Source organism: Ursus arctos, unplaced genomic scaffold (assembly GCF_023065955.2).
Source record: "Ursus arctos isolate Adak ecotype North America unplaced genomic scaffold, UrsArc2.0 scaffold_60, whole genome shotgun sequence".
Taxonomy (NCBI): domain Eukaryota; kingdom Metazoa; phylum Chordata; class Mammalia; order Carnivora; family Ursidae; genus Ursus; species Ursus arctos.
Window position 1 is genome coordinate 56,431 of NW_026623079.1, and position 70,918 is coordinate 127,348.

Sequence of the window (70,918 nt, forward strand, 5' to 3'; positions counted from 1 at the left end):
AGAATAGCAGCCTTCCAAACCAGATGGAACGGCCCTCCTTACACCATTCAGTTGTTTACTGGTCTGTACAGACCTGATTGTAGACGCCTCCCCACTGATCATAAGATCCTCAAGTGGTCCCAAAGGTGGCCTGAGGGAGAAAGAGGTCATCCACTCTTGAAAGTAGTGAATGTCTTCTTACATTCTCCTTAGCAGGTTCTTTACAGCGTTTCCATTTTCCCGCAGAACACCTGCTCAGTGCCTCCCCCTTAGAGTATTTCTCAGGCATCATCAGAGACTGTGGGTATGACAAGTTTCAAGACCGTATCGTAGTCGTCACTCACACAGACAGTCCTCCTTAACGCTCATAGCAAATTAATGAAGTCTCAAGTGGAAATTTTCTCCAACAATATCTTAGCAAAATTGCTATTCGTCATTCCTGTGTCTTTCTACATGACACTTTGTGCTGTATTTTAGGCAGAGTGGTGAACGTGTCTAGCATGGGGAGTCTGAGAGAACTGAAAAACTGCAGCCCAGAACTACAGCAGAAGTTTAGAAGCAAGACCATCACCGAGGAGGAGCTGGTGGGGCTCATGAACAAGTTCGTGGAAGACACAAAGAAAGGCGTGCACAGGAAAGAGGGCTGGCCTGACACCGCCTATGGAGTGACAAAAATCGGTGTCACCGTCCTGTCCAGAATCCACGCCAGGAACCTAGTGAGCAGAGGAGAGGGGACAAGATCCTTCTGAACGCCTGCTGCCCCGGGTGGGTGAGAACAGACATGGCAGGACCTAGAGCCACTAAAAGCCCAGAGGAAGGAGCAGAGACCCCTGTCTACTTGGCCCTTTTGCCCTCAGATGCTGAGGAGCCTCATGGGGAGTTTGTTATGGAGAAGAAAGTGGAAAAATGGTGAGCTTCATTCACGGATCCGTCCATGGATCCCTTATGATAGTCCCCTCCTTTGACCAAAAGGACTCTTCTACTGTCAATAATTTCCCTATCCTCAGAAAAAATACATATATAAAATATCCCTGCTGAGTATTCAATGTGAGGAGCCTACTAACTCAGGGAAGATTTTTTTTTTAATTTCTTCTGTGATACAGGGACAGAATAAATGAAATCAGTGAAATAATGAACCCCGGGGATGAATAAATGTTCTCTATCCATGCCTATTTGTGCAGACTCTTTCTATGCTGAGCCAGCTGAGAAGTGCACTACACCTAATAAGACCAGGAGCAGTCGGAGTTTCACTCAAGGGTAAGCACACGTTACACAAGAGGCAGAGAGTAATATGTTTGGCTTCTCAGGCCACACGCTCCTGTCGATCTCCCCAGGTCTGCTGTTGTAGCACGAAAGTAACCACAGACAGTATACAAACCAAGAGCAAGGTTGGACGTGGCATGCAGCCCATTGTACAGGCCTCGAGTAGAGCATGGACGACACCATGAAGGGAAGACACCCCTGTGGTCTCTGATTATCAAACGCACTGGGAAAAAAAACAATTACCAAGTGTGAAATGGCAGAGGGAACATAGACACATCCACAGGGCCCTCTGAGACAACGGAGAAAACTGAGGATGGATTGTGTGTGGTGATGAGTGCCCGGGAGTGAGGCCCAAGACCCCAGTGTGACGAGAAGATTCTTACCGCCCCATCCATGCCAGGCTCCCGGTGGGCCTGACTGAACGTCCACCGCATGCCTCCCTTCACAGGAATATGCATGTTGGAAAGGTGCCTCTTCTATACTGATTATTTTTCACTCTACGCCAGGGGTTTTCAGCTTCACCCAAATGAAAGGTGAGAGACCCTGGAAGCAAGGGTAGGGTCCTTATTTTTCAAGTTTTTCATGTCAAAAAAGGCTGAAAACTTCCTCCCTGTATTTTGCATTTAATTTTATTCTTTTTTTTTTTTCTTACTTGTATTTCTAAACTGACAAATGAGGACTATCGATGTCAACAAGAACACAAAGGATCTCCACTGCAAATTTGCAATAATACTCTGAGGTCACATAGGTCTTTTTGCCTTATTTTAAAACAACACCTCATTATATAAAATACTTCTGAACTGTGACCTTCAACTAACCCATAAAGTAGGCACTTTAGGCCAATGGGATTATGTAATCATTAAATCCAACAATCCAATCAATACCTTGGCCCCCAGCGGCTTCATAAACATCCCCTCCCACCTGGAGATCCTCAGAATCACACAGAGCGAGAGCCCTGCCCACAGCCAAGTCTCAGCACAGGACTGATTCTCTGTTTCTCCTTGTTGAGTTTCTCCTACGAAAGGAAGGGGACCTGTATCCTCAGAAGCACTTTTCCCACGCCAGAAATTTCACTGCACCTCGGAAGAACCCAATTCCCAGTCTGCACAGAAAGGACACATTCCCGAGACAATGTCTCCACTCCTTTTTCCCTTTTGTGGTTTTCCCAAAATTATTTTAGGTCAACTACCGTCAATCCCTAGCCCCCTTATCCCATCACCAACCACCTATCATTTCGCGAGCATTTCAGTCCAACCTGAACCATTGTTTGCCTCAAAAGAGGGACCTTAAGAGGGTAGAATCTCGGCCGGGTTCAAGGTGCAGCTGATGGAGGGACACAACTGGAACATTTGGCCCCTCCTACAATGGAGGGACTGAGGCGGGGCCTTGGGCACTGGGAGCCACAGTGCTGGATCCTAGAGCACAGGTGCACTGGCATCTCTGTCCTTGTCAGCCTCTGCACCGCCAGCCCTCCGTGGGGCCCACAGCACCATCTGCTCAGCACACAGGGCAGTGCTTGCGCTGCACACCGCCATGGCGTCAGCCTCCCGAGTGGCGCTGGTGACCGGGGCCAACAAGGGCATCGGCTTCGCCATCGTGCAGCAGCTGTGCCGGCAGTTCCCGGGGGACGTGGTGCTCACGGCGCGGGACGAGGCGCGGGGCCGGGCAGCTGTGCAGCAGCTCCAGGCCGAGGGCCTGAGTCCCCGCTTCCACCAGCTGGACATCGACGACCTGCAGAGCATCCGGGTCCTGCGCGACTTCCTGCGCAAGGAGTACGGGGGCCTGGACGTGCTGGTCAACAACGCGGGCATCGTATTCAAGCGTAAGGACCCGGGAAGACTTAGGGCTGGAGACCTCTCTCAGGGCACTTCCCGTGGGGGTTGGGCGTGGTCCCTGAATGCTGCTGGAGGGTCAGAGCTCCTATGGGGTCGAGAAGGGCCTCCCTAGGGACAGATGCTAGACTGCAGGCACAGGGAGAGAAGAAGCCTCTGGCGGTAGCAACCCTTTAAGCCCAGAGCTCCGTGGCATTGCCGTGGATTAATCTCAGGGACCTGACGGAGATTTTTGCAAGATTAATTTGATTTGGATCAGAGCATTTCAGTGAATGTTTAACTTATTTTGTGATAAACGCAAACTGCAAACAGAGAGACACAGAAATCCCAACAGCACTTTCCGCTTAACTTCCTGGAATGATGCCAACTTGCCAAGCTACACGGCATTAAACCACACACGTCACACTGGGAAATTACAGGTCACTAGCCCAGAGATTAATGACAATGCACCAGGTTGCACGTCCAAGAACATGTAACTGTCACTCCTGGAATCCTCTCCCATGGCTACTATTCATTAATCTATTCTCCCCTCACCTAACAGCTGCTGATCCCACACCCCTTCATATTCAAGCAGAAGTGACCATGAAAACAAACTTCTTTGGTACCCGAGCTGTGTGCACAGAACTGCTGCCTCTAATGAAAGCCCAAGGTGAGCCTCATCAGGGGCTCAAGCTGTGGTGTTTCTGGTATGATCTGCCCCTGCCTCTCTGTCCCATCTACAGACTCAGGCCCCTCTCCCTGCTCAGCCTCACCAGCCTGACTGCTGTGTCTCCTCCTGGACAGGTGCCCCTCTGCCTCAGGACTCTTACACACTGGTCCTGCAGTCGGCAGTGTCCTCTGACCCGCTGGTCCTTCACAACTGCCTCTGTGTTTCCTTCAAGTCTTCATTCATATCTCTCCTCAGAGAGGCCTTTACTGACTCCATGCCACTCACAGGGGAAATTCCCTGAGGATTCCTTCCTGGACCCTTTCTTCTCCCTCTGCCTGTCTCCCAGGGATTTTATTCAGACTAGTGGACTCCTCCCTCTCCAAACTTCTCAGGTCTCCTAACGCCAGTCACCTGCTTAGAACTTTCCCAGAGCTCTAAATACAAATGTTTTTTTCCTGCCTCTCCTCTTCCTCATGACCTCCCATGTCTCCCCAAATATCACCCCTTCAGATTCCCAACCTCATCCCCATCTAAACATCTAAAACATTTCCAGCTGACTCTTGTACTTTACCAAAATCATCGTGACCACAGACCCCACCATCCACTGACCATGAATAATGAGTTCACCATTCTCAGCTCTCCTCAGAGAGGCCGTTTACTGACTCCATGCCTCTCACAAGGGAAGTTCCCTGAGGATTCTTTTTGGAGTCTTTCTCTTCCCTCTGCCTGTCTCCCAGAGATTTTATTCATACTGGTGGACTCCTCCCACTCCAAACCTCTCAGGCCCCCCTAACATTGGTCACCTGCCTAGAACATTCCCAGAAGTTCAGACACACATCGTTCTCTTCCTGCTTCTACTTCTCCTCAGGATGCCCTCTACGCCCTCCCCAAATCCCACCCCTTCAGCCCCCAACCTACACCCCCATCTAAACATCTGCACTACCTAGTGACAGTCACCATCACCCAAAATCACCCTCATCACAGACCCCACCATCCCACTCACCATGAATAATGAGGTCACCATGCCCAGCGCCTGATTAGGGACCAGGTCCTACGAGTTGTCCTATGGGCTTTGTCCCCACGCTTCTCCTCCATCCCAGCTCTACAACACACACTCGCCTGTCATTTCTGGATCATTGCAACCTTCCTAAGACACGCGGCTTCTTCAGTCTCTTCCTCTCGGGGCATTCTCTGTGTTCTCCGAGGGCTTGCTTACTCCCAAAAGTACTTCAGGAGCAAAGACCAATCCCTGGGCATCACCTGTAGGCATCTCTGTCATCAGACCTGCCAAACTCCAGGCCCATCCACTCCCCTTCCCCTTGTTCAATGCTCTGCACAAAACAACTCCCAGGATTCCTTGCTTGTCAACTACTGTAATACTTCCCCCACGAGAACGTGATGCGGGGAACCACCACCCTTTTACTACACACATTAAGACAAGCAGATGCTTTTAGAAAGATTAAGATGTCAGGCTTGAACCAAGGACATGCAAGTACACTTGACTCTCTGTACTGCCCCCGATTCCTCTTCTGTCCTGGAAAGTTCTACGACTTCTTCGAACACTGGCTTCACTGGCATCCAAAGACATCTCTCAGATGTCACTGACTCCTTTGTGCACCACAACACTTGAGTGGGATGGAGTTCCTTGTGCCACCACCACACATCCTACAGGTATTCCCTTAGGAGGCAAAAATGACTTCTGGCCGAGAAATTTTTCTCACAGACTGAACAGTGTTGGTACTCGTTGTGTGTTGGCCTTGGACCAGAAAGACGAGTGAGTGCTCCCCTGCATTTGCTAAGGCAGGTTCTCATCAAACCATCTCACCCATGCGAAACTAGACTTCCTGGACATGGAAATGCAAGCTGTCTTTTCAGTGGGAAAGCAGAGTTTTCTTGCCTTTTGACATAGGAGAGTTCTTCCATTACTTGAGGGGATGGCAGCCACTGCGGCCATGTTACCAGGAGTTTTCCTCTTTGGGGAGACTATCTGGGAGAAATCCGAGCTAGGATAATCAAAAGCTAATACTGTCACTCCTCTCCCATACTTCACAACCTAAGACACAAAAAACAATCCTGAATGACTTCACCAGTTCTCTGTAGGTGCAGAACACATTCCAGAGGCCCGAGTTTGCTCTATTTTTTGGCATGGAAGGACAAAACAAGACAACTGGAGCCTAAGGACAATGAGGGATACCAGATGTTGATTCTTCTTCTTTTTAAATCCTTTCTTCAAGAAAGAGTTTAATTAAATAATTAAGCCACACGCACACACACAAAAGAAAAGTATCTACAAGCACAAGGTGCCCACCGCCTTCTTTTTTTTTAATTTGTTATTATGTTATGTTAGTCACCATACAGTACATCCTTAGTTTTTGATGTAGTGTTCCATGATTCATTGTTTGCGTGTAACACCCAGTGCTCCATGCAATACGTGCCCTCCTTAATACCCATCACCGGCCTATCCCAGTCCCCCACCCCCGCCCCTCTGAAGCCCTCCGTTTGTTTCCCAGAGTCCATAGTCTCTCATGGTTCATTCCGCCTTCTGTTTACCCCCCTTTCATTCTTCCCTTCCTTCTCCTACCGATCTCCCTGCTATTTCTTATGTTCTATAAATGAGTGAAACCATATGATAATTGTTTTTCTCTGCTTGACTTATTTCACTTAGCATTATCTCCTCCAATCCCGTCCATGTGGCTGCAAATGTTGGATAATCGTACTTTCTGATGGCTGAGTAATATTCCATTGTATATATGAAGCACAGCTTCTGTATCCATTCATCTGTTGAAGGGCATCTCGGCTCCTTCCACAATTTAGCTATTGTGGACAATGCCGCTGTGAACATTTACTGACCACCTTCTTAACCAGGCAGTCAGTATCTCAGGTACACTCTCTAAAGTGATAAAGACACATCCTTCTATTTCTCTTTAACTTACACTATGCATTTCTTTTGAAAAAGATATTAAGAAAATAGATACTCATTTCAATATAAAAACTGTAAACAATTACTCATACATGTCAATATAAGTTCATTGTTATAAATACTAAATATACTTTAAAAAACGAGTTAGTGAGAACTCTGTAATGTTTACACTGTTAACAGCTTTATTGAGATACAGTTCACATATCGGACGCTTCCCCCATCAGGTATCCAACTCCGCGGAGTTTAGTAATGGACAGAGTTATGCAACCACCACTGCTTCAAGATTAGCACACTGTCCAGAGCCCAGGGAGATCCGGTGCCCTTAGCTACCAGCCCTCTGTTCCCCCATCCCCCCTGCCCCAAGCAACCACCAATCTACACTCTCTCCCTCCATTTCCTTTTCCGGACATCCCATGTATGGAGCATCACACCATGAGCGGTCTTTTGTGACTGGCTTTTTAATTTTGAATAACGCTCTTAGGGGTCATCCACGTTGTAGCACCAACATCATTTCTCTTAAAAGCATCCATTTAACAGATTCGTTTTCCAAAGCTCCTTTCCATGACCATACTGCCAGGACATTAGTCACTCCTTCTGAGCCAATAACAAACCCAAAACGAGAAAACGCTTGCAGTTCAGCCCACTGAGGTGACTTGTTTTTCCCTACCAAGAGCACGGTGACAGTCTACCAGACCCGATGCAGTCTGCTCACCTTCAAGAGGCCCTCAGTTAAGTGATCAGCTCTTTGTGGTTCCATAGACACCTATTTATACAACACTGCCCGAGTGGCCACAAGATCTCCATGTGGTCCCAAAGGGGGCTTATGAGGAAAAGCGGCTCTCTACTCATGACGTCAGGGAGTGCCTCCTATCACTCTGCTTAGCACGTTCCTGTATAAGGCACGATCTTCTCTTTATTGAACAGCTGGTCACTGCCCAGACCGATTGAGATCATTTGTCTCACATCCTCTGAGACATTATGGGTAAGACAAGGTTCAAGACTGTATCATGTCCATCACTTACAGAGGCAGTCTTCACTAACACTCAGGCAACTGGGAATTTGTCCCAAATGGACAAATACTAGCAGTTTCGGTATTCATCATCCTAGTGCATGCCATGCTACATGACTCTCTCTGTTGTATTTTAGGCAGAGTGGTGAATGTGTCTAGCATAATGAGTTTCGCAGCCCTTAAATCATGCAGCCCAGAACTGCAGCAGAAATTTATGAATGAGACCATCACAGAGGAGGAGCTGGTGGGGCTCATGAACAAGTTTGTGGAAGACACAAAGAAAGGAGTACAGCAGAAGGAGGGATGGCCTGATGTAAACGTACTCCCATATGCAGTGTCCAAGATGGGTGTCACGGTCCTGTCCAGAATCCATGCCAGGAACCTGAGTGAGCAGAGGAGAGGGGACAAGATCCTCCTGAATGCCTGCTGCCCTGGGTGGGTGAGAACAGACATGGGTGGACCAAAAGGCATCAAAAGCCCAGAAGAAGGAGCAGAGACCCCTGTCTACTTGGCTCTTTTGCCCTCGGATGTTGAGAGGCCTCATGGAGACATTCTTATGGAGAAGAAAGTTCGACGATGGGGACCCATCTCTCAGTTACCTTCCTGGGCCCACTCTGATCCCGTCATCATCTGACCAAAACAACTCTTATATTGTCAACAGTATTCATAAGAAAGAAAGAAAGAAAGAAAGAAAGAAAGAAAGAAAGAAAGAAAGAAAGAAAGAAAGAAGGAAGGAAGAAGGAGGGAGGGGAAGGGAGAGGAGGGAGGGAGGGAGGAAAAAGAATAGAAAAAGAATCACTATCCCGAAGGAGTAATGACATTGAATTGACGACAAATTCTTTGAAGTCACTTCAAATTTCTTTTCCAATATAGGAATAGAAAAAGTACAATTGATGACATAATGAATGGAAATGTCTTCCACTGTCAATAATATCCCTATACACAGAAAAAAAGAAAGTGTAAAATATCCCTGCTGAATATTCAATTTGAGGAGCCTACTAACTCAGAGGAGGTTTTTTGATTTCTTCTGTAATAAAGGGACAGAATAAATGAAATCAGAAATAATGAATAAATGTTCTCTATCCATGCCTATTTGTGCAGACTCTTTCTATGCTGAGCCAGCTGAGAAGTGCACTACACCTAATAAGACCAGGAGCAGTCGGAGTTTCACTCAAGGGTAAGCACACGTTACACAAGAGGCAGAAAGTAATATGTTTGGCTTCTCAGGCCACACGCTCCTGTCGATCCTCCCAGGTCTGCTGTTGTAGCACGAAAGTAACCACAGACAGTATACAAACCAAGAGCAAGGTTGGACGTGGCATGCAGCCCATTGTACAGGCCTCGAGTAGAGCATGGACGACACCATGAAGGGAAGACACCCCTGTGGTCTCTGATTATCAAACGCACTGGGAAAAAAAAAATTACCAAGTGTGAAATGGCAGAGAGAACATAGACACATCCACAGGGCCCTCTGAGACAACGGAGAAAACTGAGGATGGTCTGCGTGTGGTGATGAGTGCCCGGGAGTGAGGCCCAAGACCCCAGTGTGACGAGAAGATTCTTACCGCCCCATCGACGCCAGGCTCCCGGTGGGCCTGACTGAACGTCCACCGCATGCCTCCCTTCACAGGAATATGCATGTTGGAAAGGTGCCTCTTCTATACTGATTATTTTTCACTCTACGCCAGGGCTTTTCAGCCTCAGCCAAATGAAAGGTGAGAGACCCTGGAAGCAGGGGTAGGGTCCTTATTTTTCAAGTTTTTCATGTGAAAAAGGCTGAAAATTTCCTCCCTGTTGTTTTGCCCTTAATTTTTTCTCTTTCTTTTTTTGCTTACTTGCATTTCTACACTGACAAATGAGGACTATCGATGTCTACTAGAATACACAGGATCTCCACTGCAAATTTGCAAAAATACTCTGAGGTCACATAGGGCTTTTTGCCTTATTTTAAAACAACATCTCAATATATAAAATACTTCTAAACTGTGACCTTCAACTAACCCATAAAGTAGGCACTTTAGGCCAATGGGATTATGTAATCATGAAATCCAACATTCCAATCAATACCTTGGCCCCCAGCGGCTTCATAAACATCTCCTCCACCTGGAGATCCTCAGAATCACACAGAGCGAGAGCCCTGCCCACAGCCAAGTCTCAGCACAGGACTGATTCTCTGTTTCTCCTTCTTGAGTTTCTCCTACGAAAGGAAGGGGACCTCTATCCTCAGAAGCACTTTCCCCACGCCAGAAATTTCACTGCACCTCGGAAGAACCCAATTCCCATTCTGCACAGAAAGGACCATTCCCGAGACAATGTCTCATTCCTTTTTCCCTTTTGTGGTTTTCCCAAAATTATTTTAGGTCAACTACCGTCAATCCCTAGCCCCCTTATCCCATCACCAACCACCTATCATTTCGCGAGCATTTCAGTCCAACCTGAACCATTGTTTGCCTCAAAAGAGGGACCTTAAGAGGGTAGAGTCTCGGCCGGGTTCAAGGTGCAGCTGCTGGAGGGACAGAACTGGAACATTTGGTCCCTCCTACAATGGAGGGACTGAGGTGGGGCCTTGGGCACTGGGAGCCACAGTGCTGGATCCTAGAGCACAAGTGCACTGGCATCTCTGTCCTTGTCAGCCTCTGCACCGCCAGCCCTCCGTGGGGCCCACAGCACCATCTGCTCAGCACACAGGGCAATGCTTGCTCTGCACGCGGCCATGGCGTCAGCCCCCCGTGTGGCTCTGGTGACCGGGGCCAACAAGGGCATCGGCTTCGCCATCGTGCAGCAGCTGTGCCGGCAGTTCACGGGGGACGTGGTGCTCACGGCGCGGGACGAGGCACGGGACCGGGCGGCCGTACAGCAGCTCAAGGCCGAGGGCCTGAGTCCCCACTTCCACCAGCTGGACATCGACGACCTGCAGAGCATCCGCACCCTGCGTGACTGCCTGCGCAAGGAGTACGGGGCCCTGAACGTGCTGGTCAACAACGCGGCCATCGCATTGAAGCATAAGGACCCGGGAAGACTTAGGGCTGGAGACCTCTCTCAGGGCACTTCCCGTGGGGGTTGGGCGTGGTCCCTGAATGCTGCTGGAGGGTCAGAGCTCCTATGGGGTCGAGAAGGGCCTCCCTAGGGAGAGAGGCTAGACTGCAGGCACAGGGAGAGAAGAAGCCTCTGGCGGTAGCAACCCTTTAAGCCCAGAGCTCCGTGGCATTGCGGTGGATTAATCTCAGGGATCTGACGGAGATTTTTGCAAGTTTAAATCGGTTTGGATCAGAGCATTTCAGTGAATGTTTAACGTATTTTGTAATAAACACAACTACAAACAGAGAGATACAGATCCCAACAGCACAGTCCGGTTAACCTCCTGAAATGATGCCAACATGCCAAGGTACACGGCATTAACAAACCACACACATCACATTGGGAAATTACAGGTCACTAGCCCAGAGATTAATGACAATGCACCAGGTTGCACATCCAAGAACATGTAACTGTCACTCCTGGAATCCTCTCCCATGGCTACTATTCATTAATCTATTCTCCCCTCACCTAACAGCTGCTGATCCCACACCCCTTCATATTCAGGCAGAAGTGACCATGAAAACAAACTTCTTTGGTACCCGAGCTGTGTGCACAGAACTGCTGCCTCTAATGAAAGCCCAAGGTGAGCCTCATCAGGGGCCCAAGCTGTGGTGTTTCTGGTATGTTCTGCCCCTGCCTCTCTGTCCCATCTACAGACTCAGGCCCCTCTCCCTGCTCAGCCTCACCAGCCTGACTGCTGTGTCTCCACCTGGACAGGTGCCTCTCTGCCTCAGGACTCTTACACACTCGTCCTGAAGTCACCATCGCCCTCTGAACCCCTGATCTCACAACTGGCTCTGTCCTTTCCTCAAGTCTTCATTCAAATCTCTCCTCAGAGAGGCCTTTAGTGACTGCATGCCACTCACAGGGGAAATTCCCTGAGGATTCTTTGTCGACCCTTTCTCCTCCCTCTGCCTGTCTCCCAGGAATTTTATTCAGACTAGTGGACTCCTCCCTCTCCAAACTTCTCAGGCCCCCCTAACATCGGTTACCTGCCTAAAACATTCCCAGAGCTCCAGACACACATCGTTCTCTTCCTGCTTCTCCTTCTCCTCAGGGTGCCCTCTACCCCCTCCCCAAATCCCACCCCTTCAGCCCCCAACTTATACCGCCATCTAAACATCTACACTACCTAATGACACTCACCATTACCCAAAATCACCCTCATCACAGACCCCACCATCCCACTAACCATGAATAATGAGGTCACCATGCCCAGCGCCTGATTAGGGACCAGGTCCTACGAGTTGTCCTATGGGCTTTGTCCCCATGCCTCTTCTCCATCCCAGCTCTACAACACACACTCGCCTGTCAATTCTGGATCATTGCACCACTCCTAAGATGCCCTGCTTCTTCAGTCTCTTCCTCTCAGGGCATTCTCTCTGCTCTCTGAGAGGCCACATACTCTCAAAAGTCCTTCAGGGGCAAAGCCCAAGCCCTGGGCATCACCTGTAGGCATCTCTGTCATCAGACCTGCCAAACTCCAGGCCCATCCGCTCCCTTCCCCTTCTATACTCTGCACAAAACAAACTCCCAGAATTCCTTGCTTGTCAACTACTGTAATACTTCCCCACGAGAACGTGATGCGGGGAACCACCACCCTTTTACTACACTCATTAAGACAAGCTGATGATTTTAGAAAGATTAAGATCTCTAGCATGAACCGACGACATGCAGGGACTTGACTCTCTGTCCTGCCCCGGATTCCTCTACTGTCCTTGAAATTTCTATGACTTCTTCGAACACTGGCTTCACTGGCATCCAAAGGACAGCTCTCAGATGTCACCGACTCCTTCACTCACCATAACACTTGAGTGGGATGGATTCCTTGTGCCACCACCACACATCCTACAGGTATTCCCTTAGGAAGCAAAAATGACTTCTGGCCGAGAAATTTTCCTCACTGACTGAACAGTGTTGGTCCATGCTGTGTGTTGGCCTTGGACCAGAAAGAGGAGTGAGTGGTCTCCTGCATTTGCTAAGGCAGGTTCTCATCAAACAATTCATCTTGCCTCAGGGAAACTGGACTTCCTGGACATGGAAATGCAGGTTGTCTTCTCAGTGAGAAAGCAGGGTTTTCTTGCCTTTTGACATAGGAGAGTTTTTCCATTACTTGAGGGGATGGCAGCCTTGCAGCCATGTTACCAGGACTTTCCCTCTTTGGGGAGACTATCTAGGAGAAATCATAACTAGCACAACAAAAACCAATACCGTCCCTCCTCTCCCATACTTCACAACCTGAGACACAAAGACAATCCTGAATGACTTCGCCAGTTCTCTGTGGGGGCAGAACACATTCCAAGGCCCGTGTTTGCTCTGGTTTTTGGCATGGAAGGAGAAAACAAGACAACTGTGAGCCTAAGGACAATGAGGGATAGCAGATGTTGATTCTTCATTTCAAATCGTTTCTTCAAAATAGAGTTTTACTGAATTAATTGAGCCACACGCACACAAAAAAACAAGAATCTACAACCACCAGGTGCCCCCCACCGTCTTCACCAGGCAGTCAGTATCTCGGCCATGTATGTCCTTTCCCACATTCCATGGCATTCCCCCCATCCCCCTAAATTCATATTCTCGAATTAAAGGATACACTCTCTAAAGTGATAAACACTTGTCCTTCTATTTCTCTTTAATTACGCTATGCATTTCTTTTGAAAAAGCTATTAAGAAAATAGATACTCATTTCAATATTAAAACTGTAAACAATTACTCATTTCAATATAAGTACACTGTTATAAATACAAACTATACTGTCAAAAACGAGTTAGTGAGAACTCTGTGAATGTTTACACTTTTAACAGCTTTATTGAGATACAGTTCACATATCGGACGCTTCCCCCATCAGGTATCCAACTCCGCGGAGTTTAGTAATGGACAGAGTTATGCAACCACCACTGCTTCTAGATTAGCACACTGTCCAGAGCCCAGGGAGATCCGGTGCCCTTAGCTACCAGCCCTCTGTTCCCCCATCCCCCCTGCCCCAAGCAACCACCAATCTACACTCTCTCCCTCCATTTCCTTTTCCGGACATCCCATGTATGGAGCATCACACCATGAGCGGTCTTTTGTGACTGGCTTTTTAATTTTGAATAATGCTCTTAGGGGTCATCCATGTTTTAGCACCAACATCATTTCTCTTAATAGCATCCATTTAACAGATTCGTTTTCCAAAGCTCCTTTCCATGACCATACTGCCAGGACATTAGTCACTCCTTCTGAGCCAATAACAACCCCAAAAGGAGAAAACCCTTGCAGTTCAGCCCACTGAGGAGACTTGTTTTTCCTACTGAGAGCACGGTGACAATCTACCAGACCCGATGCAGTCTGCTCACCTTCAAGAGGCCCTCAGTTAAGTGATCAGCTCTTTGTGGTTCCGTAGACACCTATTTATACAACACTGCCCGAGTGGCCACAAGATCTCCATGTGGTCCCAAAGGGGGCTTATGAGGAAAAGCGGCTCTCTACTCATGACGTCAGGGAGTGCCTCCTATCACTCTGCTTAGCACGTTCCTGTATAAGGCACGATCTTCTCTTTATGGAACAGCTGGTCACTGCCCAGACCGATTGAGATCATTTGTCTCACATCCTCTGAGACATTATGGGTAAGACAAGGTTCAAGACTGTATCATGTCCGTCACTTACAGAGGCAGTCTTCACTAACACTCAGCCAACTGGGAATTTGTCCCAAATGGACAAATACTAGCAGTTTCGGTATTCATCCTCCTAGTGCATGCCATGCTACATGACTCTCTCTGTTGCATTTTAGGCAGAGTGGTGAATATGTCTAGCATAATAACCCTCATAGCCCTTAAGAAGTGCAGCCCAGATCTGCAGCAGAAGTTTATAAGCAAGACCATCACAGAGGAGGAGCTGGTGGGGCTCATGAACTAGTTTGTGAAAGACACAAAGAAAGGAGTACAGCAGAAGGAGGGCTGGCCTGATATAAAAGTAGTCCCATATGCAGTGTCTAAGATGGGTGTCACAGTCCTGTCCAGAATCCATGCCAGGAACCTCAGTGAGCAGAGGAGAGGGGACAAGATCCTCCTGAATGCCTGCTGCTCTGGGGTGGGTGAGAACAGACATGGGTGGACCAACAGCCATCAAAAGCCCAGAAGAAGGAGCAGAGACCCCTGTCTACTTGGCTCTTTTGCCCTCGGATGCTGAGAGGCCTCATGGAGACTTTCTTATGGAGAAGAAAGTTGAACAATGGGGACCCCTCTGTCAGTTACCTTCCTGGGCCCATTCTGATCCCATTATCATCTGACCAAAACAACTCATACTGTCAATAATATCCTTACATGAAAGAAGAAAGAAAGAAAGAAAGAAAGAAAGAAAGAAAGAAGAAAGAAAGAGAGAGAGAGAGAGAAAGAAAGAAGAAAGAAAGAGAAGAAAAGAAAGAAGAGAGGGGAGGGGGGAAGAGGGGAGGAAGGAAGGAAGGAAGGAAGGGAGGGAGGGAGGGAGGGAGGGAGGGAGGGAGGGAGGAAGGAAGGAAGGAAGGAAGGAAGGAAGGAAGGAAGGAAGGAAAGAAGGAGAGAAAAGAAAAGAAAAAGAATCACTATCCCTATGGAGTAATCACATTGAATTGCCAACAAATTCTTTGAAGTCACCTCTAATTTCTTCTCTGATATAGAAGAAAACGTACAGTTGAAGACAAAATGAATGGAAATGTCCTCCACTGTCAATAATATCCCTATCCACAGAAAAAAAGAAAGTGTAAAATATCCCTGCTGAATATTCAATTTGAGGAGCCTACTAACTCAGGGGAGGTTTTTTTTATTTCCTCTGTGATACAGGGACAGAATAAATGTAATCAGTGAAATAATGAACCCCGGAGATGAATAAATGTTCTCTATCCATGCCTATTTGTGCAGACTCTTTCTATGCTGAGCCAGCTGAGAAGTGCACTACACCTAATAAGACCAGGAGCAGTCGGAGTTTCACTCAAGGGTAAGCACACGTTACACAAGAGGCAGAGAGTAATATGTTTGGCTTCTCAGGCCACACGCTCCTGTCGATCCTCCCAGGTCTGCTGTTGTAGCACGAAAGTAACCACAGACAGTATACAAACCAAGAGCAAGGTTGGACGTAGCATGCAGCCCATTGTACCAGCCTCGAGTAGAGCATGGATGACACCATGAAGGGAAGACACCCCTGTGGTCTCTGATTATCAAACGCACTGGGAAAAAAAACAATTACCAAGTGTGAAATGGCAGAGAGAACATAGACACATCCACAGGGCCCTCTGAGACAACGGAGAAAACTGAGTATGGATTGCGTATGGTGATGAGTGCCCGGGAGTGAGGCCCAAGACCCCAGTGTGACGAGAAGATTCTTACCGCCCCATCGACGCCAGGCTCCCGATGGGCCTGACTGAACGTCCACCGCATGCCTCCCTTCACAGGAATATGCATGTTGGAAAGGTGCCTCTTCTATACTGATTATTTTTCACTCTACGCCAGGGGTTTTCAGCTTCACCCAAATGAAAGGTGAGAGACCCTGGAAGCAAGGCCGGTGATGGGTAGTAAGGAGGGCACATATTGCATGGTGCACTGGGTGTTATACTTCATTTTAATTCTCTCTAAACACCACTTCATGAGAGTCAGAATGCCATACATTATCTTTTCCATTTAACTTTTCTGGTACTGCCATTCCTTAGTGGGAGGGAGCTTAGAGTTCAGTGACAATGACTCTCTTTCCTGGATATTTACATTAAAAAGGAGAGTTCTCTGATTTTCTTCAATCTCTGTTCATATGATCTCATGACCTTTCTCTATTTTTTTAATTTTATTTATTTATTTGTCAGAGAGAGAGCACAAGCAGCGGGAGCAGCAGGCAGAGGGAGAAGGCTTCCCACTGAGCAAGGAGCCCAACGTGGGGCTTGATCCCAGGACCCTGGGATCATGACCTGAGCTGAAGGCAGACGCTTAACTGACTGAGCAAGCCCGGCGTTCCAACTCATGACCTTTCTATAATGCTAAAAATACTCATTTAAACATAAAAACAGGTATACCTGGGTGGCTCAGTGGGTTAAGCAGCCAACTCTTAGTATCATCAGCTCAGGTCATGATCTCAGGGTTGTGGAATCGAGCCCTGGGTCAGGCTCTGCACTCTGCAGGGACTCTTCTTGGGATTCTCTCTCTCCATCTTCCTCTGCCCTCCCCCCCACCGGCTATGCCAACGCTCTCTCTCACTCACTCTCTCCCTAAAAAAAGAAATAAATCTTTAAATAATTAAAAAAATATAAAAATAGTAGACTATTTACTTATACATGTCAATACAAGTTCATTGTTACAATTACTAATGATATTTTCAAAAAAGACTTAGTGAGTCAAACCAGGGATGTACTGTATGGTGACTAACATAATATAATAAAAAAATGTTATTATAATAAAAAAAATAAACTGCAAATTTCAAATACACTGTAAAATAAATAAATAATAAAAAAAATTTTTAAAAACAAAAAAGACTTAGTGAGAAATGTGTCATTGCTTCATACTTTTAACAGCTTTATTCAAATACAATACACATATTGTACACTTCATCCATCTCAGATATCCAACTCAGTGGATTTTAGTAATGGACGGAGTTGTGGAACCATCACTGCTTCAAGATTAGCACACTGTCATCAGCCCAGGGAGATCCTGTGACCTTAACTACCAGCTCTTTCTTACCCCATTCCCCCTACACCAGGCAACCACCAGTCTACTCTCTCTCCCTACATTTCCTTTTCTGAAATTAGATAGATAGATAGATAGATAGATAGATAGATAGATAGATAGATATACACACACATATACGTATACATGTATGTATATATGTGTCTGTGTATATATATACATATATACACACAGAGAGGATCATATAATGAATTGTCTTTTGTCACTGCCCTCTTTATTTCAGATAATATTATCAAGGTTCATTCATGTTCAGCATGGACTTCATTTCTTTTTATAACATCTCTTTAACACATCACTTTTCCACTGCCCAACACATCACTTTTCCACTGCCCCTTTCCATGACCATATTGCTAGGCATTTTGTCACTGCTCCCGAGATATGTAATTCCAAACCTGGAGAAAAAGTCATGCAACTCAGCCCGCTGAGATGATTTGTTTTTACCTGGCCCCACCAGAGTGACAGCCTCCCTACCCCAATGCAGTCTGATAACGTTCAAATGCATCAATAAACTGATCGGTTGTCTCTTGACTGATAAACACTTGTTAATAATGGACTACACAAGTGACCAAAAATCTCCAGGTGGTCCCAAGGAGGACCTATAAGGAAAAGTGGCTCTCTACTCATGACGTCAGGGAGTGCCTCCTATCACTCTGCTTAGCATGTTCCTGTATAAGGCATGTTCCTTTCTTTATGGAACATCTGGACACTGCCCAGACCCATTAAGATCATCTCTCTGACATCCTCTGAGACATTGTGGATAAGACAAGGTTCAAGATTGTATCATGTCCGTCACTTACAGAGGCAGTCTTCACTAACACTCAGCCAACTGGGAATTTGTCCAAAATGGACAAATAGTAGCAGTTTCAGTATTTATCATCCTCGTGCATGCCATGCTACATGACTCTCTCTGTTGTATTTTAGGCAGAGTGGTGAATGTGTCTAGCATAATGAGCTTCGAAACCCTTAAATCATGCAGCCCAGAACTACAGCAGAAAAAAGGATAAAGAAAGGGGGGGTAATCAGAAGGGGGAATGAAGCATGAGAGACTATGGACTCTGAGAAACAAACTGAGGGCTTCAGAGGGGAGGGGGGTGGGGGAATGGGATAGGCTGGTGATGGGTAGTAAGGACGGCCCGTATTGCATGGTGCACTGAGTGATATACACGACTAATGAATCATCGAAATTTACATCAGAAAAAAAAGAAAGAAAGAAACTCAATTTTAGCATCCACAAATAAATTTTTATTGGAACACACACAAAAAAAAGAAAGAAATTTATGAATGAGACCATCACAGAGGAGGAGCTGGTGGGGTTCATGAACAAGTTTGTGGAAGACACAAAGAAAGGAGTACAGCAGAAGGAGGGCTGGCCTGATATACAACTAGTCCCATATGCAGTGTCCAAGATGGGTGTCACGGTCCTGTCCAGAATCCATGCCAGGAACCTGAGTGAGCAGAGGAGAGGGGAATTAATCCTCCTGAATGCCTGCTGCCCTGGGTGGGTGAGAACAGACATGGGTGGACCAACAGCCATCAAAAGCCCAGAAGGAGGAGCAGAGACCCCTGTCTACTTGGCTCTTTTGCCCTCGGATGCTGAGAGGCCTCATGGAGACTTTCTTATGGAGAAGAATGTTGAACAATGGGGACTCCTCTATCAGTTCCCTTCATGGGTCCCATTCTGATCCCATCATCATCTGACCAAAACAACTCTTACATTGTCAACAATATTCACAACAATAAGGAAGGAAGGAAGGAAGGAAGGAAGGAAGGAAGGAAGGAAGGAAGGAAGGAAGGAAGGAGAAAGAAAGAAAGAAAGAAAGAAAGAAAGAAAGAAAGAAAGAAAGAAAGAAAGAGAAAGAAGAAAAGAAAAAGAATCACTATCCCTATGGAGTAATCACATTGAATTGGTGACAAATTCTTTGAAGTGACTTCTAATTTCAACTCTGATACAGGAGAAGAAAAAGTACAATTGATGACGTAATGAATGGAAATCATAGATGAATAAACAATCTAAGTATGTGTCCATGTGCACAGACGGCTCCATGCCAACCAGCCCAAAACTCTAACAGACCCTACATCATGTCAAGAGAAGGGACAGTTTAAATCAGGACTTGGTAAACACTAGTGAAAGATCCAGAGAGTAAGTATTTTTGCCTTTGCAAGACCAGTGGCCTCTGTTGGACCTACTCAAATCTGCTGTCGTAGCTTGAAAGTCACCACAGGCCATATAGTAACCATGAATGGGGCTGGATTTCACTGGCCAGCATACTCGATCAAGCCTCTACGATGACACGGGCAAGCTCATGAAGGACAGACATCCTCTGTGGTCTCGTTAAATATCAAACTCACTGGGGGAAAAACAACTGCAAGGTGTGAAATGGGAGTGGGCGCTTAAGGTACATCCATAGGACAAGCTGAGACAAGGGGAAAAGTGAATGTGGATGGGTATCAATGGATATGAAAGAATGATTGTCAAATCTCCCCAAGGTGAATGTGTTATTCATGTAGGGATAAAGGGTCACCGGGTTTGTAACATTAACACGGGTCAGCAAAATACCAACAGAAGGGGAACACATAACGATAGTGAAACATTCGTCATTGTTGCGGCTAGTCTGGTGAAGACATGGCTGTCCACAATACTATTCTTTCCACTGTCCTCTTGAAAGCTCTCAACACAAACATCTGGACACTAAAAGGTCCTGGCTCTGCCACCTAACCAGGTGACCTTAAGCAAAATCCTGCATGTTGTTCTTTGTCAGTGTCCTCAGGTGTACAAGGGGGCGTACGTCATAGCACTGCTGTGAAGAGGAAGTGAACTGATACAGGTGGACAGGCTGAAAACAATGGCCAGGCAAAGTGTCCTCCATCATGAGCCCCTGTAGTGGGGCCTGACACATCCATGACCCTGAGCGGAAGTTCCTACTGCCCCACATCCAGCCTGGCTCCCCGTGGGCTCCGTGAATGCCCACCACGTCCCTCCCCTCACAGAAGTATCCATGTGCTACAGACCCGTCTCCTCTCATGATTACTTTTCACTCTTCACCGGGGATTTTCAGGCTAACAGAAATGAAAACCGAAGGCCCATGCAAGCAAGCTTAAGTCTTTTATTTTGAAAGTGAGGTTTCCTTTGGGGCCCCTGGCTGGCTCAAATGGTTTAGCTCGGGACTCTTCATCTCAAGGTTGTAAATTTGAGCGAACCCAAGTTGGGTGCAGAGATTACTTAAACATAAAATCTTTTAAAAAATAAAATAAAATAAAAAATAAGTACCCTGTTTCCTTTAGTTTTCCCTTCAGCAAGGCTATTGATTTCCTTCCTGTTAGCTTGTATTTCTTTTCTTTTTTTTTTATAATAATATTTTTTATTATGTTATTCACCATACAATACTGTATGGTAGCTTCTATTTCTAAACTGACCCATGAGGAAAATCAAAGTCTAGGTCAAGACAATAGAATCTCTACTGCTAGTTTGGAAATGTAACCTGGTATCACAAAGACCTTTTCTCCTCGATACTTTAAAAATAATCCAAACTATCTACACTGCTTATTAAGTGTGAGGTTGGACTACAAGCAGGCATTGTAACAATCATATGCACATGTACCCATGGAATAAAACATTCCAATCACTGGCCTGTCTCACACTAATTTTCAAAAACATCCCCTCGCGCTGGGGCCCCCTGGAATCACACAGAGGAAGGAGCCCTGCCCACAGCCAAGTCTCAGCACAGGACTGATTTCTCCCTCTTGATTTTCCCTTAAGAAAGCAAGGGGATCTGTATCCTGAGAAGCAGTTTCCCTGGACAGACAACTTCATTGTATTTTAGAGGAAAGCAACCATTCCCATTTTGCGGAGGAAGGACACATTCCCAAGACAATTACTCTGCTCTCTTGTTCTCCCTCTGAGGTCTCCCAAAATAGTTCACTTGAATGCTATCAATCTCTAGTGCTCTATTAACCCGTCACCCACCACCTCTGTTCCGGGGAGCACATCAGTACTCCCTGAACCACTGCTTGGCTCAGAGTTGAGATCCTAAGAGGAAGGAGTCCTCATTGGGCTCAGGGTGCAACCCTGGGAGGGGTGGATCTGGTATAGGCTCACTAGGGAACCTTCTGGAACATTTGGTCTCTCCTTTGATGGCGAGACTGAGGAAGGGCCTTGCGCTGAAGGAGGCACAGCACTGGAATCTACAACACACTTCCATTGGTATCTCTGACTGTCTACACCACGAGCCCTCGGTATGGCCTACAACACAATCCACTCACCACACAGGGCCTTGCTTGACCTGCACGCAGCGCTGTCATCAACCGCTCCCCTGCTGCTGGTGACTGGGGCCAACAAGGGCCTCAGCTTCGTGCTCCACCTGTGCCAGCAGTTCTCGGGGGACGTGCTGCTCACGGTGAGGGACGAGGTGCAGGCTGTGTTGCCACTTCCACCTGCTGGACATCAACGCAGAGCAGCTGCGCCATATCCGACTCTCTGAGCAAGGAGTACGGGGGCCTGGACGTGCTGGTCAACAACGCAGGCATCGCCTTCAAGAGCAAGAACATGGGAACACTTAGGGTAGGTCCCCTCCCTTAGGGGACCCACCCAGGGTGGGTTGGGGATGATGCCTGAACCGCTACTGTGGGACCCAAGCTCCTATGGGATCTAGAAGGGCCTTCCTAGGGAAGGAGGTCAGACTGGAGGCACAAGGAGAGCAGAAGCCTCCGGGACTTGCATGCCTTTCCAGCCAGGGCCTCTTGGCATTGCCATGGATCAGATCATCGGGTAACTCACCAGATTTTGCAAGTTTCTCTCTGATTGGATGTGAGCCATTTGGTGAATGTTTAACTTATTTTGTAATAAACAACAAATTACAAACACAGATACCCAGAGATCCCATTGTGCTCCCTTCCCTTGCCCTCTCCCGATGGCGTCAACCAACAAAGCCACGCAGCGGCAATGCACCAGATAGATCACACTGGGACAATACCGTTCACTAACACAGACATTCCCGAGAATTCACCAGATGGTACATGCAAAACTATGTTGTTGTCACGACATGGAATCTTCCCTGATGGATACTGCTTATTAATCTATCCTCCTTCTCAAAATAAAATAAGACGAAATCAGAGAGGGAGAGAAGCCATAAGAGACTCTTAATTATAGATAACAAACTGAGGGTTGCTGGAGAGGAGGTGGGTGGGGGATGGGGTAACTGGGTGAGGGGCATTAAGGAGGGCACGTGATGTGATGACGACTGGGTGTTATATGCGCCTGATGATGAATCACGAACTCCACTTTGAAATTAATAACACACTACACGTAAATTAATTGAGTGTAACTAAAATACAATTTTAAAAAAATCTATTCTCCTCCTCTAACAGCTGCTGATCCCACACCCCTTCACATTCCAGCAGAAGTGACCATGAAAACAAACTTCTTTGGTACCCGAGCTGTGTGCACAGAACTGCTGCCTCTAATGAAAGCCCAAGGTGAGCCTCATCAGGGGCCTAAGCTGTGGTGTTTCTGGCATGAACTGCCCCTGCCTCTCTGGCCTCATCTACAGACCCCTGGCCCCTCTCCCTGCTCAGCCACACCGGCCTGATTGCTGTGTCTCCACCTAGACAGGTGCCCCGCTGCCTCAGGACTCTTACACACTCGTCCTTCAGTCAGCAGCGCCCTTTTTCCCACTGGTCCTTCACTACTGCCTCTGCCTGACCCGTCAAGTCATCATTCAAATCTCTCCTCACAGAGGCCTTTTACTCACTCCATGCTACTCACAGGTGCAGAACCCTGATCATTCCTTCCTGGACCCTTTCTGTTCCCTCACTCTCTCTCCCACGGATTTTACTCACACTAGGTCACCTGCCTAGAACATTCCCAGACCTCCAGACACACATCCTTCTCTTCCTGCCACTCACGCTCCTCAGGATGTCTTCCCAGACCTGTACAGCCTGGGGGAAGACCCTCCTAATGGTCGCCAGGAGGCCTGCACACTCACATGTGGCCAGAGTTGCTGACAGCCACACACCAGTGGTACATTTCCACATGGATGGGGCACCTGTACTGCCCCCCACCCCGGGCTGTAATATTGGATGTCTCTTGTTGCATAACCCCCTGTTCATGCATTATCCTCATTCCTCCTCCTCCCACCTCCCTCTTCCACCTGACATCCCCATTCACCTTTCAAAGGGACATCACGTTCAGCCTCTGAGCTGGTCCTGATTACCTGCAATGATACTAGTCGAAGGAGTGCCTTCCCTCCAGTCCACTCCCATTACTATAGGAAAAGGCTGCATAAATCTAGAATGAGTGGATTCTTTTAACCACAGCTATGTTCACTGTCATCCAGGTTTCCCAGGTGGGGGAAGAGACAATTCGCTCCATTATTCCCTTAGGAATTCCCACATAAAGACTTAAAGCTATAGTTATACAGTTTCTTCTTTCAAAATTATCCCTGCTTCCCATTTCCACAATTGCAGCCCTGGTCCTGGGACCACGGTAAGAGTGGGAAGAAAAGGAAGTTGAGATAATGTAGGGAAGAACTGTAAGGTCAAGTTAGCATCTTCCCCCACACCCTCTCCCCAGAATCCCCAGTGAAGCAGAGGAATCTGTCCAGTGGGATGGTCCCTTGGCACCCACCCCACTCATGCTGAGTGTGAATACGTGCAGTGAATGTGTCTAAGCCCCACGTACCTTTATCTCGTGTTTGAGACAACCGGGGATCCAGAGGCCTGTTCCAGTTCTCTGTGGAAACACTTGTCTGCAGAAGAGAACGTGTTGCTTGGCCTGCAGAAATGTAACACCTTAGTCCAAAATGTTGCAGCATCTTCTGTTCTCATCCCGCTATACTGCTTGAACACTGGCATCTTCTGGGTTTAACCAAAGCTTGGTCCATAATAGTGCCTTGACTCGTCCGGACCCATTTGGAGCCTCTCAAGCTACTACCTTCCACCCAACTTGCCAGCTCTGTGCAGGACCTTCCCCTTGGGCCATCTCTCCCATAACCATCTCCAGGCTTTGTCTCTTTTGCTGAGAAACACAAGAGTCACTAGCATTTTTGCCTCACAGGGTGCACGAGTCCATGTCAACAATTACCCCAGCTCTGCATGCATTGCTCCAGCTCTCCCATTTCCACTCCTCTCACGGACCAGATGGCCACTTCATACAGGCACAACAGGATATCCACTTGCTGATTCCACTCCCATTCCAGTCCTGGGAAGTGTTCTTCTGAGGGGCACTGACATGTCCAGCTTTAACCTGCCCCCTCAATTGCCCCACTGACTTCTATAAGGCCACGCTCCATACAGATGTCTTTCAGTCCCCTGGTTTTCCACTGCCTCTCTCCATGACTGTATTCTCAGGCCATAACACACTCCCAAGTTCATAAAAACCCCATCATAGACTCATCACCATGCAAGTCAGACCAGGCTAATAATCTGTCCTTACCATCCTCAAACACAATAGCAGCCTTCCAAACCAGATGGAACGGCCCTCCTTACACCATTCAGCTCTTTACTGGTCTGTACAGACCTGATTGTAGACGCCTCCCCACTGACCATAAGATCCTCAGGTGGTCCCAAAGGTGGCCTGAGGTAGAAAGAGGTCATCCACTCCTGAAAGCAGTGAATGTCTTCTTACATGCTCCTTAGCAGGTTCTTCACAGCGTTTCCATTTTCCCGCAGAACACCTGCTCAGTGCCTCCCTCTTAGAGTATTTCTCAGGCATCATCAGAGACTTTGTGGGTATGACAAGTTTCAAAACCGTATCGTAGTCGTCACTCACACAGACAGTCCTCGTTAACGCTCATAGCAAATTAATGAAGTCTCAAGTGGAAATTTTCTCCAACAACATCTTAGCAAAATTGCTATTCGTCATTCCTGTGTCTTTCTACATGACACTTTGTGTTGTATTTTAGGCAGAGTGGTGAACGTGTCTAGCATGGTGAGTCTGAGAGCCCTTAAAAACTGCAGCCCAGAACTACAGCAGAAGTTTAGAAGCAAGACCATCACCGAGGAGGAGCTAGTGGGGCTCATGAACAAGTTCGTGGAAGACACAAAGAAAGGCGTGCACAGGAAAGAGGGCTGGCCTGACACCGCCTATGGAGTGACAAAAATCGGTGTCACCGTCCTGTCCAGAATCCACGCCAGGAACCTGAGTGAGCAGAGGAGAGGGGACAAGATCCTACTGAACGCCTGCTGCCCTGGGTGGGTGAGAACAGACATGGCAGGACCTAGAGCCACTAAAAGCCCAGAGGAAGGAGCAGAGACCCCTGTCTACTTGGCCCTTTTGCCCTCAGATGCTGAGGAGCCTCATGGGGAGTTTGTTATGGAGAAGAAAGTGGAAAAATGGTGAGCTTCATTCACGGATCCGTCCATGGATCCCTTATGATAGTCCCCTCCTTTGACCAAAAGGACTCTTCTACTGTCAATAATTTCCCTATCCTCAGAAAAAATACATATATAAAATATCCCTGCTGAGTATTCAATGTGAGGAGCCTACTAACTCAGGGAAGATTTTTTTTTTTAATTTCTTCTGTGATACAGGGACAGAATAAATGAAATCAGTGAAATAATGAACCCCGGGGATGAATAAATGTTCTCTATCCATGCCTATTTGTGCAGACTCTTTCTATGCTGAGCCAGCTGAGAAGTGCACTACACCTAATAAGACCAGGAGCAGTCGGAGTTTCACTCAAGGGTAAGCACACGTTACACAAGAGGCAGAGAGTAATATGTTTGGCTTCTCAGGCCACACGCTCCTGTCGATCTCCCCAGGTCTGCTGTTGTAGCACGAAAGTAACCACAGACAGTATACAAACCAAGAGCAAGGTTGGACATGGCATGCAGCCCATTGTACAGGCCTCGAGTAGAGCATGGACGACACCATGAAGGGAAGACACCCCTGTGGTCTCTGATTATCAAACGCACTGGGAAAAAAAACAATTACCAAGTGTGAAATGGCAGAAGGAACATAGACACATCCACAGGGCCCTCTGAGACAACGGAGAAAACTGAGGATGGTCTGCGTGTGGTGATGAGTGCCCGGGAGTGAGGCCCAAGACCCCAGTGTGACGAGAAGATTCTTACCGCCCCATCCACGCCAGGCTCCCGGTGGGCCTGACTGAACGTCCACTGCATGCCTCCCTTCACAGGAATATGCATGTTGGAAAGGTGCCTCTTCTATACTGATTATTTTTCACTCTATGCCAGGGGTTTTCAGCTTCACCCAAATGAAAGGTGAGAGACCCTGGAAGCAGGGGTAGGGTCCTTATTTTTCAAGTTTTTCATGTGAAAAAGGCTGAAAACTTCCTCCCTGTTGTTTTGCATTTAATTTTTTCTCTTTCTTTTTTTGCTTACTTGCATTTCTACACTGACAAATGAGGACTATCAATGTCAACAAGAACACACAGGATCTCCACTGCAAATTTGCAAAAATACTCTGAGGTCACATAGGTCTTTTTGCCTTATTTTAAAACAACACCTCATTACATAAAATACTTCTGAACTGTGACCTTCAACTAACCCATAAAGTAGGCACTTTAGGCCAATGGGATTATGTAATCATGAAATCCAACATTCCAATCAATACCTTGGACCCCAGCGGCTTCATAAACATCCCCTCCCACCTGGAGATCCTCAGAATCACACAGAGCGAGAGCCCTGCCCACAGCCAAGTCTCAGCACAGGACTGATTCTCTGTTTCTCCTTCTTGAGTTTCTCCTACGAAAGGAAGGGGACCTGTATCCTCAGAGGCACTTTTCCCACGCCAGAAATTTCACTGCACCTCGGAAGAACCCAATTCCCAGTCTGCACAGAAAGGACCATTCCCGAGACAATGTCTCCACTCCTTTTTCCCTTTTGGGGTTTTCCCAAAATTATTTTAGGTCAACTACCATGAATCTCTACCCCCTATAACCCATCACCAACCACCTATCATTTCGCGAGCATTTCAGTCCAACCTGAACCACTGTTTGCCTCAAAAGAGGGACCTTAAGAGGGTAGAGTCTCGGCCGGGTTCAAGGTGCAGCTGATGGAAGGACACAACTGGAACATTTGGCCCCTCCTACAATGGAGGGACTTAGGCGGGGCCTTGGGCACTGGGAGCCACAGTGCTGAATCCAAGAGCACAGGTGCACTGGCATCTCTGTCCTTATCAGCCTCTGCACCGCCAGCCCTCCGTGGGGCCCACAGCACCATCTGCTCAGCACACAGGGCAGTGCTTGCTCTGCACACCGCCATGGCGTCAGCCCCCCAAGTGGCGCTGGTGACCGGGGCCAACAAGGGCATCGGCTTCGCCATCGTGCAGCAGCTGTGCCGGCAGTTCCCAGGGGACGTGGTGCTCACAGCGCGGGACGAGGCGCGGGGCCGGGCAGCTGTGCAGCAGCTCCAGGCCGAGGGCCTGAGTCCCCGCTTCCACCAGCTGGACATCGACGACCTGCAGAGCATCCGGGTCCTGCGCGACTTCCTGCGCAAGGAGTACGGGGGTCTGGACGTGCTGGTCAACAACGCGGCCATCGTATTCAAGCGTAAGGACCCGGGAAGACTTAGGGCTGGAGACCTCTCTCAGGGCACCTTCCCGTGGGGGTTGGGCGTGGTCCCTGAATGCTGCTGGTCAGAGCTCCTAATGGGTCAAGAAGGGCCTCCCTAGGGACAGATGCTAGACTGCAGGCACAGGGAGAGAAGAAGCTCTGGCGGTAGCAACCCTTTAAGCCCAGAGCTCCGTGGCATTGCCGTGGATTAATCTCAGGGACCTGACGGAGATTTTTGCAAGATTAATTTGATTTGGATCAGAGCATTTCAGTGAATGTTTAACCTATTTTGTAATAAACACAACTACAAACAGAGAGATAACAGAAATCCCAACGGCACAGTCCGGTTAACCTCCTGAAATGATGCCAACTTGCCAAGCTACCTGGCATTAACAAACCATACACATCACATTGGGAAATTACAGGTCACTAGCCCAGAGATTAATGACAATGCACCAGGTTGCACATCCAAGAACATGTAACTGTCACTCCTGGAATCCTCTCCCATGGCTACTATTCATTAATCTATTCTCCCCTCACCTAACAGCTGCTGATCCCACACCCCTTCATATTCAAGCAGAAGTGACCATGAAAACAAACTTCTTTGGTACCCGAGCTGTGTGCACAGAACTGCTGCCTCTAATGAAAGCCCAAGGTGAGCCTCATCAGGGGCCCAAGCTGTGGTGTTTCTGGCATGATCTGCCCCTGCCTCTCTGTCCCATCTACAGACTCCGACCCCTCTCCCTGCTCAGCCTCACCAGCCTGACTGCTGTGTCTCCACCTGGACAGGTGCCTCTCAGCCTCAGGACTCTTACACACTCGTCCTGAAGGCACCAGCGCCCTCTGAACCCCTGATATCACAACTGGCTCTGTCCTTTCCTCAAGTCTTCATTCAAATCTCTCCTCAGAGAGGCCTTTACTGACTCAGTGCCACTCACAGGGGAAATTCCCTGAGGATTCTTTGTCGACCCTTTCTCCTCCCTCTGCCTGTCTCCCAGGAATTTTATTCAGACTAGTGGACTCCTCCCTCTCCAAACTTCTCAGGCCCCCTTAATATTGGTTACCTGCCTAAAACATTCCCAGAGTTCCAGACACACAACGTTCTCTTCCTGCTTCTCCTTCTCCTCAGGGTGCCCTCTACCCCCTCCCCAAATTCCACCCCTCCAGCCCCCAACTTACACCGCCATCTAAACATCTACACTACCTAATGACACTCACCATTACCCAAAATCACCCTCATCACAGACCCCACCATCCCACTAACCATGAATAATAAGGTCACCATGCCCAGCACTTGATTAGGGACCAGGTCCTACGAGTTGTCCTATGGGCTTTGTCCCCACGCCTCTCCTCCATCCCAGCTCTACAACACACACTCGCCTTTCATTTCTGTATCCTTGCCACCCTCCTAAGACACGTGGCTTCTTCAGTCTCCTCCGCTCGGGGCATTCTCTCTGCTTTCTGAGAGCTCACTTACTCTCAAAAGTCCTTCAGGGGCAAAGCCCAAGCCCTGGGCATCACCTGTAGGCATCTCTGTCATCAGACCTGCCAAACTCCAGGCCCATCCACTCCCTTCCCCTTCTATGCTCTGCACAAAACAAACTCCCAGAATTCCTTGCTTGTCAACTACTGTAATACTTCCCCACGAGAACGTGATGCGGGGAATCACCACCCTTTTACTATACTCATTAAGACAAGCTGATGATTTTAGAAAGATTAAGATCTCTAGCATGAACCGACGACATGCAGGGACTTGACTCTCTGTTCTGCCCCGGATTCCTCTACTGTCCTCAAAATTTCTATGACTTCTTCGAACACTGGCTTCACTGGTATCCAAAAGGACAGCTCTCAGATGTCACCGACTCCTTCACTCACCACAACACTTGAGTGGGATGGAGTTCCTTGTGCCACCACCACACATCCTACAGGTATTCCCTTAGGAGGCAAAAATGACTTCTGGCCAAGAAATTTTCCTCACTGACTGAACAGTGTTGGTCCATGCTGTGTGTTGGCCTTGGACCAGAAAGAGGAGTGAGTGCTCCCCTGAATTTGCTAAGGCAGGTTCTCATCAAACAATTCATCTTGCCTCAGGGAAACTAGACTTCCTGGACATGGAAATGCAGGCTATCTTCTCAGTGGGAAAGCAGGGTTTTCTTGCCTTTTGACATAGGAGAGTTCTTCCATTACTTGAGGGGATGGCACCTTGCGGCCATGTTACCAGGACTTTCCCTCTTTGGGGAGACTATCTGGGAGAAATCATAACTAGCACAACAAAAACCAATACCGTCCCTCCTCTACTATACTTCACAACCTAAGACACAAAGACAGTCCTGAATGACTTCGCCAGTTCTCTGTGGGGGCAGAACACATTCTAAGGCCAGTGTTTGCTCTGGTTTTTGGCATGGAAGGAGAAAACAAGACAACTGTGAGCCTAAGGACAATGAGGGATAGCAGATGTTGATTCTTCATTAAATCGTTTCTTCAAAATAGAGTTTTACTGAATTAATTGAGCCACACACACACAAAAAAAAGGCAAGAATCTACAACCACCAGGTGCCCCCACCGTCTTCACCAGGCAGTCAGTATCTCGGCCATGTATGTCCTTTCCCACATTCCATGGCATTCCCCCCATCCCCCTAAATTCATATTCTCGAATTAAAGGATACACTCTCTAAAGTGATAAACACTTGTCCTTCTATTTCTCTTTAAATTAAAGTATGCATTTATTTTGAAAAAGATATTAAGAAAATAGATACTCATTTCAATATAAAAACTGTAAACAATTACTCATTTCAATATAAGTACATTGTTATACATACGAACTATACTTTCAAAAAAGACTTAGCGAGAACTCTGTCAATGTTTACAGTTTTAACAGCTTTATTGAGATACAGTTCACATATTGGAAGCTTCCCCCATCAGGTATCCAACTCCACGGAGTTTAGTAATGGACAGAGTTATGCAACCACCACTGCTTCTAGATTAGCACACTGTCCAGAGCCCAGGGAGATCCGGTGCCCTTAGCTACCAGCCCTCTGTTCCCCCATCCCCCCTGCCCCAAGCAACCACCAATCTACACTCTCTCCCTCCATTTCCTTTTCCGGATATCCCATGTATGGAGCATCACACCATGAGCGGTCTTTTGTGACTGGCTTTTAATTTAGAATAATGCTCTTAGGGGTCATCCATGTTTTAGCACCAACATCATTTCTCTTAATAGCATCCATTTAACAGATTCGTTTTCCAAAGCTCCTTTCCATGACCATACTGCCAGGACATTACTCACTCCTTCTGAGCCAATAACAACCCCAAAAGGAGAAAACCCTTGCAGTTCAGCCCACTGAGGAGACTTGTTTTTCCTACTGAGAGGACGGTGACAATCTACCAGACCCGATGCAGTCTGCTCACCTTCAAGAGGCCCTCAGTTAAGTGATCAGCTCTTTGTGGTTCCGTAGACACCTATTTATACAACACTGCCCGAGTGGCCACAAGATCTCCATGTGGTCCCAAAGGGGGCTTATGAGGAAAAGCGGCTCTCTACTCATGACGTCAGGGAGTGCCTCCTATCACTCTGCTTAGCACGTTCCTGTATAAGGCACGATCTTCTCTTTATGGAACAGCTGGTCACTGCCCAGACCGATTGAGATCATTTGTCTCACATCCTCTGAGACATTATGGGTAAGACAAGGTTCAAGACTGTATCATGTCCGTCACTTACAGAGGCAGTCTTCACTAACATTCAGCCAACTGGGAATTTGTCCCAAATGGACAAATACTAGCAGTTTCGGTATTCATCATCCTAGTGCATGCCATGCTTCATAACTCTCTCTGTTGCATTTTAGGCAGAGTGGTGAATATGTCTAGCATAATAACCCTCATAGCCCTTAAGAAGTGCAGCCCAGACCTGCAGCAGAAGTTTATAAGCAAGACCATCACAGAGGAGGAGCTGGTGGGGCTCATGAACAAGTTTGTGGAAGACACAAAGAAAGGAGTACAGCAGAAGGAGGGCTGGCCTGATATACAACTACTCCCATATGCAGTGTCCAAGATGGGTGTCACGGTCCTGTCCAGAATCCATGCCAGGAACCTGAGTGAGCAGAGGAGAGGGGACAAGATCCTCCTGAATGCCTGTTGCCCTGGGTGGGTGAGAACAGACATTGGTGGACCAAAAGGCATCAAAAGCCCAGAAGAAGGAGCAGAGACCCCTGTCTACTTGGCTCTTTTGCCCTCGGATGCTGAGAGGCCTCATGGAGAATTTCTTATGGAGAAGAAAGTTGAACAATGGGGACCCCTCTGTCAGTTACCTTCATGGGTCCCATTCTGATCCCATCATCATCTGACCAAAACAACTCTTATTGTCAATAATATCCTTACATGAAAGAAAGAAAGAGAGAGAGAGAGAGAGAGAAAGAAAGAAAGAGAAAGAAAGAAAGAAAGAAAGAAAGAAAGAAAGAAAGAAAGAAAGAAAGAGGAAGGAAGGAGGGGAGGGGAGAAGAGGGGAGGACGGAAGGAAGGAAGGAAGGAAGGAAGGAAGGAAGGAAGGAAGGAAGGAAGGAAAGAAGGAGAGAAAAGAAAAGAAAAAGAATCACTATCCCTATGGAGTAATCACATTGAATTGCCAACAAATTCTTTGAAGTCACCTCTAATTTCTTCTCTGATATAGAAGAAAAAGTGCAATTGATGACATAATGAATGGAAATGTCTTCCACTGTCAATAATATCCCTATACACAGAAAAAAAGAAAGTGTAAAATATCCCTGCTGAATATTCAATTTGAGGAGGCTACTAACTCAGGGGAGGTTTTTTTTATTTCCTCTGTGATACAGGGACAGAATAAATGAAATCAGTGAAATAATGAACCCCGGAGATGAATAAATGTTCTCTATCCATGCCTATTTGTGCAGACTCTTTCTATGCTGAGCCAGCTGAGAAGTGCACTACACCTAATAAGACCAGGAGCAGTCGGAGTTTCACTCAAGGGTAAGCACACGTTACACAAGAGGCAGAGAGTAATATGTTTGGCTTCTCAGGCCACACGCTCCTGTCGATCTCCCCAGGTCTGCTGTTGTAGCACGAAAGTAACCACAGACAGTATACAAACCAAGAGCAAGGTTGGACGTGGCATGCAGCCCATTGTACCAGCCTCGAGTAGAGCATGGATGACACCATGAAGGGAAGACACCCCTGTGGTCTCTGACTATCAAACACACTGGGAAGAAAAACAATTACCAAGCGTGAAATGGCAGAGGGAACTGAGACACATCCACAGGGCCCTCTGAGACAACGGAGAAAACTGAGGATGGATTGTGTGTGGTGATGAGTGCCCGGGAGTGAGGCCCAAGACCCCAGTGTGACGAGAAGATTCTTACTGCCCCATCCACGCCAGGCTCCCGGTGGGCCTGACTGAACGTCCACGCATGCCTCCCTTCACAGGAATATGCATGTTGGAAAGGTGCCTCTTCTATATGATTATTTTTCACTCTACGCCAGGGGTTTTCAGCCTCAGCAAAATGAAAGGTGAGAGACCCTGGAAGCAAGGGTAGGGTCCTTATTTTTCAAGTTTTTCATGTGAAAAAGGCTGAAAACTTCCTCCCTGTTGTTTTGCCCTTAATTTTTTCTCTTTCTTTTTTTGCTTACTTGCATTTCTAAACTGACAAATGAGGACTATCGATGTCAACAAGAACACACAGGATCTCCACTGCAAATTTGCAAAAACACTCTGAGGTCACATAGGTCTTTTTGCCTTATTTTAAAACAACATCTCAATATATAAAATACTTCTAAACTGTGACCTTCAACTAACCCATAAAGTAGGCACTTTAGGCCAATGGGATTATGTAATCATTAAATCCAACATTCCAATCAATACCTTGGACCCCAGCGGCTTCATAAACATCCCCTCCACCTGGAGATCCTCAGAATCACACAGAGCGAGAGCCCTGCCCACAGCCAAGTCTCAGCACAGGACTGATTCTCTGTTTCTCCTTCTTGAGTTTCTCCTACGAAAGGAAGGGGACCTCTATCCTCAGAAGCACTTTCCCCATGCCAGAAATTTCACTGCACCTCGGAAGAACCCAATTCCCAGTCTGCATAGAAAGGACCATTCCCGAGACAATGTCTCCACTCCTTTTTCCCTTTTGTGGTTTTCCCAAAATTATTTTAGGTCAACTACCATGAATCTCTACCCCCTATAACCCATCACCAACCACCTATCATTTCGCGATCATTTCAATCCAACCTGAACCATTGTTTGCCTCAAAAGAGGGACCTTAAGAGGGTAGAGTCTCGGCCGGGTTCAAGGTGCAGCTGCTGGAGGGACAGAACTAGAACATTTGGCCCGTCCTACAATGGAGGGACTGAGGCGGGGCCTTGGGCACTGGGAGCCTCACTGCTGAATCCTAGAGCACGGTTGCACTGGCATCTCCGACTGTGGCACAACGCAGCACCACAAAACCATCTCCGTGTGCCCCAAGGCACATTCGCTCACCACACAGGGCAGCGCTTGCTCTCCACACAGCCATGTCATTGTCTCTGCGAGTGTCACTGGTGACAGGGACCAACAAGGGCATCAGCTTCACCAATGAGCATGACCTGTGCCAGCAGTTCTCAGGGGACCTGCTGTTCACGGCACCTGGTGCTCACGGCACGGGACAAGGCGCGGGGCCAGGCGGCCGTGCAGCAGCTCCAGGCTGAGGGACTGAGTCCCCGCTTCCACCTGATGGACACCAGTGACATCCAGAGCATCCAGGTCCTGCGGGACTTCCTGCGCAAGGAGTACGGGGGCCTGGACGTGCTGGTCAACAACGCGGGCATCGCATTCAAGCATAAGGACCCGGGAAGACTTAGGGCAGGAACTTCCCTTATGGGACCACTGAGGATGGGTTGGCACTAGTGCCTCAACCACTACTGTGGGGCCCACAGTTCCAGTAGGATCTAGAAGGCCTCCCTTTGGAAGGAGGTCGGACTGGAGACACAGGTAGAGTGAAAGCCTCTGGGGGGTGCACGAATTTCCAGGGAAAGTACTTTGGCATTGCCATGAATTAATCTCAGGGAACCAACAGAGATGTTTTTATCTTTCATTCAGTTTGGATCAGAGCCATTAAGTTAATGCTTAACCTAAAGGCAATACACAATAAATTGCAAAGAGAGACACACAGAAATCTCATTGTGGACACTTCTCTTAGCCTCCCCTCAATGGTGCCAACTTACAAAGCTACACATCATCGACACACCAGGAAAATCACATTGGGACGATACCGTTCACTAACTCCAACGTTGCTCAGGTTTCAGCAGACTGCAAATGGAAAGAACATGTTATTATCATCCGATGGAATCTTCTACGACGGCTACTATTTATTAATCTATTCTCTTCCTCCTCTAACAGCTGCTGATCCCACACCTCTTCACATTCCAGCAGAAGTGACCATGAAAACAAACTTCTTTGGTACCCGAGCTGTGTGCACAGAACTGCTGCCTCTAATGAAAGCCCAAGGTGAGCCTCATCAGGGGCCCAAGCTGTGGTGTTTCTGGCATGATCTGCCCCTGCCTCTCTGTCCCATCTACAGACTCCGGCCCGTCTCCCTGCTCAGCCTCACCGGCCTGATTGCTGTGTCTCCACCTGGACAGGTGCCTCTCTGCCTCAGGACTCTTACACACTCGTCCTGAAGTCAGCAGCGCCCTCTGACCCGCTGGTCCCTCACAACTGGCTCTGTCCTTTCCTTCAAGTCTTCATTCAAATCTCTCCTCAGAGAGGCCTTTACTGACTGCATGCCACTCACAGGGGAAATTCCCTGAGGATTCCTTCCCGGACCCTTTCTTCTCCTCCTGCCTGTCTCCCAGGGATTTTATTCAGACTAGTGGACTCCTCCCTCTCCAAACTTCTCAGGACCAGCTAACAACTGTAGCCTACCTAAAACATTCCCAAATTCCAGACACACATAGGTCTCTTCCTGTTTCTCCATCTCCTCAGGATGCCCTCCACCCCCTCCCCAAATCCCACCCCTCCAGCCCCCAACCTACACCCCCATCTAAACATCTACATTTCTAAAACAATTATCATTTCCACATGCACCCTGGTCACAGACCCCACCATCCACTCACCATGAATAATGAGGTCACCATGCCAAGAGCCTGATTATAGGGACCAGGTCCTACGAGTTGTCCTATGGGCTTTGTCCCCACGCCTCTCCTCCATCCCAGCTCTACAACACACACACTCGCCTGTCATTTCTGGATCATCGCAACCCTCCTAAGACACGCTGCTTCTTCAGTCTCTTCCTCTCGGGGCATTCTCTCTGCTCTCTGAGGGCTTGCTTATTCCCAAAAGTCCTTCAGGGGCAAAGCCCAAGCCCTGGGCATCACCTGTAGGCATCTCTGTCATCAGACCTGCCAAACTCCAGGCCCATCCACTCCCTTCCGCTTCTATGCTCTGCACAAAACAACTCCCAGAATTCCTTGCTTGCCAACTACTGTAATACTTCCCCACGAGAACGTGATGCGGGGAACCACCACCCTTTTACTACACTCATTAAGACAAGCTGATGATTTTTTTAAAAGATTTTTTATTTATTTCTTTGACAGAGATAGCCAGCGAAAGAGGGAACACAAGCAGGGGGAGAGGGAGAGGAAGAAGCAGGCTCCCAGCAGAGATGCCCGATGTGAGACTCCATCCCCGGAACGCCGGGGTCACGCCCTGAGCCAAAGACAGACGCCTAACGACTGCGCTACCCAGGCGCCCCAAGCTGATGATTTTAGAAAGATTAAGATCTCTGGCTTGAACCAACAACATGCAGGTACACTTGATTCTCTGTTCTGCCCCCTATTCCTCTTCTGTCCTGGAAAGTTCTACAACTTCTTCGAATACTGGCTTCACTGGCATCCAAAGGACAGCTCTCAGATGTCACCGACTCCTTCACTCACCACAACACTTGAGTGGGATGGAGTTCCTTGTGCCACCACCACACATCCTACAGGTATTCCCTTAGGAGGCAAAAATGACTTCTGGCCGAGAAATTTTCCTCACTGACTGAACAGTGTTGGTCCATGCTGTGTGTTGGCCTTGGACCAGAAAGAGGAGTGAGTGGTCTCCTGCATTTGCTAAGGCAGGTTCTCATCAAACAATTCATCTTGCCTCAGGGAAACTAGACTTCCTGAACATGGAAATGCAGGCCATCTTCTCAGTGAGAAAGCAGAGTTTTCTTGCCTTTTGAAATAGGAGAGTTCTTCCATTAGTTGCGGCTCCTTTTGAAATAGGAGTGTTCTTCCATCCATTGCAGCCATGTTACCGGACTTTACCCTATTTGGGGAAACTATCTGGGAGAAATCCTACCTAGGATAATCCAAAGCCAATACTGTCACTCCTCTCCCATACTTCACAACCTAAGACACAAAAAGCAATCTGAATGACTTCACCAGCTCTCTGTGGGTGCAGAACACATTCCAGAGGCCCAAGTTTGCTCTGTTTATTGGCATGGAAGGACAAAACAAAAGACAATTGGAGCCTAAGGACAAGGAGGGATAGCAGATGTTGATTCTTCTACTTTTTAAATCCTTTCTTCAAAAAAGATTTTTTTCTTTTTTTTTTAAAGATTTTATTTATTTATTCGACAGAGATAGAGACAGCCAGCAAGAGAGGGAACACAAGCAGGGGGAGTGGGAGAGGAAGAAGCAGGCTCATAGTGGAAGAGCCTGATGTGGGGCTTGATCCCATAACGCCGGGATCACGCCCTGAGCTGAAGGCAGATGCTTAAGGACTGCACCACCCAGGCGCCCCTCCCTTTTCTCTTTAAATTATACCATGCTCTTATTTGAAAAAGATATTTAGGTATACTCATGTCTAAGGAATCGAGCAAACATTTGAAATCTGAATACTCTTGTTCATCAGATATGAGCTAAAGTACTAGGAGGAAATACAGACTTGTTAAGGCTACACTTACGAAGGAAGCTTAAAGAAAATGTTCTCCATCTTCATTTGAGAAGGTCCTGCTTTGCTACATCCTGTACTCAGAAAAACCACTAGACGGCTTGGATGGGAAAATTACAGTACTAAAGGTATCTCTCTCTCTCTCTCTCTCTCTCTCTCACACACACACACACACACACACTGCCATATTGTGGTTCTAGAAAGGATAGGTGGCTGGACATTTCTAGATGTCATGTGCTAGGCATTTAATATTTTGTCCCCATTCAGAATGTGGAGGAACAATGCATCTCAAGGTTGTCGACTGAGGTCATGTGGCATCCAAATTAATGATTCTTCCCACTACTCAAGATCCTCAAGTATCTTTCACTCGAATGAAATCTTATCCAATCAGGCAAGAGAAACAGAAAATAAAAGGACACAGCTTGACTGGGGCCAATGTCTTCCTCATTGCAGGGTCCTCAGGCACCTCAGGGAAAACCACAAGAAGTACTTTTTAAAACCCTGAAGTGTTTTGTGAAAATCCCTTGTCATCCAGACACTTAACAACTGCTACCCTTGATATTAGAAAAGATGAACCTTCCAGGGAAGGTGATTAATGTTGAATCATCAAAGGTCTTGAGAAGCAGCTGTGGACTTACTGCCTGTGAATGGCCTTGAGAATCAAGTAATGCACTTGAAGTTGTGACCCCTGAGGAGATGATGTCTAAAATATCCAGATCACTGTTGCTGTGCTTTAGAACAGTGAGATTTGGAGACTGAGAGATTTCCTAAAAAATACATCCCTGGCCACATACAAAGTAATGGTCTGGATAAACTGTAAGCCCGACACACACCCCAGCCCCACCAGTGCAAGGGTCCTTTTTAACTTGGGGGATGTGCTTTCCACAGTGACTATGAAAGGGCAACGGTTTTACACCCTACCTCACACACAGTGTCACACACTCAGAGTCACTCACACTCACATACAGTCTCTGTCTCTCTTACACACTCACATGCCCTCACACACCCTTAGCACAAGGTCATCGGGATGGCCCATACGGTTCTTAGCACATAGGTCACATACCTTCCAAGTCAGAGTCTCTGAAATAACCCTTGAACCATGAATACACCTGAGCCAAAATGTCTGGATCAGAGTCTTTGCTATGGAAGCTCCACAAGTTGTTCCTGCTTCCTGCACCTGTGTTTCCTGTCCTGAGCTGTCAGTCCAGAAGGGTCTACAGTCTCACCCAGTTCTAAGAAGGAGCCCCAGGTGGCCACCCTGCCCTCTTGGGGATGTGGTCCCTGGGTGGGACAGGCTTGGGGAAGAAGGACTGGTTGCAGCATCCACATCTAGGAATTCACCTAAAAAAACCCATCAGACTTCCCTCATATACACGGGTCAATACTTTCACAGCTGATTCTAGACTTCCTGAGATAGACAATTCAGAATAGAAAAGAAGTCATCACTTCATTACAAACAGTCTACAGAAAGTTAGTAGACTTTCTCCATCTACTGTCTCCACTACACGTACTTAAGAACATGGTCCCAAGCCCCTGTGAGTAAAGGCAGCTGCCTTTCTGGGATACCAGTGACCCAGTGTGGGTCCCTCTGTCCCATCTTGTTTTACTTCACACACATCTGTGTTTTGTACTTTTGAATCATGAATATGTATTTTTCCTATTGTGAGACAGGCAGACAATATTTTTGAAAAATAAATCTAACTAATGGTAGGTAATATATATTTGAGAAGTACTCACTAAAACACTTTTTAATTTAAATTCAAGTTAGTGAATATATACTGTAGTATTGGTTTGAGGAATAGAATTTAGTGATTCATCACTTACATACAACTTCAGTGCTCATCCCAACAAGTGCCCTCTTTAATGCCCTTCACCCATTTAGTCCATCTTCCGACCCACCTCCCCTCCAGCAACCCTCAGTTCTCTATATTTAAGAATCTCTTATGCTTAGCCTCCCACTCTGTTTTTATCTTATTTTATTTTTCCGTCTCTTCCCCTATGTTCATCTGGGTTTTTTTTTTTTTTCATAAATTCCACATATGAGTGAAATCATATGACACTTGTCTTTCTCTGACTGACTTATTTGGCTTAGCATAATACGCTCTACTTCCATCCATGTTGTTACAGATGGCAAGATTTCATTCTTTCTGATGGCTGAGTAATATTCCATTCTATACATATACCACACCTTCTTTATCCATTCATCAACTGATGGACACTTGGGCTGTTTCCATAATTTGGCTATTGTTGATAGTGCTGCTATAAACATTGGGGTGCGTGTGCCCCTAGGAATCAGCATTTTTGTATCTTTTGGATAAATACCTAGTACTACAATTGCTGAATCATAGGGTAGTTCTTTTTTTAACTTTTTGAGATACCTCCAGACTGTTTTCCAGGGCATCTGCACCAGTTGCATTCCCACCAACAGTGCAAAAGTGTTCTCCACTCTCCCCATCCATGCCAACATTTGTTCTTTCCTCAGTGGATAATTTCAGCCATTCTGACAGGTATGAGGTGGTGTCTCATTGCAGTTTTGAGTTGTATTTCCCTGATGATGAGTAATGTTGAGCATCTTTTTATGTGTGTGTTAACCATCTAGATGTCTGCTTTGGAAAAGCATCTATTCATATCTTCTGCCCATTTCTTATGGGCATATTTATTTTTGGGGTGTTGAGTTTGATAAGTTCTTTATCAATTTTAGATACTAACCCTTTACCAGATATGCCACTTGCAAATATCTTCTCCCATTTCCTTGGTCACCTTTTCATTTTGTTGATTCTTTCCAGCTCTCTGCAGAAACTTTTTGCCTTGATGAGATCCCAATAGTTCATTTGTGCTTTTGCTTCCCTTGCTTTTGGAGATGTGTCTAGTAAGAATTTGCTGCGGCCGAGGTCAGAGAGGTTGCTCCCTGCTTTCTCCTCTAGGGTTTGGATAGTTTCCTGTCTTATGTTTAGGTCCTTCATCCATTTTGAATTTATTTTTGTGTATGGTGTAAGAAAATGTTCCAGTGTCATTCTTCCGCATGTGGCTGTCCAGTTTTCTCAACACCATTTGTTGAAGAGACTCCCTTATTTCCACTGGATATTCTTTCCTGGTTTGTTAAAGATCAGTTGACCATACAGTTGTGAGTCCATTTCTGGGTTCTCTATTCTGTTCCAATGACCTATAAGTCTGGTTTTGTGATGGTACATACTGTTGATGACTACAGCTTTGTAATATAGCTTGAAGTCCAGAATTGTGATGCCTCCCACTTTGCTTTGCTTTTTCAATACTCCTTTGACTATTTGGGGTCTTCTCTGGTTCCACATAAATTTTAGAATGTTTGTTCTAGCCCTCTGAAAAAGCTGATGTTATTTTCATAGCGATTGCATTGAATTTGTAGAGTGCTTGAATAGTACAGACATTTTAACAATCTATGTTATTCCAATCCATGAACATGAAATATTTTTCCTTTTCTTTCTGTCTTCTTCAATCTCATCCATAGGTGTTCCATAGTTTACAGCAGTACTCATTCAAACATTTGAGAAATAGGTTCCATTAACCTCACACTTAACATGTTGTAGATGAAACAAAGGCCTGGAGTAAGGGACCCCTTTCTAAAAGATGTTCATCTTAGAAGACTGTTACGTTAAGACAGTTTCTATACTTCATTTTAATTCTCTCTAAACACCACTTCATGAGAGTCAGAGTGCCATACATTATCTTTTCCATTTAACTTTTCTGGTACTGCCATTCCTTAGTGGGAGGGAGCTTAGAGTTCAGTGACAATGACTCTCTTTCCTGGATATTTACATTAAAAAGGAGAGTTCTCTGATTTTCTTCAATCTCTGTTCATATGATCTCATGACCTTTCTCTATTTTTTTAATTTTATTTATTTATTTGTCAGAGAGAGAGCACAAGCAGCGGGAGCAGCAGGCAGAGGGAGAAGGCTTCCCACTGAGCAAGGAGCCCAACGTGGGGCTTGATCCCAGGACCCTGGGATCATGACCTGAGCTGAAGGCAGACGCTTAACTGACTGAGCAAGCCCGGCGTTCCAACTCATGACCTTTCTATAATGCTAAAAATACTCATTTAAACATAAAAACAGGTATACCTGGGTGGCTCAGTGGGTTAAGCAGCCAACTCTTAGTATCATCAGCTCAGGTCATGATCTCAGGGTTGTGGAATCGAGCCCTGGGTCAGGCTCTGCACTCTGCAGGGACTCTTCTTGGGATTCTCTCTCTCCATCTTCCTCTGCCCCCCCCCCACCGGCTATGCCAACGCTCTCTCTCACTCACTCTCTCCCTAAAAAAAGAAATAAATCTTTAAATAATTAAAAAAATATAAAAATAGTAGACTATTTACTTATACATGTCAATACAAGTTCATTGTTACAATTACTAATGATATTTTCAAAAAAGACTTAGTGAGTCAAACCAGGGATGTACTGTATGGTGACTAACATAATATAATAAAAAAATGTTATTATAATAAAAAAAATAAACTGCAAATTTCAAATACACTGTAAAATAAATAAATAATAAAAAAAATTTTTAAAAACAAAAAAGACTTAGTGAGAAATGTGTCATTGCTTCATACTTTTAACAGCTTTATTCAAATACAATACACATATTGTACACTTCATCCATCTCAGATATCCAACTCAGTGGATTTTAGTAATGGACGGAGTTGTGGAACCATCACTGCTTCAAGATTAGCACACTGTCATCAGCCCAGGGAGATCCTGTGACCTTAACTACCAGCTCTTTCTTACCCCATTCCCCCTACACCAGGCAACCACCAGTCTACTCTCTCTCCCTACATTTCCTTTTCTGAAATTAGATAGATAGATAGATAGATAGATAGATAGATAGATAGATAGATAGATGATATACACACACATATACGTATACATGTATGTATATATGTGTCTGTGTATATATATACATATATACACACAGAGAGGATCATATAATGAATTGTCTTTTGTCACTGCCCTCTTTATTTCAGATAATATTATCAAGGTTCATTCATGTTCAGCATGGACTTCATTTCTTTTTATAACATCTCTTTAAAACATCACTTTTCCACTGCCCCTTTCCGTGACCATATTGCTAGGCATTTTGTCACTGCTCCCGAGATATGTAATTCCAAACCTGGAGAAAAAGTCATGCAACTCAGCCCGCTGAGATGATTTGTTTTTACCTGGCCCCACCAGAGTGACAGCCTCCCTACCCCAATGCAGTCTGATAACGTTCAAATGCATCAATAAACTGATCGGTTGTCTCTTGACTGATAAACACTTGTTAATAATGGACTACACAAGTGACCAAAAATCTCCAGGTGGTCCCAAGGAGGACCTATAAGGAAAAGTGGCTCTCTACTCATGACGTCAGGGAGTGCCTCCTATCACTCTGCTTAGCATGTTCCTGTATAAGGCATGTTCTTTTCTTTATGGAACATCTGGACACTGCCCAGACCCATTAAGATCATCTCTCTGACATCCTCTGAGACATTGTGGATAAGACAAGGTTCAAGATTGTATCATGTCCGTCACTTACAGAGGCAGTCTTCACTAACACTCAGCCAACTGGGAATTTGTCCAAAATGGACAAATAGTAGCAGTTTCAGTATTTATCATCCTCGCGCATGCCATGCTACATGACTCTCTCTGTTGTATTTTAGGCAGAGTGGTGAATGTGTCTAGCATAATGAGCTTCAAAGCCCTTAAATCATGCAGCCCAGAACTGCAGCAGAAAAAAGGATAAAGAAAGGGGGGGTAATCAGAAGGGGGAATGAAGCATGAGAGACTATGGACTCTGAGAAACAAACTGAGGGCTTCAGAGGGGAGGGGGGTGGGGGAATGGGATAGGCTGGTGATGGGTAGTAAGGACAGCACGTATTGCATGGTGCACTGAGTGTTATACACGACTAATGAATCATCGAAATTTACATCAGAAAAAAAAGAAAGAAAGAAACTCAATTTTAGCATCCACAAATAAATTTTTATTGGAACACAAAAAAAAAAAAAGAAAGAAATTTATGAATGAGACCATCACAGAGGAGGAGCTGGTGGGGTTCATGAACAAGTTTGTGGAAGACACAAAGAAAGGAGTACAGCAGAAGGAGGGCTGGCCTGATATACAACTACTCCCATAGGCAGTGTCCAAGATGGGTGTCACGGTCCTGTCCAGAATCCATGCCAGGAACCTGAGTGAGCAGAGGAGAGGGGACAAGATCCTCCTGAATGCCTGCTGCCCTGGGTGGGTGAGAACAGACATGGGTGGACCAACAGCCATCAAAAGCCCAGAAGAAGGAGCAGAGACCCCTGTCTACTTGGCTCTTTTGCCCTCGGATGCTGAGAGGCCTCATGGAGACTTTCTTATGGAGAAGAAAGTTGAACAATGGGGACTCCTCTATCAGTTCCCTTCATGGGTCCCACTCTGATCCCATCATCATCTGACCAAAACAACTCTTACATTGTCAACAATATTCATAACAATAAGGAAGGAAGGAAGGAAGGAAGGAAGGAAGGAAGGAAGGAAGGAAGGAAGGAAGGAAGGAGAAAGAAAGAAAGAAAGAAAGAAAGAAAGAAAGAAAGAAAGAAAGAAAGAAAGAAAGAAAGAAAAAGAAAAAAGAAAAAAAAGAAAAGAAAAAGAATCACTATCCCTATGGAGTAATCACATTGAATTGGTGACAAATTCTTTGAAGTGACTTCTAATTTCAACTCTGATACAGGAGAAGAAAAAGTACAATTGATGACATAATGAATGGAAATCATAGATGAATAAACAATCTAAGTATGTGTCCATGTGCACAGACGGCTCCATGCCAACCAGCCCAAAACTCTAACAGACCCTACATCATGTCAAGAGAAGGGACAGTTTAAATCAGGACTTGGTAAACACTAGTGAAAGATCCAGAGAGTAAGTATTTTTGCCTTTGCAAGACCAGTGGCCTCTGTTGGACCTACTCAAATCTGCTGTCGTAGCTTGAAAGTCACCACAGGCCATATAGTAACCATGAATGGGGCTGGATTTCACTGGCCAGCATACTTGATCAGCCTCTACGATGAACGGGCAAGCTCATGAAGGACAGACATCCTCTGTGGTCTCGTTAAATATCAAACTCACTGGGGGAAAAACAACTGCGAGGTGTGAAATGGGAGTGGGCGCTTAAGGTACATCCATAGGACAAGCTGAGACAAGGGGAAAAGTGAATGTGGATGGGTATCAATGGAAATGAAAGAATGATTGTCAAATCTCCCCAAGGTGAATGTGTTATTCACGTAGGGATAAAGGGTCACCAAGTTGGTGACATTAATGCAGGTCAGCAAAATATCAGCAGAAGGGGAACACATAACAATAGTGAAATATTCGTCATTGTTGCAGCTAGTCTGGTGAATACATGGCTGTCCACAATACTATTCTTTCCACTGTCCTCTTGAAAGCTCTCAACACAAACAGCAGGACACTAAAAGGTCCTGGCTCTGCCACCTAACCGGGTGACCTTAAGCAAAATCCTGCATGTTGCTCTTTGTCAGTGTCCTCAGGTGTACAAGGGGGCGTACGTCATAGCACTGCTGTGAAGAGGAAGTGAACTGATACAGGTGGACAGGCTGAAAACAATGGCTGGGCAAAGTGTCCTCCATCATGAGCCTCTGTAGTGGGGCCTGACACATCCATGACCCTGAGCGGAAGTTCCTACTGCCCCACATCCAGCCTGGCTCCCCGTGGGTTCAGTGAATACCCACCACGTCCCTCCCCTCACAGAAGTATCCATGTGCTACAGACCTGTCTCCTCTCATGATTACTTTTCACTCTTCACCGGGGATTTTCAGGCTAACAGAAAAGAAAACTGAAGGCCCATGCAAGCAAGCTTAAGTCTTTTATTTTGAAAGTGAGGTTTCCTTTGGGGCCCCTGGCTGGCTCAAATGGTTTAGCTCGGCACTCTTCATCTTAAAGTTGTAAGTTTGAGCGAGCACAAGTTGGGTGCAGAGATTACTTAAAAATAAAATCTTTTAAAAAATGAAGAGGATGTGGAGAAAGGGGATCCCTCTTACATTGTTGGTGGGAATGCAAGTTGGTACAGCCACTCTGGAAAACAGTGTGCAGGTCCCTTAAAAAGTTAAAAATTGAGCTACCCTCTGATCCACCAATTGCACTACTGGGTATTTACCCCAAAGATACAGACGTAGTGAAGAGAAGGGCCATATGCACCCCAATGTTCATAGCAGCATTGTCCACAATAGCCAAACTGTGGAAGGAGCTGAGATGCCCTTCAACAGATGACTGGATTAAGAAGATGTGGTCCATATATACAATGGAATATTACTCAGCCATCAAAAAGAATGATTTCTCAACATTTGCTGCAACATGGACAGTAGTGGAGGAGATAATACTAAGCGAAATAAGTCAAGCAGAGAAAGACAATTGTCATATGGTTTCACTCATTTATGCAACATAAGAAGTAGGAAGATCGGTAGGAGAAGAAAGAGAAGAAGAAAGGGGGGTAAACAGAAGGGGGAATGAACCATGAGAGACTATGGACTCTGGGAAACAAACTGAGGGCTTTGGGTGGGGGTGGAATGGGATAGACTGGTGATGGGTATTAAGGAGGGCACGTATTGCATGGTGCACTGGGTGTTATATGCAAGTAATGAATCATGGAACTTTACATCAAAAACTAGGGATGTACTGTGTGGAGACTAACATAATATAATAAAAAATATTATTATTAAAAAATAAATAAATAAATAAATAAAGTCCTTATTTGTGAAGTACTTCAAAAGCAGAAATAGGATGTAAATCTTTTTTGCAAGCTACTGATCATGTTTCTGAGAAGCCCCATTGCTTAATATGTTAACCCCCTATTTTACCAAAGAAGAAAAAAATAAAAGCAAAGCAGAGTGGTATGATTTAGGGATGTTATCGCTTACAAACTACATTTCCCAGAGAACTGTGGTCCAATTCTTATCTTCTTCCAGTACAGCTCTTATTACACGTGGAAGTATGACATTGATGATTTGCTGAACTTTGATAGAAGCTGCTATGCAACCACGTTGTAACAATTGAGACCTTCTGGACCTTTGCAATAACAAAAAACAGAAAAAGAAGAAGAAGAAGAAAACTGGTTCTTCTGACTACAGTACTTACCAAGCAGTTGCAGATTAGGGGAGCATCCTGGACTGGGAGTTGTGGTCCCAACTACAAGCCATGTGACTCAAGGCCATACTTGACTCTCAGGGCAGAAGCCTGAGGTTCTACCTTTTTAAAGGTACGGGCAGGACCAGGTGAACTCTAAATTCCCCACCGGCTCTAAAATTTTGTGACTCTACATGGAGGCTGAAATTATTTTTAAATTAACTTAAAAATATTTTCCCACCTAGATATTACATGAGTATATTTTTCTTAGAAAAAGGAAATAAAGTACAGCATGACGGATGGAGCCAAAATGCCCTTTTGACTAATTTCTACCAAACCCAGGCCCCTCTTCTCTTCCTTCCCTGTCTCCTCACAGTTAACCACTATACTAAGTTTGGTGTGTACTTTCGAGATTTCAAGAAATATGTATACATAAAATTATATACCCACTGAAATTTCTAGTCTTGTGCTTCTTTTTCCTTTTTTTTTTTTAAATATAAATGGTTTAGGGAACTAATTCAGTAGTCCCCAAGACCACCCCAAAGTTCAGTTATTCACTAGGAGCACTCATAGGATTCAGCATAGAACTGTATTCATCACTATGATTTATTATAGCAGAATACTAAACAGCAAAATTAGCAAAGAAAATAGTCACATGAACTGAAATCAGGACATCAGGCACAAGCGCCCAAAAGATCTCTTCCAGTGCAATCACACGGGATGTGCTTAATTCCTCCACAATGAATTGGGACACTTCTGAAATGTTGTCTGCTATAGCCCATTAAGACTCAGTACTCAGGGTGTTTATACGGAGCTGGTCACAAAGGCACCCTCTAGCTGGCATATCCCCAAATTCCACACTCCCAGAAAGCAAGCAGGTGTTCAGCATAAACTGCATTGGTTGTACAGTTTAGGCTCAATGCACCATTCTTATCAAAGAATAGTGGGACTGCTCCTGAAATTCAAGTTCCTAGACACTAGCCATAGGCCAACCATACAAGCAGTTCTTTCTAACGATAGCAGTTTCATTTTGCATTTTAACTCTTTCCTGCACATTAATATAACTTTCTGAAACTTGCTTTTTTCATTTAATAAAATGTTTTTGAGATTGAAAAAAAAAACTTAAAATAAATAAATAATAAAATAAAATAAATAAAATAAAATAAAATAAAAAATAAGTACCCGGTTTCCTTTAAGGTTTTCCCTTCTGCAAGGCTGTTGATTTCCTTCCTGTTAGCTTGTATTTCTAAACTGACCCATGAGGAAAATCAATGTCTAGGTCAAGACGATAGAATCTCTACTGCTAGTTTGGAAACCTGGTATCACAACGACCTCTTTTCCTTGATACTTAAAAAATAATCCAAACCGTCTATACTGCTTATTAAGTGTGAGGTTGGACTACAAGCAGGCATTGTAACAATCATATGCACGTGTACCCATGGAATAAAACATTCCAATCACTGGCCTGTCTCACAGTAATTTTCAAAAACATCCCTTCGCACTGGGGCCCCCTGGAATCACACAGAGGAAGGAGCCCTGCCCACAGCCAAGTCTCAGCACAGGACTGATTTCTCCCTCTTGATTTTCCCTTAAGAAAGCAAGGGGATCTGTATCCTGAGAAGCAGTTTCCCTGGACAGACAACTTCATTGTATTTTAGAGGAAAGCAACCATTCCCATTTTGCGGAGGAAGGACACATTCCCAAGACAATTACTCTGCTCTTTTGTTCTCCCTCTGAGGTCTCCCAAAATAGTTCACTTGAATGCTATCAATCTCTAGTGCTATTAACCCGTCACCCACCACCTTTGTTGCGGGGAGCACATCAGTATTCCCCGAACCACTGCTTGGCTCAGAGTTGAGATCCTAAGAGGAAGGAGTCCTCATTGGGCTCAGGGTGCAACCCTGGAAGGGATGGATCTGGTATAGGCTCACTAGGGAACCTTCTGGAACATTTGGTCTCTCCTTTGATGGCGAGACTGAGGAAGGGCCTTGCGCTGAAGGAGGCACAGGAATGGAATCTACAACACACTTCCATTGGTATCTCTGACTGTCTACACCACGAGCCCTCGGTATGGCCTTCAACACAATCCACTCACCACACAGGGCCTTGCTTGACCTGCACGCAGCGCTGTCATCAACCACTCCCCTGCTGCTGGTGACTGGGGCCAACAAGGGCCTCAGCTTCGTGCTCCACCTGTGCCAGCAGTTCTCGGGGGACGTGCTGCTCACGGTGAGGGACGAGGTGCAGGCTGTGTTGCCACTTCCACCTGCTGGACATCAACGCACAGCAGCTGCGCCATATCCGCTTCTGAGCAAGGAGTACGGGGGCCTGGACGTGCTGGTCAACAACGCAGGCATCGCCTTCAAGAGCAAGAACATGGGAACACTTAGGGTAGGTCCCCTCCCTTAGGGGACCCACCCAGGGTGGGTTGGGGATGATGCCTAAACCGCTACTGTGGGACCCAAGCTCCTATGGGATCTAGAAGGGCCTTCCTAGGGAAGGAGGTCAGACTGGAGGCACAAGGAGAGCAGAAGCCTCCGGGACTTGCACGCCTTTCCAGCCAGAGCCTCTTGGCATTGCCATGGATCAGATCATCGGGTAACTCACCAGATTTTGCAAGTTTCTCTCTGATTGGATGTGAGCCATTTGGTGAATGTTTAACTTATTTTGTAATAAACAACAAATTACAAACACAGATACCCAGAGATCCCATTGTGCTCCCTTCCCTTGCCCTCACCCGATGGCGTCAACCAACAAAGCCACGCAGCGGCAATGCACCAGATAGATCACACTGGGACAATACCGTTCACTAACACAGACATTCCCAAGAATTCACCAGATGGTACATGCAAAACTATGTTGTTGTCACTACATGGAATCTTCCCTGATGGATACTGCTTATTAATCTATCCTCCTTCTCAAAATAAAATAAGACGAAATCAGAGAGGGAGAGAAGCCATAAGAGACTCTTAATTATAGATAACAAACTGAGGGTTGCTGGAGAGGAGGTGTGCGGGGGGATGGGGTAACTGGGTGAGGGGCATTAAGGAGGGCACTTGATGTGATGACGACTGGGTGTTATATGCGACTGATGATGAATCACGAACTCCACTTTGAAATTAATAACACACTACACGTAAATTAATTGAGTGTAACTAAAATACAATTTTAAAAAAATCTATTCTCCTCCTCTAACAGCTGCTGATCCCACACCCCTTCACCTTCCAGCAGAAGTGACCATGAAAACAAACTTCTTTGGTACCCGAGCTGTGTGCACAGAACTGCTGCCTCTAATGAAAGCCCAAGGTGAGCCTCATCAGGGGCCCAAGCTGTGGTGTTTCTGGCATGATCTGCCCCTGCCTTTCTGGCCTCATCTACAGACCCCTGGCCCCTCTCCCTGCTCAGCCACACCGGCCTGATTGCTGTGTCTCCACCTGGACAGGTGTCCCTCTGCCTCAGGACACTTACACTCGTCCTACAGTCAGCAGCGCCCTTTCTCTCCCTGGTCCTTCACTACTGCCTCTGCCTGACCCGTCAAGTCATCATTCAAATCTCTCCTCACAGAGGCCTTTTACTCACTCCATGCTACTCACAGGTGCAGAACCCTGATCATTCCTTCCTGGACCCTTTCTGTTCCCTCACTCTCTCTCCCACGGATTTTACTCACACTAGGTCACCTGCCTAGAACATTCCCAGACCTCCAGACACACATCCTTTCTTCCTGCCACTCACGCTCCTCAGGATGTCTTCCCAGACCTGTCCAGCCTGGGGGAAGACCCCTCCTCATGGTCACCAGGAGGCCGGCACACTCACATGTGGCCAGAGTTGCTGACAGCCACACACCAGTGGTACATTTCCACATGGATGGGGCACCTGTACTGCCCCCCACCCCAGGCTGTAATATTGGATGTCTCTTGTTGCATAACCCCCTGTTCATGCATTATCCTCATTCCTCCTCCTCCCACCTCCCTCTTCCACCTGACATCCCCATTCACCTTTCAAAGGGACATCAAGTTCAGCCTCTGAGCTGGTCTTGATTACCTGCAATGATACTAGTCGAAGGAGTGCCTTCCCTCCAGTCCACTCCCATTACTATAGGAAAAGGCTGCATAAATCTAGAATGAGTGGATTCTTTTAACCACAGCTATGTTCACTGTCATCCAGGTTTCCCAGGTGGGGGAAGAGACAATTCGCTCCATTATTCCCTTAGGAATTCCCACATAAAGACTTAAAGCTATAGTTATACAGTTTCTTCTTTCAAAATTATCCCTGCTTCCCATTTCCACAATTGCAGCCCTGGTCCTGGGACCACGGTAAGAGTGGGAAGAAAAGGAAGTTGAGATAATGTAGGGAAGAACTGTAAGGTCAAGTTAGCATCTTCCCCCACACCCTCTCCCCAGAATCCCCAGTGAAGCAGAGGAATCTGTCCAGTGGGATGGTCCCTTGGCACCCACCCCACTCATGCTGAGTGTGAATACGTGCAGTGAATGTGTCTAAGCCCCACGTACCTTTATCTCGTGTTTGAGACAACCGGGGATCCAGAGGCCTGTTCCAGTTCTCTGTGGAAACACTTGTCTGCAGAAGAGAACGTGTTGCTTGGCCTGCAGAAATGTAACACCTTAGTCCAAAATGTTGCAGCATCTTCTGTTCTCATCCCGCTATACTGCTTGAACACTGGCATCTTCTGGGTTTAACCAAAGCTTGGTCCATAATAGTGCCTTGACTCGTCCGGACCCATTTGGAGCCTCTCAAGCTACTACCTTCCACCCAACTTGCCAGCTCTGTGCAGGACCTTCCCCTTGGGCCATCTCTCCCATAACCATCTCCAGGCTTTGTCTCTTTTGCTGAGAAACACAAGAGTCATTAGCATTTTTTGCCTCACAGGGTGCACGAGTCCATGTCAACAATTACCCCAGCTCTGCATGCATTGCTCCAGCTCTCCCATTTCCACTCCTCTCACGGACCAGATGGCCACTTCATACAGGCACAACAGGATATCCACTTGCTGGTTCCACTCCCATTCCAGTCCTGGGAAGAGTTCTTCTGAGGGGCACTGATATGTCCAGCTTTAATCTGCCCCCTGTATTGTCCCACTGACTTCCATAAGGCCATGCCCCTACACAGATCTCTTTCAGTCCCCTGGTTTTCCACTGCCTCTCTCCATGACTGTATTCTCAGGCCATAACACACTCCCAAGTTCATAAAAACCCCATCATAGACTCATCACCATGCAAGTCAGACCAGGCTAATAATCTGTCCTTACCATCCTCAAACAGAGTGGCAGCCTTCCAAACCATATGGAACGGCCCTCCTTACACCATTCAGCTCTTTACTGGTCTGTACAGACCTGATTGTAGACGCCTCCCCACTGACCATAAGATCCTCAGGTGGTCCCAAAGGTGGCCTGAGGTAGAAAGAGGTCATCCACTCCTGAAAGCAGTGAATGTCTTCTTACATGCTCCTTAGCAGGTTCTTCACAGCGTTTCCATTTTCCCGCAGAACACCTGCTCAGTGCCTCCCTCTTAGAGTATTTCTCAGGCATCATCAGAGACTTTGTGGGTATGACAAGTTTCAAAACCGTATCGTAGTCGTCACTCACACAGACAGTCCTCGTTAACGCTCATAGCAAATTAATGAAGTCTCAAGTGGAAATTTTCTCCAACAACATCTTAGCAAAATTGCTATTCGTCATTCCTGTGTCTTTCTACATGACACTTTGTGTTGTATTTTAGGCAGAGTGGTGAACGTGTCTAGCATGGTGAGTCTGAGAGCCCTTAAAAACTGCAGCCCAGAACTACAGCAGAAGTTTAGAAGCGAGACCATCACTGAGGAGGAGCTAGTGGGGCTCATGAACAAGTTCGTGGAAGACACAAAGAAAGGCGTGCACAGGAAAGAGGGCTGGCCTGACACCGCCTATGGAGTGACAAAAATCGGTGTCACCGTCCTGTCCAGAATCCATGCCAGGAACCTGAGTGAGCAGAGGAGAGGGGACAAGATCCTACTGAACGCCTGCTGCTCTGGGTGGGTGAGAACAGACATGGCAGGACCTAGAGCCACCAAAAGCCCAGATGAAGGAGCAGAGACCCCTGTCTACTTGGCCCTTTTGCCCTCAGATGCTGAGGGGCCTCATGGGGAGTTTGTTATGGAGAAGAAAGTGGAAAAATGGTGAGCTTCATTCACGGATCCGTCCATGGATCCCTTATAATAGTCCCCTCCTTTGACCAAAAGGACTCTTCTACTATCAATAATTTCCCTATCCTCAGAAAAAATACATATATAAAATATCCCTGCTGAGTATTCAATTTGAGGAGCCTACTAACTCAGGGAAGATTTTTTTTTTAATTTCTTCTGTGATACAGGGACAGAATAAATGAAATCAGTGAAATAATGAACCCCGGAGATGAATAAATGTTCTCTATCCATGCCTATTTGTGCAGACTCTTTCTATGCTGAGCCAGCTGAGAAGTGCACTACACCTAATAAGACCAGGAGCAGTCGGAGTTTCACTCAAGGGTAAGCACACGTTACACAAGAGGCAGAGAGTAATATGTTTGGCTTCTCAGGCCACACGCTCCTGTCGATCCTCCCAGGTCTGCTGTTGTAGCAGGAAAGTAACCACAGACAGTATACAAACCAAGAGCAAGGTTGGACGTGGCATGCAGCCCATTGTACAGGCCTCGAGTAGAGCATGGACGACACCATGAAGGGAAGACACCCCTGTGGTCTCTGATTATCAAACGCACTGGGAAAAAAAACAATTACCAAGTGTGAAATGGCAGAGGGAACACAGACACATCCACAGGGCCCTCTGAGACAACGGAGAAAACTGAGGATGGTCTGCGTGTGGTGATGAGTGCCCGGGAGTGAGGCCCAAGACCACAGTGTGACGAGAAGATTCTTACCGCCCCATCCACGCTAGGATCCCGATGGGCCTGACTGAACGTCCACCGCATGCCTCCCTTCACAGGAATATGCATGTTGGAAAGGTGCCTCTTCTATACTGATTATTTTTCACTCTACACCAGTGGTTTTCAGCTTCACCCAAATGAAAGGTGAGAGACCCTGGAAGCAAGGGTAGGGTCCTTATTTTGCAAGTTTTTCATGTCAAAAAAGGCTGAAAACTTCCTCCCTGTATTTTGCATTTAATTTTTTCTCTTTTTTTTTTTTCTTACTTGCATTTCTAAACTGACAAATGAGGACTATCGATGTCAACAAGAACACACAGGATCTCCACTGCAAATTTGCAATAATACTCTGAGGTCACATAGGTCTTTTTGCCTTATTTTAAAACAACACCTCATTATATAAAATACTTCTGAACTGTGACCTTCAACTAACCCATAAAGTAGGCACTTTAGGCCAATGGGATTATGTAATCATTAAATCCAACGATCCAATCAATACCTTGGCCCCCAGCGGCTTCATAAACATCCCCTCCCACCTGGAGATCCTCAGAATCACACAGAGGGAGAGCCCAGCCCACAGCCAAGTCTCAGCACAGGACTGATTCTCTGTTTCTCCTTCTTGAGTTTCTCCTAGGAAAGGAAGGGGACCTGTATCCTCAGAAGCACTTCCCCCCGCCAGTATTTCACTGCACCTCGGAAGAACCCAAGCATTCCCATTCCGCAGAGAAAGGACACATTCCAGAGACAATGTCTCCACTCTTTTTTCCCTTTTGTGGTTTTCCCAAAATTATTTTAGGTCAACTACCGTCAATCCCTAGCCCCCTTATCCCATCACCAACCACCTATCATTTCGCGAGCATTTCAGTCCAACCTGAGCCATTGTTTGCCTCAAAAGAGGGACCTTAAGAGGGTAGAGTCTCGGCCGGGTTCAAGGTGCAGCTGATGGAGGGACACAACTGGAACATTTGGCTCCTCCTACAATGGAGGGACTGAGGCGGGGCCTTGGGCACTGGGAGCCACAGTGCTGGATCCTAGAGCACAAGTGCACTGGCATCTCTGTCCTTGTCAGCCTCTGCACCGCCAGCCCTCCGTGGGGCCCACAGCACCATCTGCTCAGCACACAGGGCAGTGCTTGCGCTGCACACCGCCATGGCGTCAGCCTTCGGAGTGGCGCTGGTGACCGGGGCCATCAAGGGCATCGGCTTCGCCATCGTGCAGCAGCTGTGCCGGCAGTTCCCGGGGGACGTGGTGCTCACGGCGCGGGACGAGGCACGGGGCCGGGCAGCTGCGCAGCAGCTCCAGGCCGAGGGCCTGAGTCCCCGCTTCCACCAGCTGGACATCGACGACCTGCAGAGCATCCGGGTCCTGCGCGACTTCCTGCGCAAGGAGTACGGGGGTCTGGACGTGCTGGTCAACAACGCGGCCATCGTATTCAAGCGTAAGGACCCGGGAAGACTTAGGGCTGGAGACCTCTCTCAGGGCACTTCCCGTGGGGGTTGGGCGTGGTCCCTGAATGCTGCTGGAGGGTCAGAGCTCCTATGGGGTCGAGAAGGGCCTCCCTAGGGAGAGAGGCTAGACTGCAGGCACAGGGAGAGAAGAAGCCTCTGGCGGTAGCAAGCTTTTAAGCCCAGAGCTCCGTGGCATTGCCGTGGATTAATCTCAGGGACCTGAAGGAGATTTTTGCAAGTTTAATTCAGTTTGGATCAGAGCATTTCAGTGAGTGTTTAACTTATTTTGTGATAAACGCAAACTGCAAACAGAGAGACACAGAAATCCCAACAGCACTTTCCGCTTAACTTCCTGGAATGATGCCAACTTGCCAAGCTACACGGCATTAAACCACACACGTCACACTGGGAAATTACAGCTCACTAGCCCAGAGATTAATGACAATGCACCAGGTTGCACGTCCAAGAACATGTAACTGTCACTCCTGGAATCCTCTCCCATGGCTGCTATTCATTAATCTATTCTCCCCTCACCTAACAGCTGCTGATCCCACACCCCTTCACATTCCAGCAGAAGTGACCATGAAAACAAACTTCTTTGGTACCCGAGCTGTGTGCACAGAACTGCTGCCTCTAATGAAAGCCCAAGGTGAGCCTCATCAGGGGCCCAAGCTGTGGTGTTTCTGGTATGATCTGCCCCTGCCTCTCTGTCCCATCTACGGACTCAGGCCCCTCTCCCTGCTCAGCCTCACCGGCCTGATTGCTGTGTCTCCACCTGGACAGGTGCCCCACTGCCTCAGGACTCTTACACACTCGTCCTGCAGTCAGCAGTGCCCTCTGACCTGCTGGTCCTTCACAACTGCCTCTGTGTTTCCTTCAAGACTTCATTCAAATCTCTCCTCGGAGAGGCCTTTACTGACTGTATGCCACTCACAGGGGAATTTCCCTGAGGATTCCTTCCTGGACCCTTTCTCCTCCCTTTCTCTGTCTCCCAGGGATTTTATTCAGACTAATGGAACCCTCACTCTCCAACTTAGGCCCACCCTAAAATCGGTCACCTGCCTAGAACATTGTTAGAGCTCTAAATACACATAGTTTTTTTCCTGCCCCTCCTTTTCCTGATGACCTCCGGTGTCTCCCCAAATCTCACCCCTCCGGATTCCCACCCTCATCCTCATCTAAACGTCCAAAACATTTCCAGCTGACCATTGCACTTTGCCAAAATCATCCTGACCACAGACCCCACCAACCACCGACCATGAATAATGAGCTCACCATGCTCAGCTCCTGATTATCATTGACCAGGTCCTAAGAGTTGTCCTACAAATTGAGTCCCCTGCCATCTCCACCATCCCAGCTCTACAACAGACATTTGCCTGTCATTTCTGGATCACTGCATCCTTCCTGTGTGATCCAGCTTCTTTGGTCCTTTCTTTCTCTGTACTCTCTCTGAGTGCTCACTTACTCCCAAAAGTCCTTCAGGAGCAGAGTGACTTCTAAGAGAGTGGCAGTAGCACACAGGCAAGATATTTACCATTTTCATTCTTTAAAAAGAACCATCAGGAAACCATGAAAAATTTGCATTGCTTAGAGGCGTTTCCTATAAATTGTCGTGGGGAGTCAAATGTAACCTGTCAGTAGCTAGTAGTCTTGACAGGATTCATCAGGCTCCAAATGTAGTTCTCATTTCGAAATCTGATGCCTTAAGTATCTAACCCAAGTCTGCGTAAACTGCATTTTTCATTGGAGAACATATGTCCCTGACGTCCAAAAGTTTTAACAGGTGGAAGCTATCTTCCTGTGAACCCTGGACATTGTGGTTTGGAATGGAAGGATTGCCATTCTTCCCAAGTGAAGGCAAAAAGTTATTGGCTATCCTTATCAACTGGAATACTAAAAAAAAAAAAAAAAAAAAAGCACTGCATAGGATAATTATAAGGAAAAAATGTGCTTTCCGTGGGAATGGATGTCAGTAGCATTCCAGGCTTGGGAACAACAGGGTGCTGAGAGATAATGATGTTATTTGTTGCTTGGAGGCCCTGCACAAACCTCCATCCTCAGCTGTCGGGGTTCTTTCACAGGTGAAATAGGTGTGTTACAGTGACTAGTGCATGGGATGATGAGGACCTGAGCCTTGTAATAATCTATTATGGGCTTGATGCCTTTAAGGGCTCCTTTATTTATAGGGTATTGAGTAATTTGGGGCAGAGGTTTTGAGGGATCTATTTGAATCTTGATGGGAGGTACACTGTGGATTCTACCAGTATTAGCGGACGATTTTTCCCATGGAAAGACAGTGGCAGCTGATCTAATAGGAATGAATGACCAGCACCCTGACTTGGTTATATTGCCATCAGGGATACAGCATAGGAAAGATGCCCAAGGGTCACTTATTTCCCCTTGTCAGCAATTTTGGTTCCTATTGTCAAATTCTATAATTTCTTCCTCCTTTGAGGAGTAAGTCTGGTATGATACCTACCTAACACATCTCAGCCCAATAAATGGAGATGGGCAGGGGAACTAAGAAGAAAAGGGTGTGTATCTGTCAAAAGGGCTAGACACAAGGGAAGAGGTTCAGAGACAGGAACCTGTTGAGACCCCTCTGTTTTAACTGTTTTAGTACTCTGAGGCAGGGGCTGCTTTATAGCAGGGGGGTTAAGCACCTAGAGTGTAGGTCCTGTGTCAATAAAGATAGAGAGATATTTATTCCCAATCTGGGGAGTGCTCTGCCCAAGCTGATTAATAGGGAGGATTGGGAAGAGCCCCTATAGTTCCTCAGAACTGCATCATTGGAGATCAGGAGGACATGGAAAAGGTTGGCTAGTGGGCTGAAGGTGCGTGAAGCACATCACTGGGTAACAATCTCTTTCCCAGTGTCCTGGTACCTTGCAATAACAGCAGAAACTAGGCTTCCAGTTTTGTCTAGGGGCCTTCATTTGCTGAAGTTGAACATTAAAAATTTCAGCAGTCCTTCCTCTAGGTGACTCATCTGGGGTGCCAGCAAGCTGGTTTGCCAGGTTACTTAAATCTGGAGTGGCCATAGTTTCCTGGTCCATCCTGGTCCTTTTAACTAAAAAGGAAAGATCGAGATCAGCCCAGGAATAAACACAGAGTTAAATGCTACCCAGGTGGACTCAATATGACCGGACAGGACCCCCTGTCCTATCTAAGAAAGTTCTACTACTTCCTTTTTCTAAAAAAAGATTTTATTTATTTATTTGAGAGAGAGAAAGAGAGACAGAGAGAGAGAGCACAAGCAGGGGCAGAGACCGAGGGAGATGCAGGCTCCCTGGTGAGCAAGGTGCCTAATGTGGGAATCGATCCCAGGACAGTGAGATCATGACCCAAGCCGAAGGCAGACGCTTAACTGACTGAGCCACTGAGGTACCCCGAAAGTTCTACTACTTCTAAAGGAAGACCAGAATTTTCTTTCAAGACAATTTGGAGTAATTATTGTGAACAGATTCATCACAATTTTGTGGACAGGCCTGAATTTTGTTCCAATCAACAGGCTTAAGAAAAGCCACTGTAATTGCTCAGTGGAGATTTTCAGCAAATGTGCTAGCACCTTGCCAAAAGTTAAGGATCTGTTCTTTAAATCCTGTTCAGGATGTCCCCACTGGGCTAGCTTCATCCACTGTTTGGCCTGGCCCTCACCAACAAGCATGTACACCAACTGATAGAAATCTGAGAAGACTGGTTGGTAAGTTTGAATAACTATGTTAAATTCTTCAGCAAACCCATGGAGATCTCACTAACTATGGCTTGCAATTTAGCCTTTAGCAAACTTACTAACTATGGCTTGCAATTTAGCCTTAGTCTAGGGAACATAAGAAATGTGGGGTCTATTTAGATCCTCAGAAGACCTAACTTGAAAAGGGCAGGTTTGAAGAGATTCAGGAGAGGAGGGAACAGAAGAAGTTTCAGACAAAAAGGGAAGTTCAGAAAAGGATCAGAATGAGAGGGTGGAGGGGAGGAATAGGGTGCAGAGAGACAGAGGAAGATGGTGCCTAGGCGTGGTGAGCCAAGATGGCCACCTGCCATCTGTAGACACAGAAGGTGGGGAGGGAGAAAGAGGTCTCAGAAGCCATTTTGACTTCTTTCAATTGTTTGCCTCAGTTGATATAGAAATAGTACTTTTCAAAGAGGGAAACTTAGAATCCTGAAAACATCTGGAAGCCTCAAGGTACCAGCTAACATAGGCATTGGATTTGGGGTTGATGGAGCTTTTTCCTTTCCTTTTAAGGGGATGTGGCTTTGTAACTTAATTTTGAATAAAACAAGTTTGAGTATGGTAAAAGTTCCCCATGGTGGTCATTAAAGTTTCTGAAAATTAGCAACAAGAACCCTCACTGAACAGAGTTGAGAGGTGTCCGCAGGGAGCACTCTCATGCCCTACCACTGCTACTCAATTGCAGACTCAACAAGAAGAGCCAAACTTGACCTTAGACAGACTTGACCTTGCACATGGATACTATTCTACTGTTCTAGCCAGAAATTTAGACACTTTCCTTATCCCCTGGGGCAACACTCAGCCAATGAAAAGCCACTGCATTTCCAACTCCCAATTTATGCCAATGGACTTTTAGTTTATCAAGCCTTCCCAACTTACCCCTTTTCTCCTCAAAAAAGCATACCTCTCCTTCATTCCCTGGACTTGTCTATGGTTTTGCTGCCTATGGTTTTGTTTGTTTTTTTCCCGGATTACAGTTCTCCTTTATTCCCAAATATACCCATCTGTTACTGGTAAAATAACTGGCAGTTTTACTTTAAGGTTAACAAGTTCTGAATTACTTTTGGTTAAGTCAGTTCATTTAGTTAACAATGCATATGCAGAAGGACCATAGTTTGTTGTTTTTGTTTTTGTTTTTGTTTTTTACAGAGAGAGAGACAGCCAGCGAGAGAGGGAACACAAGCAGGGGGAATGGGAGAGGAAGAAGCAGGCTCCCAGTGGAGGAGCCTGACGTGGGACTCGATTCCAGAATGCCAGGATCATGCCCTGAGCCAAAGGCAGACGCTTTAACGACTGAGCCACCGAGGCGCCCCGGACCATAGATTTTAAACATAAAACCAGCCACAATCCCAAAGGGAGGGTCACCCTGAGAGAATTTTGAGGACAAGGATCTCATTTTTAGAGGTTTCCCAGAAAAACCTAGATCCAGAAGGAATCAGACCAGAGACTAGCCAGTGACAAGAGGAACAGTCCAGTACCAAACAGAACTCAGACCCAAGGCTAGTGCATTTCCAACTGGCACGGTTCCAACCAGAAGCATCCAATCCCAAGAAGAATCTGGATCAAAGGCCTATGCAACTCCAGCTGGCACCATTCCAACAGAAACAGTCCAATTCCAAAGGAGAATAGGACCGAAGGCCAACACAGTTCAAACTGGCACCATTCCTACAGGAACAGTCTAATCCCAAAGGGGACTAGGACCACAGGCCAAAACAGTTACATTACAAACAATCTGATTCTCAGAAGGAATCAGACCACAAGCCAAATGAATACTCTCAGAGATTTAAAAAAAAAGGTATAAATACCTGAAACAGATCCCAAATAAAGCCTAGAGAACACAGACACAAAGCATGGAGCTGGAATTCCAGGAGAAAAACTTACCTTCAAACCCCAGGGTCCTTTAGAAAGCAGTGAACCCAAACACCTCCACGGATCCCACACCTGTTTGTCCACCAGCCCAGGAGTCCTTGGGGGTCTTCCCTGGGTTCCTGTACACATCACCAAATAATGTTAATTGTAAAAATACTAAAAAATTATAAAAGATGCCAATTACTTTACTAATTATTTGAAATAAAGAGAATTGCAATCCAGGAAAAACAGGCTGTGGCAAAACCATAGGGAACAAAGAAGAGGTATATTTTTTTTAGGAGAAAAGGGGTAAGTGGGGAGGGCTGCTTTAAACTAAAAGCCCTTTGGAGTAAACTGGAAGTTGGAAGCGTAGTGGCTTTTCCTTGGCTAGGCTGTTGCTCAGGGAAGTGAAGAAAGCATATTTTATTCTGGCTGGAATAGTACAGTTGTATCCATGTGAAGGTCAGCTCACTGTATGATGAAGTCCCTCTCTTCTTGTTGGGTCTGCAATTGACTAGGAGTGGTAAGGTGTGAGAGCTTCTCCCAGCCTGCCTTCTGACTCTGTATAGTGAAGTTTGTCATTCACGAAAGATTAAGATTTGTGGATTGGAATTGCATACTTGCAGGTACAGCTCACTCTCAGCTCTGCCCTCTTTCCCCGTCCTCTCTAAGAGCTAGCAGTTCTACTACTTCTAATGCTGAGTTCACTAGCACCTCAAACAAAGGGCAGCTTTTGCAAATGTCACCTGGCTCCTTTACTCATCCCAACACTTGAGAGTGGGATGGAGTTCCTTGTGCCACCACCACACATCCTACAGGTATTCCCCTTAGAAGGCAAAGATGACTTCTGGCCAAGATTTTTTCTCACTTACTGAACAGCTGGTGCTTGCTATGCGTTGTCCTGGGACCAGAAAGAGGAGTGAGTGTTCCCCTGCATTTGCTAAGGCAGGTTCTCATCAAACAATTCATCTTGCCTCAGGGAAACTAGACTTTATGGACACGGAAATGCAAGCTATCTTCTCAGTGGGAAAGCAGGGTTTTCTTGCCTTTTGAAATAGGAGAGTTCTTCCATTAGTTGGGGGGATGGCAGCTACTGCGGCCATGTTACCAGGACTTTACCCTCTTTGGGGAGACTATTTGAGAGAAATCCTAGGTAGGATAACCAAAAGCAAATACTGTCCCTCCTCTCTCATATATCAGAACCTAGGATACAAAGGCCAGATGTCTATGGACATACGAATGGATAAAGAAGATGTGGTGTATATACATAAAATGGAATATTACTCAGCCATCAATAAGAAGGAAATCTCATCATTCGCAATGACATGAATGGAACCAGAGGGTATTATGCTAAGTGAAATAAGTCAGTCAGAGAAAGACAAATACTATATGACTTCATTCATATCTGGAATTTAAGAAACAAAGCAGATGAACATAGGAGAAGGGAAGGAAAAACAAAATAAGATGGAAATAGAGACGGAGGCAAACCATAAGAGATGCTGAACTCTAGGAAACAAATTGAGGGTTGCCAGAGGAGAGGTGGGTTGGGGGAAGGGAAATTTGGGGGATGGGCATTAAGGAGAGCACTGGATGTAATGAGCGCTGGATGTTGTATACAACTGATGAATCACTAAATTCGACCTCTGAAACTAATAATGCAGTATATGCTAACTAATTTGAATTTTAAGAAGAATAAAAACAAAAAACAAAGAACAATCTTGAATGACTTCACCAGATCTCTGTGGGTGCAGAACACATTCAAAAGGCCAATGTTCACTTTGTTTTTTGCTTTGGAAGGAGAATAAAAAAGAGTAGGGTGACATTACAGAGACTGAGGAATAATAGATGTGGATTTCTTCTTCTTTTTAAATGCTTTCTATAAAAACTGTGTTCCTGAAATAATCAAGCCACAGAAAATATAAGAATCTACAGTGACCAGGGACCCACCACCAATATTAACCCATCAATCAATATCAAAGCCATTTAAATCCCCTCCCACATTCCATGTCTTCTCCCTCTTATTCTCCCAAATTCCTATTCCTGAATTTGAAGATTTTCTTTAATGCTGAGAGCTGTTATTATTCTTTACTCTCTTTAAATTACAATATGCATTTATTTCCAAAATATATTATGGACTGACCATCCTGAGGAATCAAACATACCTGTGAAATCTGAACACTCTTGTTCATCAGATAGCAGTGTAAAAGTACTAGGAGGAAATACAGTCTTGTTAAGGCCAGACATACCATGTAAACCTTGAAGAAGGTATTATCAACCTTGATTTGAGACAGTACCACTTTTCAACTTCCTATAGCCTGGAAAATCACTAGAGGAAGCTGGGGGTGGGGAATAAAGGTATCTCACTCACACACACTCTGATGTATTGTGGTTCTAGAAAGGTGCGGTGTATGGACATTACTAGATTTGATGTGCTAAGCATTTTATATATTGTTCCCAAAGGACATGAGGAGAACGGATCTCAAGGTCATGTGCATGGCCTGATACAGAATGAGGTCGTGTGGCATGCAAACTAATGGTTCTTCCTACTACTCAATGTCCTCAAATATCTTATGATGAGGATCCTGTTCTTCATGTGATTTCTTACCCAGTAAGCCTAGAGGGACAAACAATAAAAAACTCAATTTGATTGGGGCCAATGTGTTCCCACCACATTGCCCCTGAGGCCCCTCAGAGAAACCTAAGGGACTGTGAACAAGCACACTCTCTGTCTCTCTCTGTGTCACACGACATGCTCACATTCACACATTTCTCACACACTTACATGTACTCACACACCCTTAGCACAAGGTCATCGGGATGGCCCATACGGTTCTTAGCACATAGGTCACATACCTTCCAAGTCAGAGTCTCTGAAATAACCCTTGAACCATGAATACACCTGAGCCAAAATGTCTGGATCAGAGTCTTTGCTATGGAAGCTCCATAAGTTGTTCCTGCTTCCTGCACCTGTGTTTCCTGTCCTGAGCTGTCAGTCCAGAAGGGTCTACAGTCTCACCCAGTTCTAAGAAGGAGCCCCAGGTAGCCACCCTGCCCCCTTGGGGATGTGGTCCCTCGGTGGGACAGGCTTGGGGAAGAGGGACTGGTTGCAGCATCCACATCTAGGAATTTACCTACAGAAATCTTTTACTCCCTTAAGACTTTCCTCATATACACGGGTCAATACTTTAACAGCTGATTCTAGACTTCCTGAGATAGACAATTCAGAATAGAAAAGAAGTCATCACTTCATTACAAACAGTCTACAGAAAGTTAGTAGACTTTCTCCATCTACTGTCTCCACTACAAGTACTTAAGAAAATGGTCCCAAGCCCCTGTGAGTAAAGGCAGCTGCCTTTCTGGGATACCAGTGACCCAGTGTGGGTCCCTCTACCCCATCTTGTTTTATTTCATAAACTTCTGTGTTTTGCAATTTTCAGTCACAAACATGTATTATTTTTAGTATTACACAGGCAGATAATATTTTTGAAAATAAAATAAACTCTAGTAGTGTTAAGTAAGAAATCTCTCAGAAGTGCTTACTAAAACATTTCAGAAGTAGGTTCCTTTACTTTTATACTTCCCATGTTCTAGATGAAATGAAGAACTGGAATGACTGACCCATTTCTAAAAGGTATTCAATTTAGAAGACCCTTACATTAATAAGGCTGTTTCTATAATCCTTTTTAATTATCTCTAAACATCACCAATGAGACTCAGAGAGCCATGCATTACCTTTTTCATTGATTTTTTGTAGCACTGCCATCCTTAGTGGGAGTGAGCTCAGAGTTCAGTGATGAGGACAGCCTTTCCCAGATATTTACAGTTAGAAAGGAGAGTTTTGTAATTTTCTCGAATCTTATTGGAGATATTACATTTTCATAAAGTTTAAACTATTCATTATAATATAAAAATAGTAAACTAATTATTTACACATGTCAATATAAGTTCATTGTTATAAATACTAACTATACTTTCAAAAAAGAGTTAGTGAGAACTGTGTCGATGCTTTACACTTTTAACAGCTTTATTGAGATACAATTCACATACCGTACACTTCACATTTCAGGTATCTAACTCAGTGGACTTTAGTAATGGGCAGGGTTGTGGAACCATCACTGCTTCAAGATTAGCGCACTGTCAAGAACCCAGGGAGATCCGGTGTCTTCAGCTACCAGCCCTCTCTTCCCCCTTCCCCCCTGCCCCAAGCAACCAACAATCTACTTTCTCTCCCTACATTTCATTTTCTGGACATCCCATATATATATAGAATCATATAATGAATGGTCTCTTGTGCTGGTCTCTTTATTTCAGATATTGTTATCAAGGTTCATCCACATTCAGTGTGGACTTAATTTCTTTTTATAGCATCTCATTAACATGTCACTTTTCCCCTGCCCCTTTCCATGACCATATTGCTGGGCATTTTGTCACTCCTCCTGAGATATGAAATTCCAAACCTAGAGAAAAAAGCATGCAACTCACCCCATCAGGTGATTTGTTTATACCTGCGACAGCAGAGTGTCAGCCTAACCCAATGCAGTCTGTTCTCATTCAAATGCCATGAATAAACTGCTCAGCTGTTAATTCATTAATAGACACTTATTCATAGAGCACTGCCCTAGTGACCACAAGATCTCCATGTGGTCCCAAGCTGGACCTATGAGGAAAAGTGTCTCTCTACTCGTGTTACACTGAGCACCTCCTTACATTCTGCTTAGCATGTTCTTATATAATGTACTTTCTTCTCTTTATGGAACATCTGGACACTGCCCAGTCCCATTAGATCATCTTCTGACATCCACTGAGACATCGTGGGTAAGACAAGGTTCAAGACTGTATCATGTCCGTCACTTACAGAGGCAGTCTTCACTAACACTCGTAGCAAACTGGAAATTGTCTCCCAAATGGACAAAATACTAGCAGTTTTGGTATTCCTCATCCTTGTGCATGGCATTCTACATGACTCTCTATGTTGTATTTTCGGCAGAGTTGAATGTGTCTAACATAATGAGCTTTGTAGCCCTTAAAAAGTGCAGCCCAGAACTGCACCAGTAGGTTATAATCGAGATCATCACAGAGTAGGAGCTAGCAGGGCTCATTAACAAGTATGTGGAAGACACAAAGAAAGGCGTGCACAGAAAGGAGGGCCTGATACCGCTTATGGAGTGACAAAAATTGGTGTCACCGTCCTGTCCAGAATCAGCCAGGAACCTGAATGAGCAGAGGAGAGGGGACAAGATCCTCCTGAATGTCTGCTGCCCTGGGTGGGTGAGAACGGACAGGGGTGGACCAAAAGGCATCAAAGCCCAGAAGAAGGAGCGAGGCCTCTGTCTATTTGGCCCTTTTGCCCTTGGATGCTGAGGGGACTCATGGAGAGTTTGTTATGGAAAATAAAGTTGAACAATGGGGACTCCTCTATCAATTACCTTCACGTGTCCCATTTTGGTATCTGCCATGATTTGACCAAAATGATTCTTACACTGTCAACAATATCCTTATCAAAAAAAAAAAAAATCACTATCCCTATCGAGTACTCATACTGAATTAGCTATTAATTCTATAAGGCTTCTGTGATTTCTTGTGTGATATAGAAGAAAAAGTACAACTGATGACATAATGAGTGTACATCATAGATGAATAAACAATCTAAGTACGTGTCCATGTGCACAGACGGCTCCATGCCAACCAGCCCAAAACTCTAACAGACCCTACATCATGTCAAGAGAAGGGACAGTTTAAATCAGCACTTGGTAAACACTAGTGAAAGATCCAGAGAGTAAGTATTTTTGCCTTTCCAAGGCCAATCGTCTCTGTTGGACCTACTCAAATCTGCTGTCGTAGCTTGAAAGTCACCACAGGCCATATAGTAACCATGAATGGGGCTGGATTTCACTGGCCAGCATACTTGATCAGTCTCTACGATGACACGGGCAAGCTCATGAAGGACAGACATCCTCTGTGGTCTCGTTAAATATCAAACTCACTGGGGGAAAAACAACTGCGAGGTGTGAAACGGGAGTGGGCGCTTAAGGTACATCCATAGGACAAGCTGAGACAAGGGGAAAAGTGAATGTGGATTGGTATCAATGGTTATGAAAGAATGATTGTCAAATCTCCCCAAGGTGAATGTGTTATTCACGTAGGGATAAAGGGTCACCGGGTTTGTAACATTAACGCGGGTCAGCAAAATACCAACAGAAGGGGAACATGTAACGACAGTGAAACATTCGTCATTGTTGCGGCTAGTCTGGTGAAGACATGGCTGTCCACAATACTATTCTTTCCACTGTCCTCTTGAAAGCTCTCAACACAAACAGCAGGACACTAAAAGGTCCTGGCTCTGCCACCTAACCGGATGACCTTAAGCAAAATCCTATATGTTGCTCTTTGTCAGTGTCCTCAGGTGTACAAGGGGGGTACGTCATAGCACTGCTGTGAAGAGGAAGTGAACTGATACAGGTGGACAGGCTGAAAACAATGGCCGGGCAAAGTGTCCTCCATCATGAGCCCCTGTAGTGGGGCCTGACACATCCACGACCCTGAGCAGAAGTTCTTACTGCCCCACATCCAGCCTGGCTCCACGTGGGCTCCATGGATGCCCACCACGTCCCTCCCCTCACAGAAGTATCCATGTGCTACAGTCCCGTCTCCTCTCATGATTACTTTTCACTCTTCACCGGGGATTTTCAGGCTAACAGAAATGAAAACCGAAGGCCCATGCAAGCAAGTGTAGGGTCCATAATTTAGAAGTTTTTCCCTTCACAGGGGCTACTAATTTTCTAGCTGTTATCTGGCTTTTCTAAACTAACCCATGAGAAATCTAAATGTCTAGGACAAGACAATAACATCTATACTGCTAGTTTGGAAATGTTACCTGGTATCAGAAAGATCTTTTTTCCTGACACCTTAAAAATAACACCTAATGATATATATTACTTATTAACTGTAACCTTAACATCAAAATTAAGCATTTTAGGCAAACAGGGGATTAGGTAGCCATTAAATCAACTATTCCAATCAATACCTTGACCCACAATTATTTTAATATTTATAAAGCGTGCTGCGCCCCAACCTGCTCCGTTGTATCTTCCAGAACGACTTTTCTTTGATTCTCATCGGTGTAGTTCACCCATGATACGAAAATGTCAGCATTATTTTTCTCCTACAGAACGTTTGACGAGGTTTTAGTTTGCTCGACTACAGACAAGGCAGTCTCTCTGAGCGGGGCTCCCCAGCCGTCCCTCACACACACGCGCGTGCACAGGGGACAGAGGTGTTAAATGCAGTGATCATGACAAACATCCCCTCCCGCTGGGGGCCCCTGGAATCACACAGAGGGAGAGCCCTGCCCCCAGCTAAGTCTCAGCACAGGACCGAATTCTCTATTTCTCCCTAAGAAAACAAGAGGATCTGTGTCCTCAGTAGGAATTTCCCTGTGCCAGCAATTTCATTGCATCTTGGAAGAATCCAACCATTCCCATTCTGCAGAGGAAGAAGGACTCATTCCCAAGACAATATCTGTACTCCTGTCTAGCCGCATATTAACCCATTACCAACCAGCTTTCTGGGAGCACATCAGTCCAAATCAAACCATTCCTGGGCTCAGAGGAGGGATCCCAAGAGGTAGAGTCCTGGTTGGGCTCAGGTTGCAGCCCCACAAGGGGCAGACTTGGTATAGCGTTATTAGGACACCTTCTGGAACATCTGGCCCCTCCTTTAATGGAGGGACTGAGGCGGAGCCTTGGGCTCATGGGCTCAAGGCACGGCAATCTGAAATACAGATCCACAGACCACTCTGTGTCCACACCTCTGCACCACGACTCTTTGGCGTGGCCCACAGCACAATCCGCTCACCGCACAGCACCCCGATTGCTCACCTGGCAGCCATGTCATCAGCTCCACGTGTGGCGTTAGTGACCGGGGCCAACAAGGGCATCGGCTTTGCCATCACAAGGGACCTGTGCCGGCAGTTCTCGGGGGATGTGGTGCTCACGGCGCGGGACGAGGCGCGGGGCCGGGCGGCCGTGCAGCAGCTCCAGGCCGAGGGCCTGAGTCCCCGCTTCCACCGGCTGGACATCGAAGACCTGCAGAGTATCCGGGTCCTGCGCGACTTCCTGCGCAAGGAGTACGGAGGCCTGGATGTGCTGGTCAACAATGCAGGCGTTGCCTTCGACAGTAAGGACATGGGAACTCTTAGGACAGGGGACTTCCCTTGGTGGACCTCCAGGGTGGGATAGGGATGGTCCATGAATGCTACTGTGGGACCCAGAGATCCGATGGGATCTAGAACAGCCTCCCTAGGGAAGGAGGTCAGACTAGAGGCACAGGGAGAGCAGAAAACTCCAGAAGTTGCAGGCCTTTCCAGACAGAGCCTCTTGGCACTGCCATGGATCAGACTGTCAGGGACCTCAACAGATTTTTCCAACTCTCCGTATGGACGTTGCGTATTTACAAGAATTTTTTACTTATTTTAAAATAAACAACATTCTTGGCTGCATAAAAAAGAAAATAAAAGCACCATCTGCTGGTTACTAGGGAAAAAAAAGAGTCATTTATGGCTTATTCTTAAAGAGAACTAATAATAATATTAATAAAACATAAATATTTCCTACAAAAAGATAGAATACAATAAACAACAAATTACAAAGAGTCATAGACAGATATCCCATCGTGCACCCTTCCCTTAGCTTACAGCAATGGTGTCAAATTACAAAGCTTCACAACATCAACACACCAGATAAATCACACTGGGACAACACTGTTCACTAACCCCAACATTGCTGAGATTTCAGCAGATTATAAATGGAAAGAAAATGTTATTGTCAACTGACGGAATCTTCTCAGATGGCTACTACATTTTAATCTATTCTCCTCTTCTCCTAACAGTTGGTGATCCCACACCCCTTCATATTCAAGCAGAAGTGACCATGAAAACAAACTTCTTTGGTACCCAAGCTGTGTGCACAGAACTGCTGCCTCTAATGAAACCCCAAGGTGAGCCTCATCAGGGGCCCAAGCTGTGGTGTTTCTGGCATGATCTGCCCCTGCCTCTCTGGCCTCCTCTACAGGCCCAGGCCCCTCTCCCTGATCAGCCACACTGGTCTCCTTGGTGGAGACAGGTGCCCCTCTGCTTCAGGACTCTTACACACTCGTCCTGCAGTCAGCAGTGCCCTCTGACCCCCTGGTCCCTCACTACTGCCTCTGTCTTATCCGTCAAGTCATCATTCAAATCTTTCCTCACAGAGGCCTTTTTCTTGCTCTGTCTCACTCATAGGTGCAGAACCCTGCGGATTCCTTCCTGGACCCTTTCTTCTCCCTCTCCCTCTCTCCCAGGGATTCTATTCAGACTAGTGGATTCCTCACTCTCCAAACTTCTCAGGGCTCCTAACATCGGTCACCTGCCTACAACATTCCCAGAGCTCCAGACACACATAGTTCTCTTCCTGCCTCTCCTTCTCCTCAGGATGCCCGCCCCCTCCCCAAATTCCATCCCTCCAGCCCCCAACCCATGCACCCATCTGAACATCTAAAACATTTCCAGATGACACTCACTCTTTTCCCATGTCATCTTGGTCACAGACCATACCATCCACCCCCTAGGAAGCTAGAGGTCATTATGCTCACCTCCTTATTGCACAGAGTTGCCCTATGGGCTTTGTCCCCACGCCTCTCCTCCATCCCAGCTCTACAACACACACACTCGCCTGTCATTTCTGGATCATCGCAACCCTCCTAAGACATGCTGCTTCTTCAGTCTCTTCCTCTCGGGGCATTCTCTCTGCTCTCTGAGGGCTTGCTTACTCCCAAAGTCCTTCAGGAGCAAAGCCCAAGCCCTGGTCATCACCTGTAGGCATCTCTGTCATCAGACCTGCCAAACTCCAGGCCCATCCACTCCCCTTCCCCTTCAATGATCTGCACAAAACAAACTCCCAGAATTCCTTGCTTGTCAACTACTGTAATACTTCCCCACGAGAATGTGATGCGGGGAACCACCACCCTTTTACTACACTTTAAGACA

The 70,918-nt window shown here is 46.2% G+C and overlaps 5 protein-coding genes and 2 pseudogenes across 6 annotated transcripts in view; all 7 read left to right on the plus strand.

The window, feature by feature from the left end:
* The first annotated feature begins 2,617 nt into the window (after positions 1-2,617).
* Positions 2,618-13,341, plus strand: LOC125281470 (carbonyl reductase [NADPH] 1-like). Of its 2 annotated transcripts, XM_048214976.2 has the most exons (3): positions 2,618-3,064; positions 3,616-3,723; positions 7,790-13,341. In XM_048214976.2, exons 1-3 carry the CDS (start codon positions 2,776-2,778, stop codon positions 8,284-8,286), a joined length of 894 nt encoding a protein of 297 aa, XP_048070933.1. In that variant the 5' UTR covers positions 2,618-2,775; the 3' UTR covers positions 8,287-13,341. The 2 variants fall into 2 exon arrangements, with proteins under 2 accessions (XP_048070933.1, XP_048070934.1); XM_048214977.2 differs by lacking the exon at positions 3,616-3,723 and having other exon boundaries at positions 7,790-10,980.
* On the plus strand, positions 10,345-15,046 carry LOC130542967 (carbonyl reductase [NADPH] 1-like; annotated as a pseudogene).
* Positions 15,047-24,065: 9,019 nt separating this feature from the next.
* LOC130542964 (carbonyl reductase [NADPH] 1-like) lies at positions 24,066-25,952 on the plus strand. Its single transcript, XM_057308170.1, has 2 exons — positions 24,066-24,189; positions 25,309-25,952. Exons 1-2 carry the CDS (start codon positions 24,066-24,068, stop codon positions 25,743-25,745), a joined length of 561 nt encoding a protein of 186 aa, XP_057164153.1. The 3' UTR covers positions 25,746-25,952.
* A 1,083-nt stretch (positions 25,953-27,035) lies between these two features.
* LOC130542966 (carbonyl reductase [NADPH] 1-like) lies at positions 27,036-32,309 on the plus strand. Its single transcript, XM_057308172.1, has 3 exons — positions 27,036-27,918; positions 28,469-28,576; positions 31,764-32,309. Exons 1-3 carry the CDS (start codon positions 27,423-27,425, stop codon positions 32,243-32,245), a joined length of 1,086 nt encoding a protein of 361 aa, XP_057164155.1. The 5' UTR covers positions 27,036-27,422; the 3' UTR covers positions 32,246-32,309.
* Positions 32,310-32,729: 420 nt separating this feature from the next.
* LOC125281473 (carbonyl reductase [NADPH] 1-like) lies at positions 32,730-42,390 on the plus strand (annotated as a pseudogene).
* Positions 42,391-54,873: 12,483 nt separating this feature from the next.
* LOC130542965 (carbonyl reductase [NADPH] 1-like) lies at positions 54,874-56,269 on the plus strand. The gene is made up of 3 exons (XM_057308171.1): positions 54,874-55,309; positions 55,861-55,968; positions 56,103-56,269. Exons 1-3 carry the CDS (start codon positions 55,021-55,023, stop codon positions 56,267-56,269), a joined length of 564 nt encoding a protein of 187 aa, XP_057164154.1. The 5' UTR covers positions 54,874-55,020.
* Positions 56,270-68,717: 12,448 nt separating this feature from the next.
* The window catches only part of LOC130542962 (carbonyl reductase [NADPH] 1-like), a 12,192-nt gene continuing 9,991 nt past the window's right edge, over positions 68,718-70,918 (plus strand). Inside the window, exons 1-2 of the mRNA XM_057308169.1 lie at positions 68,718-69,075; positions 69,787-69,894. Of these exons, the coding sequence (XP_057164152.1) occupies positions 68,787-69,075; positions 69,787-69,894 (397 nt within the window). The 5' untranslated portion in view covers positions 68,718-68,786. The remainder of the gene's footprint in view (positions 69,076-69,786; positions 69,895-70,918) is intronic.

Bases quoted from the DNA above. Each gene is read 5' to 3' on its own strand.
- LOC125281470 (XM_048214976.2), top strand. From the start codon at position 2,776: ATGGCGTCAGCCTCCCGAGTGGCGCTGGTGACCGGGGCCAACAAGGGC. The intron at 3,065-3,615 runs GTAAGGACCCGG...CTCACCTAACAG, and splicing joins CGCGGGCATCGTATTCAAGC to CTGCTGATCCCACACCCCTT. The intron at 3,724-7,789 runs GTGAGCCTCATC...GTTGTATTTTAG, and splicing joins GCCTCTAATGAAAGCCCAAG to GCAGAGTGGTGAATGTGTCT.
- LOC130542965 (XM_057308171.1), top strand. From the start codon at position 55,021: ATGGCGTCAGCCTTCGGAGTGGCGCTGGTGACCGGGGCCATCAAGGGC. The intron at 55,310-55,860 runs GTAAGGACCCGG...CTCACCTAACAG, and splicing joins CGCGGCCATCGTATTCAAGC to CTGCTGATCCCACACCCCTT. The intron at 55,969-56,102 runs GTGAGCCTCATC...CCACCTGGACAG, and splicing joins GCCTCTAATGAAAGCCCAAG to GTGCCCCACTGCCTCAGGAC.
- LOC130542966 (XM_057308172.1), top strand. From the start codon at position 27,423: ATGGAAGGACACAACTGGAACATTTGGCCCCTCCTACAATGGAGGGAC. The intron at 27,919-28,468 runs GTAAGGACCCGG...CTCACCTAACAG, and splicing joins CGCGGCCATCGTATTCAAGC to CTGCTGATCCCACACCCCTT. The intron at 28,577-31,763 runs GTGAGCCTCATC...GTTGCATTTTAG, and splicing joins GCCTCTAATGAAAGCCCAAG to GCAGAGTGGTGAATATGTCT.
- LOC130542964 (XM_057308170.1), top strand. From the start codon at position 24,066: ATGTGTCTAAGCCCCACGTACCTTTATCTCGTGTTTGAGACAACCGGG. The intron at 24,190-25,308 runs GTAACACCTTAG...GTTGTATTTTAG, and splicing joins GTTGCTTGGCCTGCAGAAAT to GCAGAGTGGTGAACGTGTCT.